This window comes from Salvelinus namaycush, chromosome 19 (assembly GCF_016432855.1).
Source record: "Salvelinus namaycush isolate Seneca chromosome 19, SaNama_1.0, whole genome shotgun sequence".
NCBI classification, from domain to species: domain Eukaryota; kingdom Metazoa; phylum Chordata; class Actinopteri; order Salmoniformes; family Salmonidae; genus Salvelinus; species Salvelinus namaycush.
In genome coordinates this window covers 6,033,987-6,094,934 of record NC_052325.1, presented here as the reverse complement: position 1 = coordinate 6,094,934, position 60,948 = coordinate 6,033,987, and the positions used below count along the sequence as shown (strand labels likewise).

Here is a 60,948-nt window from a genome sequence, read left to right as displayed (position 1 = left end):
CTCCAGTTTGTTGAAAGAGCGTCCTCCCACTTTGGTTTATCTGAGGCTGAATTCTTGGTCAACATTTCTTTCCATCTCGTTGCGGCTCTCCAAACCCAGGCAATGACTCGGCTCAACCTGGTCAGACTGCTGAATTTCCTGATGTCAATATGTTTGGTTACCGCAGAGCCGGCTGGTGATCTTCGGATCCGAGTCTTGGGTTCATCTGGGTTATTTTGCTGTGCATCACTCTGGTTTCTCTTGACCTGCGCTCTGGTCAGTGCTGCCGAGAAAGCTTTCCTTCAAAGTTTGTTTATGCCTTCCTTGGCATACGCGGCGATTTCTTTGGCTGACTTATGTGGCCACTCTTTCACAGGTTGCCTCAGGAATGCTGGTCCATCCTGCCACATGGAATCTTCCTGGAGGTCTTCTGGGGCTGCCCCTCTTGTTATGATGTCAGCACTGTTCAGGCCTCCTGGGATCCACCACCAGTCTTCTACGGAGTTCTTTAAAGGAAGAGCTGCCATTGTGCTCATGTTTTGAGTGTTCTGTTTTTTGACGCAACAATTGGCTAGCTTGCTAGCTACTTCCAGACACAAATGAGAACACTCTGACCATTTTACTCACCCTAGCAGAGCTGGTTAGGCAGTTTTCATGTTAACCAGAGCATTGGTGATTGTTACTGTGCTGCTGGAAACAATTTATTACGCTTAAAAAAAAAATATGAATATTTACTAAAGACCCTCCACATACACATCTCTCTCTCTCTCTCTGTCTCTGTCTCTGTCTCTCTCTCTCTCTCTCTCTCTCTCTCTCTCTCTCTCTCTCTCTCTCTCTCTCTCTCTCTCTCTCTCTCTCTCTCTCTCTCTACTCTCTCTACTCTCTCTCTCTCTCTCTACTCTCTCTACTCTCTCTACTCTCTCTCTCTCTCTCTCTCTCTCTACTCTCTCTACTCTCACAGAGAAGCTGGCAGGTGATATGGGCTTGTCCTATGGATATTACTTTCTTTCTGCCGTCTCTGGGCTGTACGCCCTCTACTGGGAGCCCAGTGCACGAGGTTGAGTGACGTCAACCTTTAAAACTACCTCAAGCTGCGGAAAAACTTGCAACACCAAAATGTAATGTTTGTATGTAGGAGGAATGTATTTTATGGGGTCAATGGAGGGTGGAAAAGAAGTATGGGCCTGGAAAATGACTAAGTAAGGGAAAAGGCAATCACGTGGTTGATACGGGTGGAAAGCTGTGGATTAGTGAGGAACGTGGGCCGAGGTCAGGTCACATGAAGGCAGAAGGAACAGTTTTATTTCACATGTCACTTAACTTCCTGCCTACAGTAGCAACAAAACATTGAATGTTTAGACAAACGGAGGAAACTCCACCTAAAGGGGGTATAAATACTGGTGCTGGTGGGAACATGTTTTTGTCTATGCAGTTGTTGGACCCATTGAGTGAATAAACTTGGTTTGAGCTAGTTGTCCGTTTAGTTTTTCAAACAGTTTTTCAGAGCCCAACAAGGTTTCATATGACGTCACTGTATTTGAGGTGTGTTTAATTTAACATGCATGTATTCTGACCTCTAGTTCAACAGAGATGCCTGTATATATGTTTACAGCTTGATTTCATCCCTTTCTCCTTCTCTCCTTCCCTCTCTCATTCTGACGGTATCATCTGTGGACTGACTCAGTCCACTAACACATCTCACCTGGTTCCTGCTGAGCTGGAAGCTGTCTGTTATCAGACTAGAGGTAAAGGCTTTTCATTCCATTCAGACACCATCACACACATCAGATAGCACTCTGATATTAACTAATGGATGGATAATTGTCCAGATCCTGGATGCCATGAACCAGGACTATGGGGTTCCTCTGAGCCAGCTCCAGGTGGAGAGAGGCACGGGTAGGTACACACACACACACACACACACGCGCACACGCACACGCACACGCACACACACACAGTAAACTCTAACATGAACTTTGACTCAAATACACACATTTGTAAGTCCACTCCCAAGGACACACAGGCACATTGACGTCACTCTACACAGGAAAACATGAGTCTAAAAGCAGACACACTCAGAGTACATTCTAAAAGCAGACGCACTCAGAGTACATTCTGAAAGCACACAGACACAGAATACATTCTGAAAGCAGACACACACAGAGTTCATTCTGAAAGCACACAGACACAGAGTACATTCTGAAAGCAGACAGACACAGAGTACATTCTTAAAGCAGATGCACTCAGAGTACATTCTGAAAGCACACAGACACTGAGTACATTCTGAAAGCAGACACACACAGAGTTCATTCTGAAAGTAGACACACACAGAGTACATTCTTAAAGCACACAAATACACAGAGTACATTCTTAAAGCACACAAATACACAGAGTACATTCTGAAAGCACAATAACACAGAGTACATTCTAACATGAACCTCTACCTACTCCTGAGGGAGTGCAGTATTGGATTTTCAAGTCATATGTGTTCCTGCACTGGGTTCAGCCATGGTAGCTGGAGCAGCAGAGGGGGCCAGTGTCTGGAGCCTGGCCCCTGGTGACCTCACAACCATCTGTACTGAGAAATATCAAACCCAGATCAACCCTGAGGGTGAGAGAGCAGCATCAGACCATGAATTTAAAACCTTGTTGTTTTTCCATGAGAAAATTCATTAATTCATTTCATTTCAATCCACGTCCTCAATTGACTGATTTGACCCCAACCCTGTCATTAGTCCTGACCATGAGATGCCTTGTCAATATTTACCTCAGACTGCCATCTGGTGGTTAAATGTATACATTACAAAACAATACAGGTGCCACTAATTGCATAGTATTCATGAGGACAGGATGATCCAATGATCAGTCAGGATGAAACTGTCTCTTTTTCTCCTGTAGAGAGAGAGTTCCGGAACACACGCTGATAGAAGGCCGTCCAGAGGGCCTTGTACTGGGACACCACGGAGCCTATCAGCAATGGGAACGGTGAGTTCTGACCAATAAGATCACAGCCTGTTTGTAACTGCGTTACCCATCTCCTTTGTTGTGGTCTATGCTGCACCATTATGTATAGTATACATGGTATAGTCTGACCATGATACCCGGGTCTCTTTCTATGTCCTCTATAACTGCAGTGTTGGGACCGAGGGGGATTGGAGGATCCTGGGGTATCCCTCCCACCCCTCTCTCCATGTCAACTGACCTCTAGGGTCTGGATGCCATGTGGTTTATGTTTGTGTGTCTTGAGTGAGATGCTTCTCCACTGTAAAACTACTATAGCCAAACCATCAACAGAGACCTTAACTGCCTATGTTGATCATTTCCATGACTTAAAGATTATGATTTAAATAAACCAATGTTATTACCATCTCTATGCTGTCATCTAAACCTGTCACCCTCGTCTCCCTCTAATCACACAGGCCACCGCTAGTCACTAGGAACTAAGGTAGCATTGTAATGAATATTGAATTGAAGGGGGAACATACATAATGTAACACCCACCCCTCCACAGGTCCACATAGCACCTACATGTGATGGTTGTTTGGGCATGCTGTATTTTGCCTTCTCCCTGAGACTATTCCTATTCTCCAGGCTGATGCCAAGTATTGACATATCCTCCTCTCTGGATGCAGCATTTCTGTACACATCCCCTTCCTCTTAGTCACATGGACAAAATCCCTACTGTGAACTAATCATTGAAGAAATGCTATGTAGTGTGATTGGTGGAACTAGATAAAGTAATCCTTCTCACCCCCCCCCCCCCTTAAAAGATTTAGATGCACTATTGTAAAGTGGCTGTTCCACTGGATGTCATAAGGTGAATGCACCAATTTGTAAGTCGCTCTGGATAAGAGCGTCTGCTAAATGACTTAAATGTAAATGTAAATGTAGATAGACTGTGTGACTGAACTGTGATGGAGGACAAGAGAATCATTCTTCATGCCTGGTTTTACTTTGAATGTTTTGAAGGGACAGTTCAGCATTTTGGCAACTAAGCCCTGGAAGCAATGACTGGAAGTCTATAGGTGCAGCTAGCATGCTAGCTGCCATTTAGTATGCTAGCTGCCATTTAGCATGCTAGCTGCCATTTAGCATGCTAGCTGCCATTTAGTATGCTAGCTGCCATTTAGCATGCTAGCTGCCATTTAGCATGCTAGCTGCCATTTAGTATGCTAGCTGCCATTTAGCATGCTAGCTGCCATTTAGCATGCTAGCTGCCATTTAGCATGCTAGCTGCCATTTAGTATGCTAGCTGCCATTTAGCATGCTAGCTGCCATTTATCATGCTAGCTGCCATTTATCAAATCCAACTTTATTTGTCACATGCGCCGAATACAACACGTGTAGACCTTACAGTGAAATACATACTTACAAGCCCTTAACCAACAGTGCAGTCCAAGAAGAGTTAAGAAAATATTTACCAAATAAACCAAAGTAAAAAATAAATAAAAAATTAACACATTACAATAACGAGGCTATATACAGGGGGTACCGGTACCGAGTCAATGTGCGGGGATACAAGATAGAGGTAATTTGTACATGTAGGTAGGGGTGAAGTGACTGTGCATAGGTAATAAAAAGCGAGTAGCAGCAGTGTAGCAGCAGTGTACAAAACAAAGGGAGGTCAATGTAAATAGTCCAGTGGCCATTTCATTAATTGTTCAGCAGTCTTATGGCTTAGGTGTAGACACTTCTTAGGGATAGCCCCCTTTTTTTCAATGTTCTCCCAAATGACAAACCCAAATCTAACTGTCTGTAGCTCAGGCCCTGAAGCAAGATTATGCATATTCTTGGTATCATTTCAAAGAAACACTTTGAAGTTTGTGGAAATGTGACTTGAATTTAGGAGAATATAACACAATAGCTCTGGAAAAAGAAAATACATAGACAAAACCAACCAATGTTTTTTTAATCACAATCTTTGAAATGCAAGAGAAAGGTCACTGTTAACGCCATCACTCTGGCTGTAATTCCGATATTGTCCACACGATGGAAGCAGTGTATGAGCAACGTTTCAGATTAATAACTTGGAGAGTGACTGATCCTCAACACTTTTAGTGTGAAGTCCCCAGGTACATTTGGGCAAATCGTGAAGGAGACATTCGCATTCATATTCCATTTTTTCTGAAAGAATATTGTCAAATCTGTATACTTGGACTTTGATTTAGCTTTCCAAGTATTAGTAGCCATGTAATAAGTTAAACACTTGCATAACAACCAGTTTTCATAACTTCATAACTCTGAATATCCTTATACTTTATGTACAAAATGAAAAGGCATGCTGTCGCACAAAGTTAGAAGCTACATTTTATGACATATATATGGTTTCCAGATACTCCCTTAAAGCCCAGCTCATTGGCTATCTAGCTAGCTTTGTTTGACCCTGATTGGTGCTTATTTGACAAAGATACAGTTGTTCATGTGATGGCCACCCGCATCATCGGCGCACTATGAAGGTGTAGCTCTCTGACCAAATATGGTGTCCTATAGGGTATACTACACCCCTAATGAAATTGTGAAGTCTTGTTACCTTCTAGGATCTCTGAGGAATAGGTATAAATGTGATTTGACTCGTTCACACAATGTTTAGGGTGAGATTTTCACAGATTCCTTTCTTTGCAAATTGAACGAGTGGAAATACAAAATCGATCGTGCGTGCTATATGGACCTTTTTAGGATATGAAAAATGATTTTATCTAACAAAACGACACTTCATGTGGTCTCTGGTACCCTTTGGATGATAAATCAGAGCATGATTTCAGAATGTAAGTACACATTTCACCTTCAGAGGTGAATTTATCAAACCTATCGCATTGAAAAACGTTTTGTAGTTAGGAGCTCTCCTCAAACAATAGTATGGCATTTTTTCACAGTATTAACTACGATAAATTGGACAGTGTAGTTATATTAACCAGAATTTACGCTTTCAGCTGATATAAGACACTTCTATGTACCGACATTTGTTGTTACTCTAAAATCTGCCATCTTGATATTTACAACTGTAAATGATTTACAACTGTCCCGTTGACGGAACGCGATCCTTAAGTTAAGGAGCCTTTTGGTCCTCGACTTTGCGCTCCGGTACCGCTCGCAGTGCAGTATGAGAGAAAACAGTCTATGACTTGGGTGACGGAGTCCCTGACAATTTTTTGTGCTTTCCTCTGACACTGCCTATTATATAGGTCCTGGATGGCAGGAAGCTTGGCCCCAATGATGTCCCAGTGATGTACGCACTACCCTCTATAGCGCCTTACGTTCAGATGCCGAGCAGTTGCCATTCCAGGCGGTGATACAACCGGTCAGAATGTCCTTGATGGTGCAGCTGTAGAACTTTTGAAGGATCTGGGGACCCATGCCAAATCTTTTCAGTCTCCTGAGGGGGAAAAGGTGTTGTCGTGCCCTCTTCACGACTGTCTTGGTGTGTTTGGACCATGATAGTTCGTTGGTGATAAGGACACCAAGGATCTTGAAACTCTCAACCCGCTCCATTACAGCCCTGTCGATTTTAATGGGGGCCTGTTCGGCCTGCCTTTTCCTGTAGTCCACGATCAGCTCCTTTGTCTTGCTCATGTTGAGGGCGAGGTTCTTGTCCTGGAACCACACTGCCAGGTCTCTGACTTCCTCCCTATAGGCTGCTCATCGTTGCCAGTGATCAAGCCTACCACTGATGTGTTGTCAGCAAACTTAATGATGGTGTTAGAGTCGTGTTTACATACAGTATATTGTTTGGTCATTGTGCTGCCACAGAATGAATTGTGAGCAAAGCCTCAAAGCTTTATATACCAGAGCTGCTAGAAAAGTTCTATATATTTTTGAAACAATGTTGCCATTGGTGTGGTTCCTGTGGGGGAAAGATTCTATTGGGGAAAGGTTCCTGTGGGGGCTGCCATGGAAGCCATGAAGGGGAGTGAGGTGTGTGTGTGTGTGTGTGTGTGTGTGTGTGTGTGTGTGTGTGTGTGTGCTCAAACACACATGCATGTGGGGGTCTGGGAGAGAACGTGTGTCCATCTGATGAATGGACATGTGCCTGAACTCAATTTTATACACTAATTGTAGTCTCACCCATTCATTTCTAATGACCGGTCATTTTTGACCGGGAACACCACAAGTGTACAAAAGTTAAATAAAACACCCAAAATGTAATGAAAATCATCAAAATGTATTTTGTGTCTTCAGATGCCCTGTGTGGACAAAGTCATGGAACCTCTTGACAATCAGATTAAATGAACTACATTTTTCAGAGAGAAAACTTGTAAATCAGTCCAATTCGACCGGAACACAGCAGGATGGGTAACAGCTATTTGCCCTGTAGGGGTGTGGTTTACATTTTAGTATGGTCTGGGTGGCCATCACTTCCTGTCCCAGGGAGAGACAGTGTGCTAGGGCACATGCCCAACCACTGCTATTAGTTCTCAATGACAAGGATATCTGATTTGATTGAGGACTTTTAAAGGGAAAATATTTAAATGGGATTGAAGTAGGAGATGGAATTTGTTGAGATTTGACACGGGTCTGGATCAGTAACGTTTTGTCTTACTCTCATCATGCCTCTCTCTTTATGTCCATTCTGTAGAATTATGACTCACTGGCAGGGGCTCCCATCTCAGGGGCTCCCATCTCAGGGGCTCCCATCTCAGGGGCTCCTATCTCAGGGGCTCCCATCTCAGGGGCTCCCATCTCAGGGGCTCCTATCTTCAGGGGCTCCCATCTCAGGGGCTCCCATCTTCAGGGGCTCCCATCTCAGGGGCTCCCATCTCAGGGGCTCCCATCTCAGGGTCTCCCATCTCAGGGTCTCCCATCTCAGGGTCTCCCATCTCAGGGGCTCCCATCTCAGGGGCTCCCATCTCAGGGGCTCCCATCTTCAGGGGCTCCCATCTCAGGGGCTCCTATCTTCAGGGGCTCCCATCTCAGGGGCTCCCATCTCAGGGGCTCCCATCTCAGGGGCTCCCATCTTCAGGGGCTCCCATCTTCAGGGGCTCCCATCTTCAGGGGCTCCCATCTCAGGGGCTCCTATCTTCAGGGGCTCCCAATTCAGGGGCTCCCATCTCAGGGGCTCCCATCGCAGGGGCTCCCATTTCAGGGGCTCCCATTTCAGGGGCTCCCATCTCAGGGGCTCCCATCTCAGGGGCTCCCATCTCAGGGGCTCCCATCTCAGGGGCTCCCATCTCCAGGGGCTCCCATCTCCAGGGGCTCCCATCTCAGGGGCTCCCATCTTCAGGGGCTCCCATCTTCAGGGGCTCCCATCTTCAGGGGCTCCCATCTTCAGGGGCTCCCATCTTCAGGGGCTCCCATCTCAGGGGCTCCCATCTTCAGGGGCTCTCATCTTCAGGGGCTCCCATCTTCAGGGATTCCCATCTCGGAGGTTCCTCTGTGGCCTGTTGGGGTAACAAGGCTGTGGCCTGTTGGGGTAACATTAGTACAGCTAGTTGTGTTCATGGTTAGGTGTTGCTATGGGTTCCCGGTTAGGTGTTGCTATGGGTTTACAGTTAGGTGTGGCTGTGGTGTAGTTGGTTGGTATGGTTGGGCATGTGCCCTTGCACACTGTCTCTCTCTGGAACAGGAAGTGATGGTTTAGGTTGTCATTGTGTCACTCCTACAAACTGGGGAAGGACACACCGGCCTGCTACGCTCTCGAGGTGTACGTCTACAGTTATATTACACTAGTCATATTATGGCCCCTATCAAATGAAGCCTTGCAGTATGTGTATGTGCCATGCTCTGATTGGCTCCCCTCTCCTGGCGCTGACCTGCGATTGGTCTATTCCAGGGGTCGGTGTCCATAGCTGGGGCGGTGGTGCGCTGGCTGGAAGATAACCTGGGAATCATCCAGTCCTCCTCAGAGATCGGTGAGCTCTGCTCTGCAACACACCAGACATCTAGAAGGTGTATAGTATCATGGAAATGTAATCCATAAAATGGGCCTCCCTATTCAACTCAATGGTATAATGGGTGACTGGCAGCCATTAGCAGTGTAACATAATTCTATGATGAATATTTACTAAAGACCCTCCTCATACACATCTCTCTCTCTCTCTCTCTCTCTCTCTCTCGCTCTTTTTCTCTCCCTCTCTCTTTTTCTTTCCCTCTCCCTCTTTTTCTTTCCCTCTCCCTCTCTCTCCCTATTTTTCTTTCCCTCTCCCTTTCTCTCCCCCTCTCTCTCTCTCTTCTCCCCCCACTTCTTTCTCTCTTCTCCCCCCACTTCTCTTTCTCTCTTCTCCCCCCACTTCTCTCTCTCCCTTCTCCCCCACTTCTCTCTCTCTCTTCTCCCCCACTTCTCTCTCTCTCTCTTCTCCCCCTCTCTCTTTTCCTTTCCCTCTCCCTCTCTCTCCCTCTCTCTCTTTTTCTCTCCCTCTCTCTTTTTCTTTCCCTCTCCCTCCCTCTCTCTTTTTCTTTCCCTCTCCCTCTCTCTTTTTCTTTCCCTCTCCCTCTCTCTCCCTATTTTTATTTCCCTCTCCCTCTCTCTCCCACTCTCTCTCTCTTCTCCCCCCACTTCTCTCTCTCTCTTCTCCCCCACTTCTCTCCCCACTTCTCTCTCTTCTCCCCCCACTTCTCTCTCTGTTCTCCCCTCACTTCACTCTCTGTTCTCCCCCCACTTCTCTCTCTCTTCTCCCCTCACTTCACTCTCTGTTCTCCCCCCACCTCGCTCTCTCTTCTCTCACCCCCACTTCGCTCTCTCTCGTCTCCCCCCGTTTCCCTCTCTCCCTGCCCCCTTCAGTTGATGTGGGCTCGTTCTATGGATGTTACTCGGCCTCCCGAGTGGCTCAGCGGTCCAAGGCACTGCATCTCAGTTCGTTTCCAAGCTATATCACAACCGCCGCACAATTGGCCCAGTGTCGTCCGGGTTAGGGTTTGGCCGGAGTAGGCCGTCATTGTAAAAAATAATTACTTCTTAACTGACTTGCCTAGTTTAATAATGGTTAAATATAAATTGTTGTTCCTGCCTTCTCTGGGCCGTACGTCCCCTACTGGGAGCCCCGTGTACGAGGGTGAGGGACTTAAACCTATTCACATTACCCCCTCCCCTCTCCACACCACTGCCACTCTCTGTTGTCATCTATGCATAGTCACTTCAATTAACTCTACCTACATTTACAGTTGAAGTCGGAAGTTTACATACACCTAGGCCAAAAACATTTAAACTCAGTTTTTCACAATTCCTGACATTTACTCCTAGTAAAAATTCCCCGTTTTAGGTCAGTTTGTAACGACTCTCCTCCTCCTCTTCATCCGAAGAGGAGGAGCAGGGATTAAACCAAGGTGCAGCGGGTTGTGAATACATATAGATTTATTTGCTGATGAAGACGAACACAAAAACTTATACTTGCATAAACTACAAAACAACAAACGACGTTAAACAGACCTGAACTGGTGAACATAAAAAACAATGCACTCATGAACAGGAAAGAACGAACGAGAGACGAGACAGTACCGTGTGGTGCAATAAACACAGACACAGCGACAACCACCCACGACAAACAAGGTGAAACAACCTCCCTATGTATGTCTCTCAATCAGAGGAAAACGAAAACACCTGCCTCTGATTGAGAGCCATACAAGGTCAATTAAACCTGACACTTAACATAGAACAAACACAGACTGCCCACCCATCTCACGTCCTGACCCACTAAACACAACAATACAAAAGGAAAACAAGGTCAGGAACGTGACACAGTTAGGATCACTACTTTATTTTAAGAATGTGAAATGTCAGAATAATAGTAGAGAGAATGATTTATTTCAGCTTTTATTTCTTTCATCACATTCCCAGTGGGTCAGAAGTTTACATACACTCAATTAGTATTTGGTAGCATTGCCTTTAAATTGTTTCATTTGGGTCAAACGTTTCGGGTAGCCTTCCACAAGCTTCCCACAATAAGTTGGGTGAATTTTGGCCCATTCCTCCTGACAGAGCTGGTGTAACTGAGTCAGGTTTGTAGGCCTCCTTGCGCGCACACGCTTTTTCAGTTCTGCCCACACATTTTCTATGGGATTAAGGTCAGGGCTTTGTGATGGCCACTCCAATACCTTGACTTTTTTGTCCTTAAGCCATTTTGCCACAACTTTGGAAGTATGCTTTGGGTCGTTGTACATTTGGAAGACCAATTTGCGACCAAGCTTTAACTTCCTGACTGATGTCTTGAGATGTTGCTTCAATATACCAAATCATTTTCCTTTCCTCATGATGCCATCTATTTTGTGAAGTGCACCAGTCCCTCCTGCAGCAAAGCACCCCCACAACATGATGCTGCCACACCCGTGCTTAACGGGTGGGATGGTGTTCTTCGGCTTGCAAGCCTCCCCCCTTTTTCCTCGAAACATAACGATGGTTATTATGGCCAAACAGTTAGATTTTTGTTTCATCAGACCAAAGGAAATTTCTCCAATAAGTACGATCTTTGTCCCCATGTGCAGTTGCAAACCGTAGACTGGCTATTTTATGGCGATTTTGGAGCAGTGGCTTCTTCCTTGCTGAGCGGCCTTTCGGGTTATGTCGATATAGGACTCGTTTTACTGTGGATATAGATACTTTTGTACCTATTTCCTCCAGCTTCTTCACAAGGTCCTTTGCTGTTGTTCTGGGATTGATTTGCACTTTTCGCAAAACAAAGTACGTTCATCTCTAGGAGACAGGATGCTTCTCCTTCCTAAGCGGTATGGCGGCTGCGTGGTCCCATGGTGTTTATACTTGCGTATTATTGTTTGTACAGATGAACGTGGTACCTTCAGGCGTTTGGAAATTGCTCCCAAGGATTAACCAGACTTGTGGAGGTCTACAATTTCTTATTCCTAGGTCTTGGCTGATTTCCTTTGATTTTCCTTCAAGGTAGGCCTCGAAACACATCCACAGGTACACCTCCAATTGACTCAAATGATGTCAATTAGCCTATCAGAAGCTACTAAAGCCATGACAACATTTTCGGGAATTTTCAGAGCTGTTTAAAGGCACAGTCAACTTTATTTATTTCATAAAGCCCTTTTACATCAGCAGCTGTCACAAAGTGATTTACAGATACCCAGCCTAAAACCATAAAGAGCAAGCAATGCAGAGGCAGAAGCATAGTGGCTAGCAAAAACTCCCTACAAGGCAGGAACCTAGGAAGAAACCTAGAGAGGAACCAGGCTCATGTGGCCATTAACGCCAGATCGTTTTTCAAGACGTTAACATTTTCATAGATAACCAGATAAAAACTACGATGGCAATAGAGGACAAACGCTTCAAGATTCAATATCAGTTGGCTTTTCATAGTCAGGCATTCAAAGTGGAGTGGATCACAAGTGTTTAGGAGCTTTTGAGCTTTTCACCTTTTTACATTCAACCAGCAGAGCCTTCTGATTCTGGGTATTGGCATCCCTTTCCAATTGATTATTCTTCTTAATCTCCTCGATCTGTTGTCTCAATAGGTCAGCCTTCTCCTCATGGCCCTTCTCCATGAGATCTTTCTGCTCCTGCATCATGCGGTCCAGGGTCCTGTTGAACTCCTGCTGCTGTTGCTTCCTCTTCTTCTCCATCCTCTCTTTCATCGATATCATAACCGCCATCGATAAAAGACATTACTGTGCAGCCGTCTTCATCGACCTGGCCAAGGCTTTCGACTCTGTCAATCACCATATTCTTATCGGCAGACTCAGTAGCCTCGGTTTTTCTAATGACTGCCTTGCCTGGTTCACCAACTACTTTGCAGACAGAGTTCAGTGTGTCAAATCGGAGGGCATGTTGTCCGGTCCTCTGGCAGTCTCTATGGGGGTACCACAGGGTTCAATTCTCGGGCCGACTCTTTTCTCTGTATACATCAATGATGTTGCTCTTGCTGCGGGCGATTCCCTGATCCACCTCTACGCAGACGACACCATTCTATATACTTCCGGCCCTTCCTTGGACACTGTGCTATCTAACCTCCAAACGAGCTTCAATGCCATACAACACTCCTTCCGTGGCCTCCAACTGCTCTTAAACGCTAGTAAAACCAAATGCATGCTTTTCAACCGTTCGCTGCCTGCACCCGCACGCCCGACTAGCATCACCACCCTGGACGGTTCCGACCTAGAATATGTGGACATCTATAAGTACCTAGGTGTCTGGCTAGACTGCAAACTCTCCTTCCAGACTCATATCAAACATCTCCAATCCAAAATCAAATCAAGAATCGGCTTTCTATTCCGCAACAAAGCCTCCTTCACTCACGTCGCCAAACTTACCCTAGTAAAACTGACTATCCTACCGATCCTCGACTTCGGCGATGTCATCTACAAAATAGCTTCCAACACTCTACTCAGCAAACTGGATGCAGTTTATCACAGTGCCATTCGTTTTGTTACTAAAGCACCTTATACGACCCACCACTGCGACCTGTATGCCCTAGTCGGCTGGCCCTCGCTACATGTTCGTCGTCAGACCCACTGGCTCCAGGTCATCTACAAGGCTATGCTAGGTAAAGTGCCGCCTTATCTCAGTTCACTGGTCACGATGGCTACACCCACCCGCAGCACGCGCTCCAGCAGGTGTATCTCACTGATCATCCCTAAAGCTAAAACCTCATTTGGACGCCTTTCCTTCCAGTTCTCTGCTGCCTGCGACTGGAACGAATTGCAAAAATCTCTGAAGTTGGAGACTTTTATCTCCCTCAACAACTTTAAAAATCTGCTATCCGAGCAGCTAACCGATCGCTGCAGCTGTACATAGTCCATCTGTAAACTACCCACCCAATTTACCTACCTCACCCCCCATACTGCTTTTATTTATTTACTTTTCTGCTCTTTTGCACACCAGTATCTCTTCTTGCACATGATCATCTGATGATTTATCACTCCAGTGTTAATCTGCTAAATTGTAATTATTCGATTTATTGCCTACCTCATGCCTTTTGCACACATTGTATATAGATTCTCTTTTTTTCTACCATGTTATTGACTTGTTTATTGTTTACTCCATGTGTAACTCTGTGTTGTCTGTTCACACTGCTATGCTTTATCTTGGCCAGGTCGCAGTTGCAAATGAGAACTTGTTCTCAACTAGCCTACCTGGTTAAATAAAGGTGAAATAAAAAAAAAATTAAAAAAAAATCACCTTCAAGTACTTCTCCTGGCTAATGCGATTGTTCTCAATTTTGGGTACGTCCCAATAATATCTCCTTTCTCCTCCAACCTATCAGAGCTCTTGCACCATGAACTGACATTTTGTCCACCCAATCAAAGGATCAGAGAATGAATCTGGTACTAAAAGCATAAGCTACAACTAGCTAGCACTACAGTGTATAAAATGTGGTGAGTAATGAACACAAAGAGAGAGAAAGACAATAGATTAACAGTTTTTAACAAATTCAAAATGAAGGAGATACGAAAGAGAGAGAGAGAGAGAGCAATATTTAGTTGCATTTTTTAAAACTTTCGAATGCAACTAGCTAGATTAACCTACTCAAACCTCCGGCTAAAACAGTGAGGAATGTTATATTAGCTAGCTGGCCATGGCTATCCAACACTGGAACTCGTCCAAGGTAAACTTTTAACTGCTTAACTGCTTGCTGACTGTACACTGTACTGGATGATTGTAGCTGGTTTACTAATGCATCATTTCTAGTAGCTATGTTGTCTAGCTATGACGTTAGCTAATATGGTGACAATGATGCAGGCTGTGTGTAGCGGTTAGTGGTTATGAAATGAAGGTTTGGTTTGGAAAGGTATTTTTCTTCTGGTCACACACAGCTGATGTGTTGTGCACTGAAGTCCACAAGCGAAGGGAAAACGTGAGAGGATTAGAGCGCATAGATGTGAGAAGGAATTCTACAGGAAACAAAATGATCATGCTGTTTGTTATGTGTTTGCATGTGATCAGAGGTGTATTCATTCCCCCGATTCTGTTGAAAAACATTTCTTAAACGGAAGAAAACGGGGATTAACATACTTGAATTTGTCCAATAGAAAATCTCGTTTGAAACTGTTGGACTAATGATTACAGCCTAGATCAGCTAGATGCAGGCCAGAGTGTGCAAGATGGTATTGAACGTGTCACTGTCTGTCACCTTGATTACTCAAATTTGTCTCTTGACCTGTGCACCTACGTTGTAAACTTTAATTCATAGAATAGGTTTTAGCAACCTCATGATGGGTATAGGGAACATTAAAGTATCATATAGTAGCCTAAACCTATCACTGTTACATTGAACTGGGTGAATGGAATATGAATGACAGTCATCCAATATGCTGTAATAGAAATAAGGCCATGTTCATAAATATCACTGACCGCCGCTGTTTCATTCATCTGCTTGATCTTATATTTAGCCTCACTATGAAGTTTTTACCATTTTCCTTTTAAAACAACCAGGACCACAAGTTCAACATAAAAATTGCAATTGCAGTTGCATTCGTGAGTTGTATTGCGAATGTCAATAAAAAAGAAGGTCCACCTTAACAGAAAAAAATGAATTTAAAAGAATTCTGTAAGTCCAGAAATCGTTTGCTCATTGGGAAATGAATATCCAACTCGTCAGTGACAACTGTGTGGAGTTTGGAGATTGTGACAGCAACTATGTGATCTTATTACAGTATTATAGACACTATGACCTGGGATTTCCTATGATCTTCTATGTAGAAGAACCCCTTACAGTATTATAGACACTATGTCCTGGGATTTCCTATGATCTTCTATGCAGAAGAACCCCTTACAGTATTATAGACACTATGACCTGGGATTTCCCATGATCTTCTATGCAGAAGAACCCCTTACAGTGTTATAGACACTATGTCCTGGGATTTTCTATGATTTTCTATGTAGAAGAAACCCTCTCCTTCTAAGGACTCTTGTGTAGCTTACATGTGTGTGTTTGTGAGTGTCTCAGCTTTTCATATTAGGATCATAATGGTCTGTAGCTCAAACTGTTCGGACATTACAGACATTTTGTTGTGAGGAAAACCGTTTTCGGGATCCACCCTTGTCACACAAACTCCACTCTATCTCAGCCCCCATTAATCACACACTTCTGCAGATGAAGAGGGAATAGACACATCTGATTTAAAAGGATGTAGCTCAAAAATAAAGTGGTGGGAAGTATTAAATCACGCTGGTGTGATTGTGGGACTCAAAGCGAGATGGATAAAAATAATAGGCCTATTGCTGATTTATCATGATTATACTGTAATTTGTAAATAGTAGAGGCCTGAGAGAGTGAAGTATATTTAAGCAATACAGCCTGAGAGAGTGAGGTATATTTAAGCAATAAGGCCTGAGAGAGTGAGGTATATTTAAGCAATACAGCCTGAGAGAGTGAGGTATATTTAAGCAATACAGCCTGAGAGAGTGAGGTATATTTAAGCAATAAGGCCTGAGAGAGTGAGGTATATTTAAGCAATAAGGCCTGAGAGAGTGAGGTATATTTAAGCAATAATGCCTGAGAGAGTGAGGTATATGGACAATATACCATGGCTAAGGGCTGTTTTAAGGGCTGGATACAACCCTTAGCCGTGGTATATTGGCCATATATCACAAACCCCTGAGGTGCCTTATTGCTGTTATAAACTCTGAATCATTCCTTCAATTATTCCCTCTTCTCTTTGGTGTGAACAGGAATGATTCACTCTACTAAATCAAACAATTGGAAAGCGAGACGGTCTTATGTTGCGCTAACTAACCTTTCCCTTATTGGCAGAGTGCTTACTCCCTGGATGTTGTGTGCTGAAGTTTGTACTTGTTCTTATACATTTTCTAATCACAATCAATTAGTTATTCTTCAATATGCTGGTGCAAGAAAACGACAAAGACGACGATGACTAAGCCGGATTCGGGGTCGAGATCAGGATCCCAGTCATGTGCTTATAGCATTTATCTGAAAGATACTCACGATCTGTGTGTGGAGTGTTTAGGGCTTGGAGGGTTCACAAGAGGTCAATCAATCAAATGTATTTTATAAAGCCCTTTTTACATCAACTTTCATAGATAACCAGCAGGATCAGATAAAAACAATGATGGTTATAGAAGACAAACACTTCAACGCTTCAAGACTCAATATCAGTTTACTTTTCATAGTCAGGAATTCAAAGTGGTGTGGATCACAATAGGATACAGTAACGCTGAAAAACACTTCGTTCAACAACTTGTGATCTATTGTTGAGCTCCCCCATTAACATTTCCATCTGTTTATTCTGTTCCTCAGCCTGCTGCTTGAATAATTCCAGCAGAGCCTTCTGACTCTGGGTTTTGGTGTTCCTTTCCAATTCATCCCTCTTCTTAATCTCCGAGATCTGTTGTCTCATTAGGTCAGCCTTCACCTTATGGCTCTTCTCCAGGAGATCTTTCTGCTCCTGCATCCTGCGGTCCAGGGTCCTGTTGAACTCCTGCTGCTGTTGCTTCCTCTCCTCCTCCATCTTCTCTTCCATCTCCTTCAAGTACTTCTCCTGGCTAATGTGATTGTTCTCAATGGTCCGCTCCATCTCTGCCTGTTTCTCCTTGAATGTTGCTTTCTCCTGCTCCAGCTCAGCTGTTTTCATCTTCTCAGCTGGAAGAGCCAAGGAGAGAGAGAAATAAGAAGGAAAACTGGACAACTCATTTTCTCATACAGATTCATACACATTAGAACCCTCTAGAGTCTATTGGCACAACGGTCCGTCAATCTAAGTAACATAATAAAATATACCCATTAAAATCTGACAGTTTTAAGCTAGAGATGTATTTATTTATTTTGCATTGGGCTGCGCCTCAATCCACCACATCCATTTATGTCTCCCTTCCGCATCTGCGGTGTAAAGGGGCAGATCTACTGCGCTGTTTGTCAGACCAGGAGACATCCTGGAAATCAGTCTTCTCATGAAAACATCAGTAGTATCCGAACGGTTTAGTCTACAAACGAATATGACCATAGAAAGGGGAGACTCTCACCAACACGATGGTGTTCCCCATTTTTCTCTACGACCACAAGTGTCACGAAACTCATCTGAAGGTATCCCGGTACCAGTTTAAAAAAGGAGGTAGCTTTTTGCCATTTTTTTTATTTTTATTTGTCCCAAAAAACATATATTTTTTTCCCCCTGAGCTTTGTTGAATCTCCTAGATTTAGGACAGATATTTCAAAACCTTATTCCTTATGATTTCATTTTTGACTATGTTTTTTTTGCTATTTAAGAGTGTGTTATTTAATGTGTTTCTAGGGGCTATAGTAGTAAAGGACAAATTCAATATTTTATCAAAAAATTGTTTTATATAGACTTTTTTATACTTTTAAGAATTAATCAAAGAACAAATGGGCGAGATGATCGTTGCTGGACCAGTCAAACACATTTTGAGTGTTATTTTGTAATTCAACTTTATCACCACTCTAAATTACCCTCAACAGTACATCTTATTTGTAATTCAACTTTATCACCACTCTAAATTACCCTCAACAGCACATCTTGCATGTATGAAGTTTGAAGAGGGGCGATTATTCAGTGCTTTGCAGTGGTGGGCTGGTTCATAGCTAGGGCCTGGTCTATTCCCCTTGATTTTAAAGAGCAACTGCCTGTAAAAAACAGACTTATCATTTAGTTAACAGCCTATGTGGCATCAATATGAGTCCAACATTTATTCTACTAGTAAGGACTGGGTGTCGGAGTGCGAAGTCAGGCAGAGGAAGACAGAGGATTCAATGATAACGTTCATTTAATGAACCACGGAGAAACAACGGCCACCCCACTTGACACTGGGTGCTCATAATAAACTGCCCCAGACACGATAACAGTTCAGAAATGTAATCCAACATACACAAACACGTAACGTCAGACTAACAAACACCGAGCTTACAACAAACAATCCAGCACAAAGAAACGTGCGGGCCGGCTGACTAAATAAGCCCAACTAATTACACCCTCATACAAAACAGGTGAACCCAATAAACACATAGGGAGGGGGAGAAAAGGATCAGTGGCACCTAATAGGCCGGTGACGACGACCGCCGAACGCCACCCGAACGGGAAGGAGAGCCTGCCTCAGTCGAAGTCGTGACACTACTATTAAAATGTACTAAAAAGTGTAAAAAGGATAATTATGGTCATGAAGTCAGTCTCGCCCAAAACAGATTTTTGTGATCGTGACTGCATCACAACGTAAATGAAGGTTAGGTTTGTTTCAATCCTGCCTACATGCCCACTGCTGGCAGCACTTCAGTAATCATCAATTCAGAATGCAGCTGCACCCAACCCGATCGTAATGCCTGTGGTAAATTTGGGTTCAATTTGGATATCCCTACGGCGCTAGTTAGTCGGGCACCAGACTGTTATACAGTGCATTCAGAAAGGATTCATAACCCTCGACTTGTTCCACATTTTGTTGTGGATTAAATACATTTTTTCTCTCACCCATCTACACACAATACCCTACAAAGACAACTTGTTTTAAATTTGAAAAAAAAAATGAAATACAAAAATGTCTAATTTACATAAGTATTCACACCCCTGAGTCAAAACAGAATCACTTTTGGCAGCGATTACAGCTGTGAGTCTTACTGGTTAAGTCTCTAAGAGCTTTCCACACCTGGATTGTACAATATTTGCCCATTATTATTTAAAAAAAAATTCAAAGTGGTTGTGTTGTTGAACATTGCTAGACAACCATTTCCAATCTTGCCATAGATTTTCAAGCAGATTTAAGTCCAAACTCCAACTCGGCCAAAACTGTAACTCTATCTTCTTTGTAAGAAATTCCAGCGTAGATTTGGCCTTGCGTTTTAGGTTATTGTCCTGCTGAAAGGTGTAAAGCCGAACAAGGTTTTCCCCTGAGATTGTACCTGTGCTTAGCTCCATTCCATTTATTGTTTATTCTGAAAAACTCCAAAGTTCTTAACGATTACAAGCATACCCATAACATGATGCAGTTACCACTATGCTTGAAAATGTGGAGAGTGGTACTCAGCAATGTGTTGTATTAGATTTGCCCCAAACATAACACTTTGTTTTAGGCCGGTGGCGACGATCGCCGAGCGCCATCCGAACGGGATTTCTTTGCCACAATATTTGCAGTATTACTTGAGTGCCTTGTTGCAAACAGGATGGATATTTACGAATATTTTTGTTCTGTACAGGCTTCCATCTTTTCACTCTGTCAATTAGGTTAGTATTGTGAAGTAACTACAATGTTTTTGATCCATCCTTTGTTTTCTTCTATCACAGCCATTAAACTCTAACTATTTTAATGTCACCATTGACCTAATAGTGAAATCCCTGAGCGGTTTCCTTCCTCTACGGCAACTGAGTTAAGAAGGATGCCTGTATCTCTGTAAAGACTGGGTGAATTCCATCCAAAGTATAATCAAGAACTTTACCATGGCAAAAGGGATATTCAGCATCTGCTTTTATTTTTTTACCAATCTACGAATAGGTGACCTTCTTTGCGAGGCATTTGAAAACCTCCCTGGTCTTTGTGGTTGAATCTGTGTTTGAAAAAGTCAAGGGGTGGGAATACTTTCTGAAGGCACTGGAAATAAAATCAGATCATTCAAAAAATAGCAGATAGTAGCAAAATGCTTATTTGTAAAATCTGTCATAATTTATATGTTCTAGCCAGCCACTAATAATACTTTAACTCCATAATACTTTGTTGTCTTTTTAGGCGGGGCATTAGGGCGGGGCCACTGGTCTTGTTTACATCTTCCGAACGTTAGCCTAACACAGTAGATTTATTATTTCATAATTGGAAATAAAAAAGATTGAGGTGTGGCTTACCTTTGATTTCTTTCTCATTTTCAGTCAGTTTTTTGTCAGCTTGCAGGATGGAGTTGGACTCTGCACTCTTTCCCTTCAGGAACTGCTCCAGAACCTCCTCAGCCTGCAGAAAACAGGTCTTATAGGTTGTTGCATTGATTTTGATTCAAACCGTAACCAGGTGACTGAAATTAGTTGAAATGTTTAATTGGTCATTAATGACTAATGATGGATGTTTTTGATTCTCTAATACACTATGATGTTGCTGTTTGGTTTCTAGCTCTTACCCTGACTCCTTTGTTGGGCTCGGCCCGGTACTGTGCCACTATGTTGTCATGGTGATTGCAGTAAAGCCCATAGCCTCCTGGTGTGGTGTACGTCCCCTCCTTCATCCCCTGATCCATCTGAGCAGACAGATTCTCCAGAAGGGCCTTGCACTTCTTCTCGGAGGCATCCTTGTTCTGTTTGAAAAGGTTGACGTTGTGGTTGCCAATGGCCTCCTGAAAGATTTATTGGGAATTTTCAGATTCAGGCATGTGAGTCCCGGTATGCCATGTTCCTATAGTGATAAAGGGTTACATATTGGCTCCATATATATATTAGGCTTTTATTCAATATTGTGTAATTTTTAATCCAAGATTAAACATCTAATCTGAGCATTGGTTTTCACAGTAGTGTTCTTTTGTCTCTAGAAGTTAATTGATTGAGGAATTGCACTGATTGGCCATATTCCACCTGGTGTCACTGGTGTTACTGTTGATGATTATCATTGTGTTGCATAAGATAATCAATCATGTACCAGAAACAGACCTAGAATGATGATCAATACCGCAAGAGCTTTCAAGAATTCCTCATTTTCGTCTTTGAAGGATCGCTTCATGAACGCCTCTGTGGCCTGGGACTCTGAGCGAAGCTGGTTCTCTGACAGCTGATTGATGTCAACCGGGAATAAGGCCTTCACATCCTCCATTCCCTTCTGGTACAACGCCAGGCCCTCATCCACAGCAGACTGGTTCTCAGTTTTAGCCATGGACAACACTGCATTCTCCAGACAAGGCACATTGCCTTTGGCTATGGTCTCCACATAGGTGGTGACCAAGTGCCCCAGCACTGCAATCAGATAGAGGTGGGAGGAAAAATATGTGCCACCAACTATTTAGTGGTACAATAAAATTCAATATATCAATATATTTATCCATTTTCACATACTGTCCTGTAGGTAGATATCTGACTCACTCTCTCCAGTCAATGTGTGTCCCCCTATAACAGTCTTCATACCGCTCTCCTGGAAAATGAAGCGACAGAAAGTATCTGCGACCTCTCTGAAGCTTTCAGAAAGCTCAGCCTCGTCCATGGAGTCCAGTCGGTGCATGTTGTCAGGAGTTGTAGGGGAGGGGAACACAAAACACTTGCGTGAGGGGAAGAAGTTCCAGATGCACTCTCGCGGGAGGTTGTAGTCATTGATCTTTTTACTAGTACCTGAAAGATAACATGGGCATTACTAGATTGTATAGTACAAGTAGATCTTGGTTACGTCCCAATAATATCTCCTTTTTCCTCCAACCTATTAGAGCTCTTGCACCATGAACTGACATGTTGTCCACCCAATCAAAGGATCAGATAATGAATCTGGTACTGAAAGCATAAACTACAGCTAGCTAGCACTACAGTGTATAAAATGTGGTGAGTAATGGAAAAAAAGAAAAAGACAATAGATTAACAGTTTTTAAATAATTCATTTCTGTAAGGCCTGGGTGTCGGAGTGCGAAGTCAAACGCAGGAAACAGCAGGTGCAATAACGAATGTTCTTTAATGAACACGGAGAAACTAGGCCACCCTACTAACACACTGGGTGTACTCCTCAAACAACCCCAGACACGGGGGAAACGAACACAGTCCAGTAAACACGTTGAACGAAACAAACACCACTCTTACTAACAAACAATCCCGCACAAAGAAACGTGCGGGCCGGCTGACTAAATAAGCCCAACTAATTACACCCTCATACAAAACAGGTGCACCCAATAAACACATAGGGAGGGGGAGAAAAGGATCAGTGGCAGCTAATAGGCCGGTGACGACGACCGCCGAACGCCACCCGAAGAGCCTGCCTCAGTCGAAGTCGTGACAATTTCTTTAAAAATGAAGGAGACTCGAAAGAGAGAGAGAGCAATATTTAGTTGCGTTTTTTAAACTTTCGAATGCAACTAGCTAGATTATCCTACTCAAACATCAGGCTAAAACAGTGAGGGATGGTATGTTATCTAGCTGGCCATCGCTATCCAACACTGGAACTCATCCAAGGTAAACTTTGGTTTTGAGAATTAATTGCCAAAGGGGCCTGCAGGTGTAACTGCTAAACTGCTTGCTGACTGTACACTGTACTGGGTGATTGTAGCTGGTTTACTAATGCATTAGTTCTAGTAGGTATGTTGTCTAGCTATGACGTTACCTAATATGGGGACAATGATGCAGGCTGTGTGTAGCGGTTAGTGGTTATGATATGAAGGTTTGGTTTGGAAAGGTATTTTTCTTCTGGTCACAGACAGCTGATGTGTTGTGCACTGAAGTCCACAAGTGAAGGGAAAAGGTGAGAGGAGGAGAGCGCATGGATGTGAGAAGGAATCTACAATGAACAAAATGATCATGCTGTTTGAACTTGTTTGCGTGTGATCAGAGGAGTATTCATTCACCCGATTCTGTTGAAAAACATTTCTTAAACGGAAGCAAATGGTTCAAAATGGGAATAAACATACTTTAATTTGTCCAATTGAAATTCTCGTTGTATGTAGCTCAAACACACAATTAAGCTATACGGCCTGAGAGAGTGAGGTATATTTAAGCAATACAGCCTGAGAGAGTGAGGTATATTTAAGCAATACAGCCTGAGAGAGTGAGGTATATTTAAGCAATACAGCCTGAGAGAGTGAGGTATATTTAAGCAATACAGTCTGAGTGTGAGGTATATTTAAGTAATACAGTTTAAGATAATGAGGTATATTTAAGCAGTAAGGCCTGAGAGAGTGAGGTATATTTAAGCAATACAGTTTGAGAGAGTGAGGTATATTTAAGCAATACAGTTTGAGATAATGAGGTATATTTAAGCAGTAAGGCCTGAGAGAGTGAGGTATATTTAAGCAATACAGTCTGAGTGTGAGGTATATTTAAGTAATACAGTTTAAGATAATGAGGTATATTTAAGCAGTAAGGCCTGAGAGAGTGAGGTATATTTAAGCAATACAGCCTCAGAGAGTGAGGTATATTTAAGCAATACAGTTTGAGAGAGTGAGGTATATTTAAGCAGTAAGGAATAAGGCCTGAGAGAGTGAGGTATATGTGTAGTGTCTCGGGCTTGGAGCATGCTCAGGCATCTCTCGCCGAAACCAGACTGTGTGCACATTGCAACATACTGCGTACAAACTCCCTTAAAGACATGTAGTGTTCTTGAGGATGATTGGAATTGCCAATGGCGACCGAGTTGCGATAAGCATATTGTTTTTTTATAAATGGACTGTGTTGCAGTTAAAGATGCTCGCTATCCTAGCTTGCCAGAGCCCTTTTTGCCCATAAAGGGGCTTCACACTGGCTTTACAGTTACATAGAAGCACTACATATGTTGGAAGCTTGTCCATGTTTAATGTCCCCCACTTTGTTACCCCACATTCCAAGGTGTCCACGGGGTTCAGAGGCTATATCAATCTATCCAGGGTGAGAGTGAGAAGTTGGGTCTGTATCCACAAGAGGGCGCCACTCCCCCATAGACATTCGCCCCAAAAGTCATGGCTCTGTTCTACAGGTCCTTAACTTTTGAGCTATTTCCCTTTTCACTTCCTGCCTTTGCTTCTGAAGAGCAACATAGGTTAACATTCCCCGTGTCCAGTGTGAGCTTTACGCACATATATTGAATGGACCTGGGAAATCCGGTGATGAGACCAACTTTTTGTCTGTTTTGATAATCCATGTTGTGACAGGATGCTCTCCAAACAGCGCCTGTCCCACTGGATTGTGTTGGCTATCTCCTTGGCACGTAGCAGCAAGGAGATAGGGCACACTCACCTCCAGTTTGGATATCTCAAATGGATTCCTCAAGATTGGTAAACAGATTATATTTCCTTTATTTAACTAGGCAAGTCAGTTAAGAGCAATTTCTTATTTACAATGAGAGCCTAGTGGGGAACAGTGGGTTAACTGCCTTGTTCAAGGGGGAAACGACAGTTTTTTAACTTGTCAGCGCGAGGATTCGATCCAGCAACCTTTCAGTTACTGGCCCAACGCTCTCACCACTAGACTACCTACCGCCCCTGTAACGTTATGTAAAATGTATGTATATGTAGCAGAAAAGCTGTAAAAAAGCAAAGATATTTTTCCTCTGAAGAGGTGGATTGGTTCAACTAAAATAAAAATAATAATAATTGCAGGAATTAATCAGAGCCTCACGCTTATCACCTGTGGGAGGTGGGGCTTACAGCAAGGAACTGATTTCATTGGCCTTGTCAGGCGTGATTGTAGATCCTTCAACTGAATTCGCGAGAATGTGACTCCCCATAGTATGTTGTACTCCTTCAGGGAACAGTAGTTATAGTCATAACATTACACTTTGCATCATACCGTGGTATATTGTCTGATATACACACAGCTGGAATGCTGTTTAAGCCAATCAGCATATAGGTCTCAAACTACCTGGTTTATAATAATCAATATCACCTGTCTTGAGTTGCAGGGAATTCTCCAGATACCGGTCTGGAGTGATTTCTCTGCCGTCGATCTCGAGCTGTAGAGTGAAATCTCTGACGGTCCACACAAAATTAGGGAAGAACTGCTTAAACTGGGTGCCCTCTCCTTCCTCCTCATCGTCAGTGGAAGACTTCACCTTGATCATCTCTGTCAGCTCGTTCACATATCTATAGGACCGGTTGAGGATTCATAGAGGAGTACCCAAAGCTCATGTCAATGTCATGCACAGTTTGTGTACAGGGGCTTGCATTTCAGGGAAGTTACAAACAAACAAAATAATGAATTTTCAGTTTAGATTTCAACTGACACAGCAACGTCATTTGTTTGAAAGTCACAGACATTGCTTTAAGTCAACATCAGCTCTTAAAGTTCACAAAAGCTAAGAGTCAATCCCGGGAATCGGCATTCTGTGATTTCTCAAGCCCTTCACAATTTCCAGAGAAACAAAATTACTACGTATTACTGATGCAACATGCATATAGTATATTTAAATAATTGGAACATATTTAGGTGGAGCATTATTACATTTAAATTCTCTACCATATCAATGATTAGGTCCAGCTTACAGTTTAATAATGTTAAAAAAATACGTAAAAAGGTATGAAAATGTCCATCACAATTAGCTAGGCTTTCACTAATATGTCTGAAATGACTGTAAAAAGTCTTACAAACAAACTATCATATCAAATACCACAACAGATTATGTCCACAAGATGCCACAGAATGGAGAAACATTTTGACCCAAAAGGATACTGAAGCTTCTCCACAGCATCATTGTTGATGGTCCCTTGACTGTTGTAGACCAGAGTACTGCTTAACAGAATGGCCAGGGAGAAGATCCAGGCATCATTCTTAGAATCCCCCTGAAACAAGTATCACAACATGTATTGGATCTCTGACTAAGTAATCATCTCATTTAAATGATGAGTGTGCAGATATGTGTTCACTGTGCTTGGTTAGTAATCTAAGAGGAATATGAATCTTTAATGTGGATTGTAAAGAGATTGAACTTTGACCTCCCACCTTCTCCACATCCCCCAGCCCCTCTGTAACCAGCAGCACCAGGGTGTGGTCTGTTTTTTCAGGATGAGGGACACACCACATCCAGATGCCCTTAGTCTTAGATTGGATGGTGGCTCCAAGGGCAAAACCTAAATGAACAGAGATTATTGAGGACATTTACAGCATAAATATAAACCAGATTGGTAACACTGTTACACTTTAACAGAGCTGGACCAGAGCTAGTGCAGACCAGAACTAGCTAGCTACTAGCTACGCCTTAGACCATAGTTAGTTAGTACGGATGAGAACTAGTGCATGCCAGAACTAGCTAACTACTAGCTACGCCGTGGACCAGAGTTAGTTAGAGCGGACCAGAGTTAGAGCGGACCAGAACTAGCTAGCTACTAGTTACGCCCTGGACCAGAGTTAGTTAGTGCCCTCCAGAGCTAGTGCAGACCAGCGCTAGCTAGCTACTAGCTACGCCCTAGACCAGAGTTAGTTAGTGCGGACCAGAGTTAGTGCGGACCAGAATTAGCTAGCTACTAGCTATGCCCTGGACCAGAGTTAATTAGTGTGGACCAGAACTAGCTAGCTACTAGCTACGCCCAAGATCAGAGTTAGTCAGTGCGGACCAGAACTAGTGCGGACGAGCGCTAGCTAGCGACTAGCTACGCCCTGGACCAGAGTTATTTAGTGCAGATCAGAACTAGTGTTGACCAGAACTAGCTAGCTACGCCCTAGACCAGAGTTAGTGCGGACCAGCGCTAGCTAGCTACGAGCTCTTACTAATACTGGTCCACAGTATAGCGTGGGGAGGGTGGCGGGTGACTCTCAGGTTTAATTTAAGCGTATTTTCCTCCATATTAGGTGAACCGTTTAGAAATTACAGCACCTTTTGTACATTTTCTCCACAATTTTAGGGAACCAAAAATACTGGGACAAATTCACTTAGAAATTAATGGTAAATAATGTATTGTGTCATTTTTGAGTTACTTTTGTTGTAAATAAGAATAGAATGTGTTTCTAATCCATTCTATATTAATGTGGATGCTACCATGATTATGCATAGTCCTGAATGAATCGTGAAAAATGATGAGTGAGGAAGTTCATACCTCCAAGACATGCTAACCTCTCACCATTACAATAACAGGGGAGGTTATCATTTTATATCATACCTCCAAGACATGCTAACCTCTCACCATTACAATAACAGGTGAGGTTAGCATTTTATATCATACCTCCAAGACATGCTAGCCTCTCACCATTACAATAACAGGGGAGGTTAGCATCTTCAGGGGGTTAGGATTTGTGTGCGTCTGTAACTTTCTCATTCATCATTATTCACGATTCATTCAGGACTATCTGTAATCATGGTAGCATCCACATTAATGTAGACATGTTTAGAAACATATTATTTTCTTATTTTCAATAAAAGTGAGTCCAAAATGACAAAATGCATTATTGACCATTCATTTCCGTTGGGGACAAAATAATCTGAAACACAACCAAAACAAACAGCAAATGGATCCAACAAGTTTGTAGTCACAAGCTTGATGTAATCACTGTGTGCTAGGAATATGGGACCAAATACTAAACCTTTGACTACAAAAATGTTGGTCACTTAAAATGGGGGGACTTTGTCCAAAATGTGCTGTAATTTCTAAACGGTTCCCCCGGTATGGATGAAAATACCCTCAAATTAAAGTTGACAGTCTGCAGTGTAACCTCATATTCATTGTATAATTTAAAATCCAAAGTGCTGGAGTTCTGAGCCAAAACAACAAAACATGTGTACCAATACGTTGTTTGCTCACTGTATATATACTGTATATATATCTACTGTATATATATTTTTGTAGCTCAGTCGGGGTCTCAACTTACATTTGAGAGTCAGAAAAGTAGAATACAAAAAGTGAAACTTCTAAATGTGTCAGTGCATCATCAGTTTCCCTCTTGTTACTGCACGTCATTTACTCAATTAGCCCACGGCAGCTTTTACTGTAGATTGCTAGGTAAGGTAGTCCAGACAATTATCTAACCCTAGGCTTAATCACCAAATTTCTGACCGGACAAGCAGGGCTTGTGCTCAGGGGCCCTGACCTCCAGGGGGCCCCAATTGATTTTGTTAGTCACTCTCAAACAGATATCATGAACATGGCATGAGTAATGGGATAATGTGTAGAATTAGAGGAAACTTGCTTTAAAACGGCAAACCTTTCTCACCACCCCATGGGAAAATGTGCTTTAGAACTGCAAGACTTTCTACACCCCATGGAAAAATGTGTGGAATTGCAGGAAATATATTTTACCACCAAAAACATGTATCCACTGCCAAGAGGGGGCACTAAACCATTTTGCCCATTTGCCCATTTGCCCATTTTGCCCGGTAGGTGGGGGGGGGCTCACTTTTGCCGGTCCTAGGCTCGGACCTGGTAGCAACAATTGTAACAAGGCATACTCTGTCATTAACTACTGGTTATTTTCAATAGGTTTATTAATATGGTATGACCTGGCTCAAAGGAAAGGGAAAGGGGGATACCTAGTCAGTTGTACAACTGAATGCATTCAACAGAACTGTGTCTTCCTTATTTAACCCAACCCCTCTGAATCAGAGAGGTGCAATCGACACCAAATGGACCCCAATTTAAGTTTATTTTAAGAACAGTGTAGTTACACAGGATATACTTGTAATTATCATGCAGCAACTTATTGTAAAGTGAAACCCAGTAGTAGGGTATTTTAACTCCTATACTAGTAACAATGTAACATTAGCAGATAATAGGCTAATGAGGTGAAATTAGGAGACAATAGAACATTAAGTATAACAGTACCATATATTATATATATATTATTACTAGTATGACTATATAACAATCTATAACAACCAACTCTGTAATTACAATGTTGTTACATGGGACACACATGTATTTTAAATGTACTTACCCAGCAGCAAGCAATTTAATGTAAAGTGAGGTGACATTTTTAATTACTATATAGTTACAATGTAACAACCTTTGCAGACAACAGACTAACCAGGAGAAATTAGAGACAGGAGAACATTTTAGTTTGACTTCTCTTTAAAAAGGTTTTCAAAGTTGAGAAAGTAACTTCAGAAGCTCGCATATGTCGTAACTTACCAACAGCTGCATATTCCAATAAAACCACATCATGTTTTTAAGTTCTCGTTCCTTGTCCTGTCTAACAACACTATCATGAATCTAATACGTTTTGTGGTTCAGAGTGCAGTATTTATTTAGTCTCATAAGGGAGATGGAGATGACAGGTTATGGTTGTGACCATGGTGATTTCAATACTTTTGTTGAAATCTATCAAAAGAAGAGAACTTTCCAGACAGTGAGCGGTCTTGTTTCACAACATGTAATGAGGTCATGAAGGGGTCTTAATGGTAAAGCTGACCCTGCTCATTCCTGATTCATTTAGGATTTTAGAAAAATCTGAGTTGACCAAAATTCTGCACACATTTTTAAGGAATCGCATTTTTGCGAGAAATATTCCTTGACGTCACAGAGGGATATTGTAAGGAACTACATAAGATACTTTTTTCAGGTAATATTCATTTTTTACATTTTTGCAACAACTTTTTGGGAGAGTTTGAAATTGTGATCCTTTCCCCATGACATTGGCATTTTTGTGCATGGAAATAAAATACAGTTAAAAAAAATAATATATATATATATCAAGATCCATTTTTTAAGAACAAATATTGCAACAAAATCCTTTCTTTTTTTTGTTTAGTATATATTTTGTTCTTCTGCCATTCGAAGATTGTACGAGTTTCAGGAATCCCTGTCCTACTATGTTTCTACAGTTATTACTGTGTAGCTACAGAGTAGTAGGAGAAACTTAATGTACAGTGTTACCAAAAAAGACTGAGGCACAGATGATGTCCAAACCTGTTTGTTATGTAAGATATAATTGTCTCTCACCACTTCTCTTCTGAGCCAGCTTGTTCATGAGGTAGGACTTGCCGGTGCGATACAGCCCGACCACCGCCACAACTACGACTTTCTGTTTCAGTCCCATCAGGTAGTCGATGGCCTCTGGTTCTACGCAAAGCTCTCCGTCGGTGTTGTTAATGAGGCACATTGGGGAGTCCATGGTCAAGTGGTTTCACAAGATCGCTTCAATGTAAATGGTTGATACAAGTTCATCATCATTAATACTTATTTAACCTCTATGATGCTATTCCTTGTCATGTCAAAAGCAAAATACAACACATTTTGTCATCATACACCATTTTACTTCCAATAATGATCGTTAACAATAATAAATAGTAAATAATTAGACAGCATCTTAAGACAAAATTCTAATGCAGGGATCTCCTGCTCCAGTCCAGTAGTGACTGGTTCTACAGGCTTGTATTGTAATCCAGCACTATCATGCCTGGTCCAAACTATCAAGGTCCAGACTGAAGATCATAGTTAGTAGATAATTTGACACAGGTTTGTTATTGCTATTGGTGTTTGTCTGCCAGAGTGATAATAAGACATGAAAACAATTATCCAGCTAACTCAGGGTGGGGCATGCAGCTGATATAGAACAACTCGGAAAGATATTGATCATGAAGGAACGTCTGTGGAGTTTGAAGAGTTTGAATAAAAAACATTTTCCCATGAATACCTATGGTTTTGGAAATCAGAAGTCAGGTTAAAGTCAGGCTTGTTACTCACCTATACTCGTAGTTTCGCTGAGAGTCAAGGATCCTCTGCAATGATGGCAAAAGCAGTAAGCAGCAGGCTATTTAAAGGCTGCAGACACTGAAAGTGAAAGTAGCCTCCTTTCTGATGAATTCTTTCATTACCTAAGTACTACAAGAACCTATCAATACAGGAACTGCTGTGGGAAACTAATCCAGATTCTAAGTGCTTTATGTTCATGGGGGGGAATTTTGTGGTGATAGTGTTTCGTGGAAGGGGGATGTAGACAATTTTTTTTGCCCGTGCTACAGACTGCTATATCAGTCCACTAATACAGAGCCAGCAAAGGCACAGTGCACTATTTTTCAGAGGAAAAAATAGTTTTTTTCCACAAATATACGACTTATTTATTAATACATTTTTTGAATTCTGATTTTTCAGGGGGTACTGCAACACCCTCAGCAACCTTACTTCCTTGTTGTAATGGTCCTAAGGTACTAAAGTATAGATCGACAGTATGGGAAATGGACCATCTGCGGTTATATCCACGGGGTGCAAAAGTTCATTAAATATTGTCCGGCTGTAGGACGGATGGTTGGCGGTCTGATGAAAAGAAGAGAAAATAATCCATAAAAAAATCATATTTCTTGTGTAATTTATATCGTTTTTCTCTTTCATTATTTTTATCTATCTGGCATTAGTGTTTAAGCCTACATTTTAGGGCCTAATTTTACTCACACCAAATAGCCTACAAATCAATCCCCAAATGCTTTTGTGAATGGTTGATACGAGTTAATCCTCATTAATTAATTAAATAATATTACATATTTGAGTATTACTTATTAAATGCCACAAATAAACCATAACACTCTCTTTCTTGTGCCAAGAGACTATATTAATGTATATTTTATTCCAACCCAGCATTACCACGATATTCAAATATTTAAAGAACGACTGTTTTGGCCACGCGCTCAGGACTGCTTTATGAGAAAAATAACAAGTCTCCGTCGTTGTTTTTAAAGAGGTACAATGGGGAATCCATCCATTGTACCAGCTGTATCACCGCCTGGTACTGCAACTGCACCGCTCGCAAATGCAGGGCTCTCCAGAGGGTGGTGCAGTCAGCCCAATGTATCACCGACTGGGAGCACACTGCCTGCCCTCCAGGACACCTACAGCACCCAATGTCATAGAAAGGTCAAAAAGATCATCAAGGTCATCATCACAAGAGCCACTGCCTGTTCACCCCACTATCATCCAGAAGGCAAGGTCAGTACAGGTGCATCAAAGCTGTGACCGAGACACTGAAAAACAGCTTCTATCTCAAGGCCATAAGACTGTTAAATAGCCATCACTATCCGGCTACCACCCGGTTCCTCAACCCTACACCTCAGAGGCTGTTGCCCTATATAGATACAGTGGTTGCTCCTTTAAAAGTTGCATCATACTGCAGCACACCTTGCGGGCTGCTGCAGCATTCTGTGACATGTTACTTAATTGTCAGGATTTTTTCTGTTAATGCAAGTTAGTGTTAGTTTGTCTACCAGAGGAAATCTTTGAGAAGCATTTGATCGTCTTCCATATTGGCATTAACAGAGAATTTAAAACCTTTTTTGTAATAACTAGTATATGGGATTGATTTTAAGAAAATGGTATTAATTAATTTGATTAATATTATGGTGTTTCTATTCCGAGAAAAACGAAAAACGAAACCCTCAGGATTTCTGTTAGGATGGAAAGGAAAATATGGCGCTGTACAACGTGACGGTCGGGAGTAGGCTACAGCATAAGAGGATTGGAGGATTCTAAATTGTTTCCCTTCATTAGACAACTTTGTTACAATATTTCTGTAAATCAGGGATATTTATTCCCATAGTAATTCATTATGGATCCAAAACTGAATCAACATCTGCATTTTGAAAGAGTAGGGTTTCCCTTTGTAGTCCGTAATAGTTTTCAAGCCCTGCCACATCCGACGAGCATCAGAGTAGGATTTGTAGGATTCAATCTTAATCCTGTATTGACGCTTTCCTTGTTTGATGGTTCGTCTGAGGGTATAGCGGGATTTCTTATAAGCGTCTGGATCAGTGTCCCTCTCCTTGAAAGCGGCAGCTCTAGCCTTTAGTGCGATGCGGATGTTGTCTTTAATCCATGGCTTCTGGTTGGGATATGTACATATGGTCACTGTGGGGACATCGTCGATGCACTTATTGATGAAGCCGATGACTGAGGTGGTGTACTCCTCAATGCCATTGGATGAATCCTGGAACATATTCCAGTCAGTGCTGGCAAAACAGTCCTGAAGCGTAGCATCCGCTTAATCTGAAAACGTACGTATTGAGCGAGTCACTGGTGCTTCCTGCTTTAGTTTTTGCTGTAAGCAGGAATCGGGACGATAGAATTATGGTCAGATTTGCCAAATGGAGGGTGAGGGAGGACTTTGTATGCCTTTCTGTGTGTGGAGTAAAGGTGGTCTAGAGTTTTTTCCCCTCTGATTGCACATGTGACATGCTGATAGAAATGAGGTAAAACGTATTTAAGGTTACCTGCATTAAAGTCCCCAGCCACTAGAAGCACCGCTTCTGGATGACCATTTTATTGTTTGCTTATGGCCTTATAGAGTTGGTTGAGTGCGGTCTTAGTGCCAGCATCGGTATGTGGTTGTAAATAGATGGCTTCGAATAATATAGATGAGAACTCAATTAGTAGATAGTGTGGTCTACAGCTTATCATAAGGTACTCTACCTCAGGTGAGCAATACCTTGAGATTTCTTTAATATTAGAAATTGCGCACCAGCTGTTATTGACAAATAGACGCACACCCCCACCCCTCGTCTTACCAGACGTAGCTTCTCTGTTCTGCCGGTTCATGGAATAAGGGATCATTACCCTGAGTTCACCCGCCGATTCCGAGCTGTTTTTGACCACCCACCAGAGGGTCGTGCGGCGGGTGAACGGCTGTTCCACCTGCGTCAGGAGACGAGGAGCGTACAGGACTTCGCCCTGGAGTTCAGGACCTTGGCCGCAGGAGCAGGGTGGAACGACAGGGCCTTAATAGACCATTTCCGATGTAGCCTTAGGGAGGACGTCCGCAGGGAGCTAGCGTGTCGGGACACCACACTCACGCTGGATGAACTCATCGACATGGCCATCCGTCTCGACAACCTGCTGGCTGCCAGCGGACGTTCGGAACAGGTCCTGTCGTTTCCACCTCCCAGCCCTCCTGCTCCTATCCCTATGGAGTTAGGGGGGGCAGCGTCAAGGGGGGCCGGAGGAGGAGGTTTCTCCTGCACCAGTTGTGGTCGGCGAGGGCACACGGCCGACCGGTGCTGGAGGAACTCTTCTGGGAGTCGGGAGGGCAGGCGGAACACTACTCGATCACCCCAGGTGAGTCAGCACCAGACTTACCCAGAGCTTCCTGTCAGTCATATGTATGTGTTAACCTCTTTCCCCGGGTTTTCTCCCTCTCGACAGCATAAGGCGCTAGTCGATTCAGGCGCAGCTGGGAATTTTATAGATCGGGGGCTCGCATTAAGGCTAGGGATTCCTCTTGTGTCGTTCGACCTACCTTTCCCCGTGCACTCCTTAGATAGCCGACCATTAGGGTCAGGAATGGTCAGGGAGGCCACGGTACCACTGGACATGGTAACGCAGGGTAGTCATAAGGAGCAGATTAGTCTGTTCCTTATCGACTCACCTGCGTTTCCAGTGGTGTTGGGAATTCCCTGGTTAGCCCAGCACAACCCGGTGATTTCTTGGCAACAGGGGGCTCTTAAGGGGTGGTCCGAGGAGTGTTCAGGCAGGTGTATAGGAGTTGCCGTCGGTGCGACTACGGTGGAGAGTCCAGACCAGGTTTCCACCGTGCGCATTCCCTCTGAATATGCCGATTTGGCTATCGCCTTCAGTAAAAAGAAGGCGACCCAATTACCACCCCATCGTAGAGGGGACTGCGCGATAAACCTCCTGGAGAACGCTGCACTTCCTAGGAGTCACGTGTATCCTTTATCTCAGGAGGAGACAGCGGCTATGGAGACATATGTTACTGAATCACTGGGACAGGGATACATTCGGCCCTCCGCATCACCTGTCTCCTCGAGCTTCTTTTTTGTGAAGAAGAAAGATGGCGGTTTACGCCCGTGCATTGATTATGGAGGTCTAAATTCCATCACAGTGGGGTTTAGTTACCCACTACCTCACATCGCTACGGCGGTGGAATCATTTCACGGGGCACGCTTCTTCACAAAATTGGACCTGAGGAGTGCGTATAATCTGGTGCGTATCCGGGGAGGAGATGAGTGGAAAACCGCATTTAGTACTACATCTGGCCATTATGAGTACCGCGTCATGCCATATGGGTTGAAAAATGCTCCAGCTGTCTTTCAATCCTTCGTAGATGAGATTCTCCGAGACCTGCTCGGGCAGGGAGTGGTAGTGTACATTGATGACATCTTGATCTACTCTGCCACACGCGCGGCGCATGTGTCTCTGGTGCGTAAGGTACTTGGGCGACTGCTGGAGCATGACCTGTATTGCAAGGCGGAGAAATGTGAGTTCTTCAAACAGGCCGTTTCCTTCCTGGGTTATCGTATTTCCACCTACGGGGTGGTGATGGAGGATGACCGCGTTACAGCCGTGCGTAATTGGCCGACTCCGACCACGGTGAAAGAGGTGCAGCGGTTTTTAGGGTTTGCCAATTACTACCGGAGGTTTATCCGGGGTTTTGGTCAGGTGGCTGCTCCCATTACCTCACTGCTGAAGGGAGGACCGGTGCGCTTGCGTTGGTCAGCAGAGGCGGACAGAGCTTTCAGTCGCCTGAAGGAGCTGTTCACCAATGCGCCCGTGTTGGCGCATCCGGACCCCTCTTTAGCGTTCATAGTGGAGGTGGACGCGTCCGAGGCGGGGGTCGGGGCCATGCTGTCCCAGCGCTCGGGCGTACCACCCAAGCTCCGCCCTTGTGCTTTCTTTTCGAGGAAGCTCGGTCCGGCGGAGCGAAACTATGACGTGGGGGACCGGGAGTTGTTAGCTATAGTCAAGGCTCTGAAGGTGTGGAGACATTGGCTTGAGGGGGCGAAACACCCTTTTCTCATCTGGACTGACCATCGTAATCTCGAGTACATCCGGGAAGCGAGGAGACTAAATCCGCATCAGGCTAGATGGGCCATGTTTTTCACTCGGTTTCAGTTCACCATCTCGTACCGACCAGGCTCCCAAAACACCAAAGCCGACGCGCTGTCCCGTCTCTATGATACCGAGGAGCGGTCCGTTGAGCCAACTCTCATCATTCCACCTTCATGTCTCGTGGCACCGGTGGTATGGGAGGTGGACGCGGAGATAGAGAGAGCCTCACGGTTAGAGCAGACCCCCCCTAATTGTCCAGCGGGGGTTCAGTACGTGCCGGGGGGGGTCCGGGATAAGCTAATCCGTTGGGCTCATACTCTCCCCTCCTCGGGTCATCCTGGCATCGAGAGGACAGTGCGGAGTCTTAGAGGGAGATACTGGTGGCCCACGTTGGCCTCGGGTTGACCTCGGGTTTTCACCCCGAGAGTAATGGGCAGGTGGAGCGCGTAAACCAGGATGTGGGCAGGTTTCTGCGGTCATATTGCCGGGACCGGCCTGGTGAGTGGGCGAGGTATGTTCCTTGGGCTGAGCTTGCTCAGAACTCCCTCCGCCACTCCTCAACGAACATGTCCCCGTTTGAGTGTGTGTTAGGTTACCAGCCGGTCCTGGCCCCATGGCATCAGAGCCAGACCGAGGCTCCTGCGGTAGAGGAATGGGTACAGCGCTCCAAGGACACCTGGAAAGCCGTCCAGGAATCGCTAAAGTTAGCAGGACAACGGCAGAAGAGGAGCGCTGACCAGCACCGCAGTGAGGCCCCCGTGTTCACACCGGGGGACAGGGTCTGGCTCTCGACCCGAAACCTGCCTCTCCGCCTGCCCTGTCGGAAGCTGGGGCCGCAGTGTGTGGGGCCGTTTAAAGTCCTGAGGAGAATAAACGAGGTGTGTTATAGGTTACAACTTCCTAGGTATTACCGAATTAACCCCTCGTTTCATGTGTCTCTCCTCAGGCCGGTGGTGGCTGGTCCCCTGCAAGAAGGTGAGGTGCCTGAGGTCCCTCCACCCCCTCTGGAGATCGAGGGGTCCCCGGCGTACACAGTACGTGCCATTCTGGACTCGAGACGCCGGGTGAGGGGCCTACAGTACCTCGTGGACTGGGAGGGGTACGGTCCGGAGGAGAGATGCTGGGTTCCGGTGGGGGACATTTTAGATCCTTCTCTTCTGAGAGACTTCCACCGCCTCCACCCGGATTGCCCGGCACCTCGCCCTCCGGGTCGTCCTCGAGGCCGGTGGCGGCGCGCTGCGGGAGCCGCGCGTCAGGAGGGGGGTAATGTCACGACTTCCGCCGAAGTTGGCTCCCCTGCCTGTTCGGGCGGTGCTCGGCGGTCGTCGTCAACGTCCTACTAGCCGCCACCGATCCCTTTTCGTTTGTCTGTTTGTGTTATCTGATTAGTTGCACCTGTGTTTTTTTTTGGTTGCGTAATGAGCTTCCCTTTATTTAGGAGTTTGACCCGCCCTTGTTTTGTGCGGGATTGTCTTTTGTTACGTGCGTTGTGTTTTGGGTTTTTTGAAGTGTTTCTCTGCGCCCTGTATGTTCGGGCTTATGATTTTTTGTGAAGCAGTATAAGGAATATTTTTCCCAAGCGGCTCTCTCTCTGCGTCTGATTTCTTTCACCCAATTAGTCCCGCGTGACACTTTGGTAGGATATCTTGATTGTAGGTCATCGATTTTATTTTCCAATGATTGCACGTTTGCCAATAGAACAGATAGCAGTGGGAGTTTACTTGCTCACGTACGAATTCCCAGAAGGCAGCCCGACCTCCGACCCCTTTTTCTCTGTCTTTTTTTCAAGAAAATAACAGGGATTTTTGGCCTGTTCCCGGGAAAGCAGTATGTCCTTCCCGTCGGACTCGTTAAAGGACAATTATTCCTTCCAGTTCGAGGTAATCGCTGTTCTGATGTCCAGACGTTTTTTTTCAGTCATAAGAGACGGTAGCAGTAACATTATGTAAAAAAAAGAAGTTACAAACAACGTGAAAAAATGTCACTTGTTAAATCCACAGTGTAGATGAAGGGGAGGAGACAGGTTAAAGAAGGATTTTTAAGCCTTGAGATAATTGAGACATGGATTGTGTATGTGTGCCATGCAGAGGGTGAATGGGAAAGGCATTTGAACGGGGTATGGTAGTAGATGCCAGGCGCACCGGTTTAAGTGTTTCAAGAACTGCAACACTGCTGTGTTTTTCACACACAACAGTTTCCTGTGTGTATCAAGAATGGTCCACCACCCAAAGGACATCCAGCCATCTTGACACAGCTGTTGGAAGCATTGGACTCATCATGGGCCAGCATCCCTGTGTAACACTTTCAACACCTTGTGGAGTCCATACCCTGACGAATTGAGGTTGTTTTGAGGGCAAAAGAGGGTGCAACTCAATATAAGGAAGGTGTTCCTATTGGTTTGTACAGTCAGTAGGTCCACTTCAAGGAAAATCTATGAAAAGCATCGGAGGTCCTTACAGCACTTTAGGATTATTGATTTGTATCTGAGTGGATGATATAGGTACCATGCTCTGCTGGTTTTAAAGGGAAGTCATGTAATAATCCAATAATGGTAATTCTTTGTGAGGGATTTTGATGAAAGGGGATCAATATAAAGGAAAGACAGAATATAGAGCGATACAGGAAACTACACTGAACAAAAATAAACGCAACTGTAACGATTCTTGTTGGTGGAAGGAGAGGAGGACCAAAATGCAGCGTGGTAAGTGTTCGTCATATTTTAATTTCAAACGGAACACTACACAAAATAACAACGATAAGAAAATGAAACAGTTCGGTAAGGTGAACAGACATTAGACAGAAAATAAACACCCACAACCCATAGTGGGAAAACAGGCTACCTAAGTATGATTCTCAATCAGAGACAACTAACGACACCTGCCTCTGATTGAGAACCATACTAGGCCAAACACATAGAAATAACACAACATAGAAAAAGGAACATAGACTACCCACCCCAACTCACGCCCTGACCAAACTAACACAAAGACATAAAAAAGGAACTAAGGTCAGAACGTGACAGCAACATGTAAAGTGTTGGTCTCATGTTTCATGAGCTGAAATAAAAGATTCCAGAAATGGTTCATACCCCCAAAAAGCGTATTTCTCCCAAATTTTGAGCACTAATTAGTCTACATCCCTGTTTGTGAGCCTTTCTCCTTTGCCAAGATAATCCATCGACCTGACAGGTGTGGCATATCAAGAAGCAGATTAAACAGCATGGTCATTACACAGGTGCACCTTGTGCTGGGGACAATAAAAGGCCTCTCTAAAATGTGCAGTTTTGTCACACAACACAATGCAACAGATGTATGAAGTTTTGAGGGAGCGTGCAATTGGCATGCTGACTGCAGGAATGTCCACCAGAGCTGTTGCCAGAGAATTTAACTTTTACCGCCTCTCAACCCCGTATCCGGGATCACCCCCCACCCCCCCCACACTGATTAGCATCGCTAGCATAGCTTCACAAGTAAATAGTAGCATCTAAATATCATTAAATCACAAGTCCAAGACACCAGATGAAAGATACAGATCTTGTGAATAAACCCATCATTTCTGTTTTTTAAAATGTTTTACAGGGAAGACACTATGTAAATCTATTAGCTAACCACGTTAGCAAAATACACCATCTTTCTTTGTCCACCATTTTCTCTCTCCACCACTAGCTATCACCAATTCGGCTAAACTAAGATATTGATAGCCACAAACCAAGAAAAAAACTCATCAGATGACAGTCTGATAACATATTTATGGTATAGGATAGGTGTTGTTAGAAAAAAGTGCATATTTCAGGTAGAAATCACAGTTTACAATTGCACCGACCATCACAAATCGACTAGAATTACTAGATAGAGCAACGTGTATGACCAATTTACTCATCATAAAACATTTCATAAAAATAGACAAAGCATAGCAATGGAAAGACACAGTTCTTGTGATTTCAGACCATATTTCAGATTTTCTAAGCGTTTTTCAGCGAAAACACAATAAATCGATAAGTTAGCATACCACATGTGCAAACGTTAGTAGAGCATGAATTCAAGGCAAAGGGAGCTATAACGTTATCATCGCCAAAATATATTAATTTTTTCACTAACCTTCTCAGAATTCTTCCGATGACACTCCTGTAACATCATTTTACAACATACATATACAGTTTGTTCGAAAATGTGCATATTTAGCCATACAAAACCGTGGTTATACAATGGAAATAGTCACAACTCAAGCATCAAAATGAGGGACGTCAGCTTTCAGAGTGATCTAGTTTAATCGAAAGCTAATCATATACTTGACTAAAAAATACAGAGTTGACAGGAATCGAAAGACAAATTAGTTCTTAATGCAACCGCTGACTTACATTTTTAAAATTATCCTTACTTTTCAATACAGGGTTCGCCAAGTGAAGCTATACCAAACAAAATGGCGAAATATGCGTTTAAAATATTTCGACAGAACAACGATTTATCATATTAAATATTGCTTACTTTGAGCTGTTCTTCCATCAGATTCTTGGGCAATGTATCCTTTCTATGTTATAAATTTCTTTTGGTCGATAGATGTCCTCTGTCCTTCGAAATGTCCACTACCAACGACCGAGACCCCCGAAACGTTCCCAAAGCTAAAAAGTGCACGACAAAGAAATTCCTCAGAATCGCACTAAACGGATATAAATTGCTATAAAACGGTTCAAATTAACTACATTATGATGTTTTTAACAACTATAACGAGTAAAAACATGACCAGAGAAATATTACTGGTTAAACAACGATTTGGAATGAGGCAAGTCCGATGTCCATCCCGCTTGTGACGCGCGAACAAAAGAGAGTGTACTCCCACGTTTTGTGGTTTTATATGGGCTGGGATTGTGCAATCGATTCCATTCAAAACGTGATGACGTACAGACACCCAGAGGAAGACGTAGGCAGTGTCGGTTTCTTCATAGCATTCACTGTCGCCTTAAAAACAGACTCCAGATCAGGGGTAAACATTTCTGAAATCTGACCCCTGTCATGAAAAGTGCTGTAGATATTGTTCTGTACCACTCAGAGACAAAATTCCAACGGCTATAGAAACTATAAAGTGTTTTCTATCCAATAATAACAATAATATGCATATTGTACGATCAAGAATTTAGCACGAGGCAGTTTAATTTGGAGACCCAAATATGCTAATGCGGAACAGCACCCCCTATAGTTCCAAGAGGTTTAAGGTTATTTTCTCTCCATAAGCCGCCTCCAACATTGTTTTAGAGAATTTGGCAGTACGTCCAACCGGCCACACAGCCGCAGAGCACGTGTATGGCATTGTGTGGATGAGCAGTGTGCTGATGTCAATGTTGTGAACAGAGTGACCCATGGTGGTGGTGGGTTATGGAATTGGCAGGAATAAGCTACAGACAACTGTCATGACGTTGGCCTGGGGGTAGGTTTATGACAGTCATAAATACCTCTTTCCCCCTTTTTCCCTCTCCCTACTATACTGATGTGACATAAGAAAACCCCTTGGTTAACATAGAAATTCTGGGAACATCAGAAGTTGGGGGGAAATGAACTATATTCTGGTAATCCGACCAACTGAACATATGCGGTGGTATAGTGGTATATATTCTGGTAAAAAAAAAATCTTCATTTATTATTTTTATTATCTACTTCGTTCTTTGCGAAGCATTGGAAAACCTCAATGGTCTTTGTGGTTGAATCTGTGTTTGAAATGCACTGCTCGACTGAGGTATTCATTAAAAAATCAAGTTAATTCTTGACACTACAGGGGGTGCTGTTTCAACTTGGACATTTATCGTTCCCAAATTAAACTGCCTCATACTCAATTCTTGCTCGTACAATATGCATATTATTATTACTATTGGATAGAAAACAATCTCTAGTTTCTAAAACCGTTTGAATTATGTCTGTGGGTGAACCAGAACTCTTTCTGCAGCGAAATCCATGACAGGAACTGCGAAGGTCTGAAAACGAGGCTCTGTTCTCAGATCAGTTTAAAGCTCTGTATGTATCCTATGGGTCGACATAAACTGCACCCGCCTTCCCCTGGATGTCAGTAACCAATGAGAAGTGGAATGGAGTGTCTACGTAGTTCTCAGAGCTTATAAAAGGCCAAGGAATGAAGTGAGCTCTCTTTTCGTCGTTCGTCATTGCGCAAAGCAAGACCTCAAGATGGCATTTTGAAACGCTCAGTTATCGGCCTTAGCTATATCCGTCTGTAATTTAATTCGATATAGGTGTTAGAAACATCATAACGAAGTTATTTTAAACCGAGTTATATCAGTTTATGCGAGTATATTGCTATTTTCGGAATTTCCTTAGTATTGCGTTTTGGGGATTTGGGCATGTTGTGGCCACATAGCTATTGTTAGCTGCTAATTCAGAAGTTGAAGACGACGTTTTACAACCAAGCAACGATTCTTTTGGACAAAGGACACCTTGCCCAAGATTCTGATGGAAGCTCGTCCAAAAGTAAGAGCTATTTATGATGTTATTCCGTATTTATGTGGAAAAATGTAAACGCATTTGTCCGCCATTATTGCGGCACTAGTCTGGCTGTAACGCACACTGTATGTCTAGTAACGTTAATTTTAAAAATCTAACTCAGCGGTTGCATTAATAACTAATGCATCTTTCATTTGCTGTCCAACCTGTATTTTTTTGTCAATCTAATCGATAAATAATCGTAAACTTAGGTGCCTTTCCAAGATGGCGCCGGCCAGAATGCATGACCTGTTGCCACTGATCACATTGTATAGCCACGATTTGTGCTGCTAAATATGCACATTTTCGAACAAAACCTATATGCATTGTGTAATATGATGTTACAGGACTGTCATCTGACGAAGTATATCAAGGTTAGTCAAAAATTATATATCTTTTGCTGTATTGTTACGATCGCTAACCTGTGCTGCTGGTAAATTGCTTGTGTTTCTGGCTATTGTGCTAAGCTAATATAATGCTATATTGTGTTTTCGCTGTAAAACACTTAAAAAATCTGACATATTGGCTGGATTCACAATATGTTGGGCTTTCATTTGCTGTACGCTGTGTATTTTTCAGAAATGTTTTAAGATGAGTAATTAGGTATTTGACGTTGGTCTCTGTAATTATTCTGGCAGCTTCGGCACTATTTCAGATTGCAGCTGCAATGTGGAACTGTGATTTATACCTGAAATATGCACATTTTTCTAAAAAAACATATGCTATACAATAAATATGTTATCAGACTGTCATCTTATGAAGTTGTTTCTTGGTTAGTGGCTATTTATATCTTTATTTGGTCGAATTAGTGATGGCTACTGATGGAGTAAAAAACTGGTGGAGTAAAAAAAGTGGTGTCTTTTGCTAACGTGGTTAGCTAATAGATTTACATATTGTGTCTTCCCTGTAAAACATTTTAAAAATCAGAAATGATGGCTGGATTCACAAGATGTGTATCTTTCATCTGGTGTCTTGGACTTGTGATTTAATGATATTTAGATGCTAGTATTTACTTGTGACGCTATGCTAGGCTATGCTAGTCAGCTTTTTTACTGTGGGGGGTGCTCCCGGATCCGGGTTTGGGAGGAATTAGAGGTTAAACACTATTATTTAGGCTTGCCATAACAACAGGGTTGAATACTTACTGACTCAAGACATTTCAGCTGGTAATGTTAAATTCATTCGTAACTCATGTTAAAACCATAATTCAACTTTGACATTGTGGGGTATTGTGTGTAGCCAGTGACAAAACATCTGAATTTAATCCATTTTAAATTCAGGCTGTGTCACGTTCTGACCATAGTTCTTGTGTGTTTTGCTTGTTTTAGTGTTGGTCAGGACGTGAGCTGGGTGGGCATTCTATGTTGTGTGTCTAGTTTGTCTGTTTCTATGTTTGGCCTAATATGGTTCTCAATCAGAGGCAGGTGTTTTGTGTTGTCTCTGATTGGGAATCATATTTAGGTGGCTTGTTTTGTGTTGGGGTTTGTGGCTGGTTGTTTCCTGTCTTTGTGTTTTCTCTGCACCAGCTAGGACTGTATCGGTTTGCCACATTTTGTAATTGTTAAGTGTTCATGTTTATCGTCATTATTAAATATGTTGAGCACAAACTACGCTGCATCTTGGTCCGATCCCTGCTATACCTCCTCTTCAGACGAAGAGGAGGAAGGCTGCCGTTACAGGCTGTAAGAAATCAAAATGTGGAAAAAGTCGGGCCTCCCGGGTGGCGCAGTGGTCTAGGGCACTGCATCGCAGTGCTAGCTGCGCCACCAGAGTCTCTGGGTTCGCGCCCAGGCTCTGTCGCAGCCGGCCACGACCGGGAGGTCCGTGGGGCGACGCACAATTGGCATAGCGTCGTCCGGGTTAGGGAGGGTTTGGCCAGTAGGGATATCCTTGTCTCATCGCGCTCCAGCGACTCCTGTGGCGGGCCGGGCGCAGTGCGCGCTAACCGAGGGTGTCAGGTGCACGGTGTTTCCTCCGACACATTGGTGCGGCTGGCTTCCGGGTTGGAGGCACGCTGTGTTAAGAAGCAGTGCGGCTTGGTTGGGTGGTGCTTCGGAGGACGCATGGCTTTCGACCTTCGTCTCTCTCGAGCCCGTACGGGAGTTGTAGCGATGAGACAAGATAGTAATTACTAGCGATTGGATACCACGAAAATTGGGGAGAAAAGGGGATAAAAAAATAAAAAAAGGTGGAAAAGTCAAGGAGTGTTATTACTTTCTGAAGGCTCTGTAAATAAAATCTGATTTGCTTTGATTTTAATTATTCTTTCATAATAGTAGATACTAACTAAATGCTTATTTCCAAAATCGGCCATTTATATATTCTAGTCGGCCACCAATAATACAACCCAATTTGGATATATTTGGTTATTTTTACTCCATAATACTTAGAAGTTGTCTTTTTGGGCGGGGCCTGGCATTAGGACGGGGCCACTGGTCTTGTTTGCATCTTCTGTATTAGCCTACCACAGTAGAATATTATTTTATAATTGGAAATAAAAAAGATTGATGTGTGGCTTACCTTGGATTTTTTTCAAATTTTCCGTCAGTTGTTTGTCAGCTTGCAGGATGGAGTTGGACTCTGCACTCTTTCCCTTCAGGAACTGCTCCAGAACCTCCTCAGCCTGCAGAAAACAGGCCTTATAGGTTGTGGCACTGATTTTGATTCAAACCGTATCCAGGTGACTGAAATTAGTTGAATCCGGCACAGGTTGCACCGGACTGGTGATACTCTCTTCAGGGTGAGTGCGGGGAGCAGGCACAGGACGTACCAGACTGGGGAGGCGCACTGGCGGCCTGATGCGTGGTGCTGGCACAGGTTCCACCGGACTGGTGACACGCTCTTCAGGGCAAGTGCGGGGAGCAGGCACAGGACGTACCGGACTGGGGAGGCGCACTGGAGGCCTGATGCGTGGAGCCGGCACAGGTTGCACCGGACTGGTGGCACGCTCCTCAGGGCCAATGCGGTGCCGAACACACCAAACCAACATCTCTCTCCTCTCTCTCTCTCCCAACTTCTCCATCGCCTCCCTTATGGTCTCTGGCTCTTCAGGGCGAGTGCGGGGAACCGACACAGGACGTACCGGGCTGGAGAGGCGCACTGGTGGCCTGGTGCGTGGAGCCGGCACAGATGGTAACGGGCTGAGAAGGCACTCTTCAGTGCGCCCTCGCTGCAGCATACTCCTCGCCAAAACCTCTCTCCGGTATCCCTCGTTGAACTCCTCCATAGTTTGCCATTCGGGCTCTGGCACTCCCCGCTGCTCCGCCGACCACTCCATTTTCCCCCCCCCAAAAAAATCTTTGGGTTTCTGTGGTCGCGGTCCCCGGCGTCATCGCTGTCCCCCTATGCTCCTTGGCGACTCCCGCCAAGGAAGGGTCTCGTGTCCTCCCATGATTTCCTCCCAAGTCCATCTCACTTCATCCTCCACCACACGCTGCTTGGTCCTTTCTTGGTGGGATATTCTGTCACCACCGTGTGGAGAGACGGACCAAGGCGCAGCGTGATTGGAGTTCCACATCCGTATTTTTGTGTAACTTAAACAAACCAAGAAACAAACAACGACCGTGAAGTACCGTAGTGCTACATGCACTCACTCAAAACAAACAGTATCCCAGAAACACAGGTGGGAAAAATGTCTACCTAAATATGATCCCCAATTAGAGGCAACGATTACCAGCTGCCTCAAATTGGGAACCATACAAAACACCAACATAGAAATATAAACTAGAACACCCCCTAGTCACGCCCTGACCTACTACACCATAGAGAATCAAGGGCTCTCTATGGTCAGGGCGTGACAAGTGGCTAGGGAAAACTCCCTAGAAGGCAGGAACCTAGGATGAAACCTAGAGAAGAACCAGGCTCATGTGGCCATTAACATCAGATGGTTTTTCAAGACGTTCAAACTTTCATAGATAACCATCAGGAAGAGATTAAACAGTGATGGCTATAGACGACAAACACTTCAACGCTTCAAGATTCAAAATCAGTTGGCTTTTCATAGTCAGGCATTCAAAGTGGAGTGGATCACATTACCATACAGAGTCATTTAACAACTTGTACGGGGGCCTGTGATTTATTGTTGAGCGCTGACATTAATACACAAACACATTTCACTTATATTATACAACAGTTCCCCCGGGTGGACACTAGTGGGAGGTCCTGCCTCAAAACTCACATCCTGGACATTTCACAGACAGGCCACTGTGTGATTTCCAGCAGTCTGCCACTTTACACCAAACTCTTTCTAAAACTTTTCTAAAACTATATCAATAACATATCTCTTGGTTAGGAACACTGTGGCGTGTGAGCATAATAGTAATCGTGAGCAGCCGCAAAGCACTTGTACTTGGTCATTTCCCATTATCTCCCCCTACTGCTGGTCTCACGTCCTGCTCTATCCGATCTAGGTAATAGTCCCTGCACTTGGCTGCCAACAGTGGTGCTGTTGAATTGAGGGCAGGGTTTCGCTCTTCTCTTTTCAGTGCGATGCAGCACATGAAATAGGTGTCACGTATACCAGGACCGTTGCTAGGTTGTGTTTACAGCACAGGCACCGGGTGATGTGTGAACTTAGGATAGGAGTGGCATTGGGCCACATAACACAAGGCCTGTGATATGAAACATGTCCGGGGGTTCTCACCGGTGGCTATTGTGGCGTCTCTATGAAACACTGTCCTGTTCTCTGTCTAAATGTCTCTGTGGCTAAAATGTATGCAACTGACTTAGGCAACAATATGCTACTCTACCCCAGTCACCACATGTCACAGTCTCACAGAGTGCGTTCGGAGGGGAGTTGCTTGGCAGGACTGACTAATCAACCGTATTTCTGTCAGGGGTGGTTTATGCTACTTTTCCCTCCCAATGTAAACACTAACCTGGAGCTGAAAATATATTTGGGAAATTGATGCATAGTGCTACCACTTGTCTCTGTAAGTGATGGGAGTGCAAAGCCTATCCTATGTGGGATATGAAACACTGCGAGCTATGCCTTGCATAGTACTGAGGGAGAGACAGGTGTAGGGGTAGCGATACATAGTCAATGTAATAACAGACACGGCACTGTGAGATGGACTGTAGAACAATTTATTACAATTATTTTTCTTGGCCATAGTACATACATACATACATGCATGCATCCAAATGAGACACAGTTTTCGGTAGCTGGCGGCCGAAAACTGGTTTGACTCTTCCAGGTTTGACTCTTCCAGCAATGGCTGTGCTCCCTGACAGCATAAGGATACGGGGCACAGGTCCAGGGTGGAATATGGACTTTCCGCTGGTGGGTGTAGTGTGAATAGGATGGTAATATTCACTTTAGCATTATCGTAACTATACGTTCCTTACTCTTTTCTTCTCCTCTCCCCTCTGACTTGACGGGGGGTTGTGATGCGTGGTCGGGCGGCTGTACCTCTACACGGTGAACTTGTCTCACGGGATAGTCGTACAGACTTTCCACTCCAGGGTAGAAGTAGCACGCCATGATGGCTAGTAGGGCGTCGAGATCGTGGTAGTGTGTCAACTGCACGTACATGGGTCTGGCGAAGAGACTCTCATTTGGGCCTATCATCACATCGACACCGTTGGAGCTGACGGATCTCAAGTTGACACGGTCCAGCTTTTCCTTCTCGTGATCTGTCAGGGTCCTGTTCTTCAAGAGGAGGCAGTCGTACCAGGCTGCCATAGCCTTAGTAGAAAGCGAAGGGAGTTGCTGTCAGAGACACTGACCGGTCAGTGTTTGCTGTTGCCTGGGATAATAGCTTACACAGGTTAACGTTCTTCACTCCTTGTTGCCTTGACTATGACTTGAATTAGTAACCTATGAAACGGTTTGTTGAGCATGCTGCCAGTAAATAGCCCTGTGCTAAAGGAGATGAGCGCTCGGTTACAGGCCACTGTAGCGCTTAACCTTTATACGCTTCATCATACCGCTCCCCGTGACACTCCTGTACACTTGGAGCTAATCAGAGTTTTGCAATGTCTCTGTTGAATAATTGTCAAAAATATGACACGCCTGTAATTTGCTATAAGTTTGGCTCCCTGGCAATGGCAATGACTGCCTTGTTCTTACTTATGGGGTGAGGTGGGTTCTTAGACCCTTCTTCTCGACATAATTGTTGTAACGTCTGTGGCAGCCTGTTGTAATGACGAAACTACTAACTCACATCTCTGTCATTCCCTAGGTGTGTGGGGGGCTGCTGCATGTACCCGTTCTTCAAGAATGACTTTATAGACACCGTCTACCACTGTCCTACCCACAACGATGTTCTGGTTATAATAAAGAAGTGAAGTGTGGCACCGATATGGACCGGACCAATGTAGCGGTTCCTATCACCCTACAAACCTAAGGTTTGACATGTGCCTATTCAAAATGTATTCCTTTGAGCATGTGTAAATAAAAGACTGAACAGAAGCTCACACATTGGTTCCTTGTCATTTATTCAAATAGATAGCACATCTTTGCCCACTACTACACACACTATATACCTGTGACATGTGAGAAAGCCAGAGGGCTATGGTAACATCACACAGGTTAATATACTGCTGTTTGGACAATGGTTTTACTTGTTGCCTCCAGTCTATTATTCGGTTCCATGAACTAATAAAGAAATAGATATACAATACACAACATGTTACTAAACAAGTCATTAGAAGAAGATATAGGGTCCATTCTTGGCAGACTGCTTTCAAGGTTGGTTTAATGTCTTCTGACGCCGCGGGTACAGAGCGTTGAGATATGGACTGTAACCACAATGCAGGACACACTTAGGGGCCCTTGTACAAATATAATGATAGCCAGACCTATTAGGCAAAGGTCTCACAATGCCCTCGGGATCACCCTGAGCGGTTGGGGCCTGGGTGTTTGGCCTGGGATCCAGCTCCACGTTCCCCTTTGCCACTCAGCCCAAGCGGCGGAGACTCTGGGAGAGGTTCGAGGTCCTTAAATGAAGCTCGATTGTGAATTGTACGAGTTGATGCTTCTGCTGATGTAGTCACGAGCGGTGGAGGGTATCGCCACAGCCTCAGGGATGTCTCGCAGACCATCAACTGTGATCACCTCGTGCTTCCCCTTTAAAACGGTCGAAGTCAGCACCATGGTCACCATGTACATGATGTAGATTATGATGTTGAACACTGCGATAGCGCACTCCATGTTATGCAACCTTTCGGCGTCGCTGATCATAGGTTGGTAAAGCATCTCCATGCAGCCCGAGATCACAGCCATGAACAGCTCGATGTTCATCATGATGAGGCACGCCATCACGGTCCTGGTGCTCTTGACGGACTCCGGACGCTTGTAGAAGCCATCAGAGTCGTCCATTTTTAGTTTGCTCTTGGCAACGACGGCTGCGAGTCTGAGGTCAGCCTGCCTGTGGTCCTTGTACCGTGCTTGTTGTTGATGAAGTACAGAATGTTGTTGGGGATGGTAAGAAACCCCACGGTGAGAGATGTGATGACGGCGATGGAGGCTCCCAGCTTGCCCCTCTCAGTATGGGGCCGTTCGGGACCCCTAACCTTCTGTTGTTAAACAGGTCCTTGCTCGCTGAGATCAGAGACTCGACGCCTCCCATTATTGGTTTCTTGCGATTCATATCTCTCAGAGGGGATCCCTGGGGCCTTGTTTCCCCTTCTACTTTGAACTTCTTTACTTACTGACGTTGCAATAGTACGGGGTACCTTAGCTGTGCCACTTCTGTTTCTCACAAAGGGACAGGGTTATCACAGCAACCTAACAATCCTATAACATTTAATACAATGAAGCTCCAGGACCCTGTGATCGAGTTCCGGGGCTACGGTGGTGCGCTGTGTGCCAAGTCTACAGCAGACCACCGTTGGTTCAAGGTTAAGGGTATCACCAGAACCTTGGCGTCGACTATGTGCTGCAGAATGCGCTCAACGGGCCACAACATGATAAGCATGGATCTGTTCACCAGGGTTGTGCAGCACCTGAACGCCAACCCCGAGAGCTCGCTGGAGTGGCTGCCTGAGTACCTACGAAACCTTAACGCGCACGAGTCCAAGGGATCGGCGTTCAAGGAAGCCATGCTGCAACTGTTCAGGTGTAGAGCCCTGACTCCAGCCGCTTGCAGACGCCTCTGGGATAGGAGCCGTATGTCCACAGTCATAGGCATTGCGGTAGACGCGCAGTGCAAGGACGTGTTCAACGGAAAGAAGAGACTGTGAGACGTCGGCCCCGTGTCGCACCTCATTCTCACGCATCTCGAGGCTCTGCGTCTTGCTCCCATTTGCGCAGGCCTCAAGTTTGCCAGTGTGCCAACGCCCGATAGGTAATGTAAACCCGGATCCTACACGTACCACAACGGCTGTAGGCGAGGCTGCAAGTCCATCCACTGCACATGGGGCTTCTACACCGAGGTGGACCTAGTGGCCCACGACACCGTGAAGGGAGACGTAGCGCTGCTGGAGCTCAAGACCAGGAACAAAGACATTCTAGACCAGGACATCTTGTGGCGATACAACACGCAACTGTGGCTTACGTGGCTGATGTTCTCGCTCCCGGCATGGCAGAGCGGTCTGCTGCGTATCTGGTGATAGTCAGGCCAGGCACCAACCAGGTTACCATACGGAGTTGTTTAACTTCTTATGGCTGCAGTCCCGATATCGGGACCAACATCCGGGGAAATTTCATAATGACTAACTAAAAATACAATGTCGTAACATTAAACATTCTTGAAAATGCAAGTGTCTTACATGCTTCAAAAGATTAGAATCTTGGTAATCAAACTACGTTTTCCGATTTAAAATAGCTATTATAGAGAACAAATGCCATGCTTTTGTTTGAGAAGAGCTACCAACAACAACAAACATTTTCCGGCATGACAGTTTTGACAAATTCACATCTGAAGGTAAAACAACTCCGTATGAGATCATCAATGATGCTCGCAGGGCCGGAGAGCTGATGAGGGAAGGGCTCGAGGAGCTAGCTCTATAGGAGAAGAAGGCTAGGATGTTCGAGCTGCCTGACAACGCGCCCTTCCCCTGGCTTGACAAACCGCAGGGAGGCCGCGCTAGGCGCAAGAGGTTTCTTGGGATCGTGACAGGAGCCACAGCCTTGGGGATCACGTGGCACGTTTCCAATGGGGTGAACGTCTTGGAGGAGCAAATGGACACACTTAAGAACTCATACGTCTCCGTGTCATAGCGCACTCTATCCCAGGGACCGTTGAGAAGACCGTAGTAAGAGGGATCATACCCATGCCCAAGATGAGCACGGACGGAGTCCTTTGCTGGCCCGACTACAAAGTGTGGTTGATAGATGGCAAGTATTACGAACCGTCCGAATGTCACGGCAAGTACTGTCACAAACCCAAGCTTCACGAGAGGTACAGCAGATGCATGAAGGAATCCAGCGAGTGCAAAACAGTATGCTCCCCTTGTCACCGAGGTATTTGCTACCAGGATAAGAAGGTGAGTTGGATGGAGGGGTCGGCCTCGGTAGAGATCGAGTCTCCTCCGCTAAAACCCTTCTCCAGGCCGCACATATCGGACAGACCCGTTTCTTTCTCAGATCTAGTGAAAGTCAGCATCCCGGACATGTCCGAACTTGAGTTGCTGTGTGCCATAAACACCAGCGTAAAGCTCATGGACGTGAGAGAAGACCTGGAGAATATCACAAGAAACCTAGAAGAGTTTGACAAGCGGTACGATGAGATTACGGCTAGCAGGGTAACGTTCGGAGGGTGGATTTCAGGATTCGCCAGTGATGCGGCCCTATGGACCTCTATAGCTATTCTCATGGCTTGGTCCACAGCGCTATCATTCGGGATCGGGTACATGTTTCTATTTGGAGGTGGTGGTGGTGGTGGCGGCGGCGGCGGCGGCGGCGGCGGCGGCGGCGGCGGCGGCGGCGGCGGCGGCGGTGGTGGTGGTGGCGGCGGCGGCGGCGGCGGCGGCGGCGGCGGCGGCGGTGGTGGTGGTGGTGGTGGGGCAGGTGCGTTCACGAACCTTACAAAGAGGCGGTATAAAATGTTATAGACACCAACATCCTTGTAAATGTGTGTATAAACTTTATATCCCTTTGTCCCTTTGCCTATCGATGCTTGAATAAATATCCTATATGTCAAAGACTCTGTGTCCTTGTGATTGTCTCTTTTATGATATGAAAGAAGGATGGTGGGAGATGAACACGGATAGTGTCACGTTCCTGACCTGTTTTCTGTTAGTTTTTGTATGTGTTAGTTGGTCAGGACGTGAGTTTGGGTGGGCAGTCTATGTTTTCTGTTTCTATGTTGGTTAATGGGTACCTAATATGGTTCTCAATTAGAGGCAGGTGGTTTTCATCTCCTCTGATTGAGAATCATATTAAGGTAGGTGTTGTCACATTGTTTGTCGTGGGTGGTTGTCTCCTGTGTCTGTGTTTGTTTGCACCATACGGGACTGTTTCGTTCGTTCGTCGTTTTGTGTAGTCATTTTCCTGTTCGTGAGTTCTTCGTTGTATGTAAGTTCGCATGTCCAGGTCTGTCTACTCCGTTTTGTTATTTTGTTAGTTATCAAGTGTTCTTCGTGTTTTCGTTACTTGTTTAAATAAATCATGTATTATCACAACGCTGCGCCTTGGTTCAATCCCTGCTCCTCCTCTTCGGATGAAGAGGATGATGTTTCAGTCATTACACAACTTTATATATTTCACTTTACACAATGGACAGACATGAACTGAAAAATGTATTCAGGAGTCTTCGTGATGTCTCAAGGTCACACATTAGGTTATACAATCAGACCAATATATTTTTATTATACACTTTCTTTATGTAAAGCTCACATGTGGTCACAGGTGATCTCTATTCAGAGTCATTGAAACACCACAACAATCTTGGTGTCGATATCATGCCTATCTCCTGCTCGTCCTTAACCTGTTTGGGCTGCAGGGGCAGTATTGAGTAGATGGATAAAATTTGCCCATTTCAAACGGCCTCGTACTCAATTCTTGCTCGTACAATATGCATATTATTATTACTATTGGATAGAAAACACTCTCTAGTTTCTAAAACCGTTTGAATTATTTCTCTGAGTGAAACAGAACTCATTCTGCAGCCCACTTCCTATCAGGAAGTGAAATTTCTGAAATTAGGTCTCTGTTCGAGGGCTTGCCTATAAATGGGCATGATACTTATGACTATACGTGCACGTCATACACCTTCCCCTAGATGTCAAGAGGAAGTGAGAGGAGAAATGAGTTGATTATCTTGGTCTGAGGTGGAATAAATCGTCTTGGAATGACGTGTGCGCCGTTTCCTGTTTTTTGGAAAGAGGAACCTGGAATTGCCTTCTAGAAAGCTGTCGTTATAGGCGAATACTATCTCCGGCTTTGATTTTATTTGATACATGTTACAATATCATCGTAAAGTATGTTTTTTCAATATAGTTTTATTAGATTATTGAAATTTATTCGGGACGTTAGGCGTGTTGCGTTGTCTGACTTTGTTCACGAAGGACAGCTTCGCGCCACTTGGCCAGTGTGCTTGCTAATTCAAGAGGGAAAAAGAACGTTCTAATACCAAACAAAGACGGTTCTGGACAAAGGACCCCTTGTACAACATTCTGATGGAAGATCAACAAAAGTAGGACCCAATTTGGGATGCTATTTCATATATCTGTCGAACTGTGCTATCGCTTACGTTTACCTTGAATCGATGCTGTTGTGATGTTAGCTATTATAGTAAGCTAATATAACGCTATATTGTGTTTTCGCTGTAAAACACTTAAAAAATCGGAAATATTGGCTGTATTCACAAGATCTTTGTCTTTCATTTGCTATACACCATATATTTTTCAGAAATGTTTTATGATGAGTATTTAGGTATTTGACGTTGGTGTCTGTAATTACTCTGGCTGCTTCGGTGCATTTTGTGACGGTAGCTGTGATGGTAGCAGCAATGTAAAACTGATTTATACCTCAAATATGCAAATTTTTCGAACAAAACATAGATTTATTATGTAACATGTTATAGGACTGTCATCTGATGAAGTTGTTTCTTGGTTAGTTTGGTTGGATCTATGTTAGTTAGGTTGGCTTTGTGCATGCTACCTGTGCTGTGAAAAATGTCTGTCCTTTTTTGTATTTGGTGGTGAGCTAACATAAATATACGTGGTGTTTTCGCTGTAAAACATTTAAAAAATCGGACATGTTGGCTGGATTCACAAGATGTTTGTCTTTCAAATGCTGTGTTGGACTTGTTAATGTGTGAAAGTTAAATATTTCTAAAAAATATATTTTGAATTTCGCACCCTGCACTTGAGCTGGATGTTGTCATAAGTGTACCGACACCGCCCTGCAGCCTGAAGAAGTTATTAAGTAACTGGCATCACTAACACTGCCACAGTCCCGGACGAGACAACTCCTCCGCCTGAGCGCAACAGGACCGATGCGTCTCCTCTCGAGATAAACTTGTCGGCAGGTTCAGCGATCGCCAGTTCTGGCTGCTTCTCAGGGATCACCATCTCCTTGTTTGGCTGGAACCACTCACCCGAGTGTTGCCCAAAGAACCATCCCGCTGGGGAGACTGCCGTGCATTTCTTCAAGCGAATGTAGCGGTCAATGATCATGGAACCCTTGACATATATGTTGCGTATACCCCCGTCGACATCAGGTTCGATCTTGGTATAACCGATTCTGTTCATAGTCAGCTCTTCCGTGTCTTCTTTCTCTTGGTCCAGCATAAAATTAGGAGACAGTACCAGTACACCGTGTGAGCCGACGCCGGGGTCATCCTTCTCGGTATAAACAACCAGGCCTCTGTGTCAAAGTGGAAACCCAGGCCCTCTCCGATGGCTTTGTCAAATTTAGCCAAGTCTCCCCTGGAAATGAGCACTCTGCCCTTTGATGTTACATGTTCATACTCCCCGAAGTGAACACTGGTGTCATCTCTGGATATGACCAGATCTGTGCTGGCTGATTCCATCTGGCCATCTTCGGTAGACTGGTAGGGTTGCGTTTTATGCAGGTTTGCATGGATTACATTGGTGAAATCACCTTCAATTTTGATATTCTCATACAACTCTGACACCACCGAACCCTTCTCGTTGTCAGTGTTGCCAAGCCGCACGGCCATGAACACTGAGCCATCATAGACAGTACGCTTGGATGGATCACATTCATGACTTGTGGTTGTGTGAGTCGTGGCTCTAGTCCACTATGTGTTGACAATCTGTACTGCTATGGGATCCTAAGGGTCTAACACAGTTTTAGGTTTCTAGTGAGCTCTCTTGGTCACATTTATTCAAATGTATTATCCAGCGTCTCTAACCTAGGCTACAATATCCAGCCTTGGCTTGTCTATCACACAGAGACAACAGCCCTGAATGTCTAACCCAGGCCTGATTATCCAACCGAGCGTCTTTAACCTAGGCTACAATATCCAGCCTTGGCCTGTCTATCATACAGAGACAACAGCCCTGAATGTCTAACCCAGGCCTGATTATCCAACCGAGTGTCTTTAACCAAGCCTACAATATCCAGCCTTGGCCTGTCTATCACACAGAGACAACAGCCCTGAATGTCTAACCCAGGCCTGATTATCCAACCGAGCAACTTTAACCTAGGCTACAATATCCAGCCTTGGCCTGTCTATCACACAGAGACAACAGCCCTGAATGTCTAACCCAGGCCTGATTATCCAACCGAGTGTCTTTAACCTAGGCTACAATATCCAGCCTTGGCCTGTCTATCACACAGAGACAACAGCCCTGAATGTCTAACCCAGGCCTGATTATCCAACCGAGCGTCTTTAACCTAGGCTACAATATCCAGCCTTGGCCTGTCTATCACACAGAGACAACAGCCCTGAATGTCTGACCCAGGCCTGATTATCCAACCGAGCGTCTTTAACCTAGGCTACAATATCCAGCCTTGGCCTGTCTATCACACAGAGACAACAGCCCTGAATGTCTAACCCAGGCCTGATTATCCAACCGAGCGTCTTTAACCTAGGCTACAATATCCAGCCTTGGCCTGTCTATCACACAGAGACAACAGCCCTGAATGTCTAACCCAGGCATGATTATCCAACCGAGCGTCTTTAACCAAGCCTACAATATCCAGCCTTGGCCTGTCTATCACACAGAGACAACAGCCCTGAATGTCTAACCCAGGCCTGATTATCCAACCGAGCGTCTTTAACCTAGGCTACAATATCCAGCCTTGGCCTGTCTATCACACAGAGACAACAGCCCTGAATGTCTAACCCAGGCCTGATTATCCAACCGAGCGTCTTTAACCTAGGCTACAATATCCAGCCTTGGCCTGTCTATCACACAGAGACAACAGCCCTGAATGTCTAACCCAGGCCTGATTATCCAACCGAGCGTCTTTAACCTAGGCTACAATATCCAGCCTTGGCCTGTCTATCACACAGAGACAACAGCCCTGAATGTCTAACCCAGGCCTGATTATCCAACCGAGCGTCTTTAACCTAGGCTACAATATCCAGCCTTGGCCTGTCTATCACACAGAGAAAACAGCCCTGAATGTCTGACCCAGGCCTGATTATCCAACCGAGCGTCTTTAACCTAGGCTACAATATCCAGCCTTGGCCTGTCTATCACACAGAGACAACAGCCCTGAATGTCTAACCCAGGCCTGATTATCCAACCGAGCGTCTTTAACCTAGGCTACAATATCCAGCCTTGGCCTGTCTATCACACAGAGACAACAGCCCTGAATGTCTAACCCAGGCCTGATTATCCAACCGAGTGTCTTTAACCAAGCCTACAATATCCAGCCTTGGCCTGTCTATCACACAGAGACAACAGCCCTGAATGTCTAACCCAGGCCTGATTATCCAACCGAGCAACTTTAACCTAGGCTACAATATCCAGCCTTGGCCTGTCTATCACACAGAGACAACAGCCCTGAATGTCTAACCCAGGCCTGATTATCCAACCGAGTGTCTTTAACCTAGGCTACAATATCCAGCCTTGGCCTGTCTATCACACAGAGACAACAGCCCTGAATGTCTAACCCAGGCCTGATTATCCAACCGAGCGTCTTTAACCTAGGCTACAATATCCAGCCTTGGCCTGTCTATCACACAGAGACAACAGCCCTGAATGTCTAACCCAGGCCTGATTATCCAACCAAGCGTCTTTAACCTAGGCTACAATATCCAGCCTTGGCCTGTCTATCACACAGAGACAACAGCCCTGAATGTCTAACCCAGGCCTGATTTTAACTTCTTCAGGCTGCAGGGTGGTGCCGGTACACTTATGACAACAGCCAGCTCACGTGCAGGGCGCGAAATTCAAAATATATTTTTTAGAAATATTTAACTTTCACACATTAACAAGTCCAATACAGCATTTGAAAGATAAACATCTTGTGAATCCAGCCAACATGTCCGATTTTTTAAAATGTTTTACAGCGAAAACACCACGTATATTTATGTTAGCTCACCAACAAATAGAAAAAAGCACAGACATTTTTTCACAGCACAGGTAGCATGCACTAAACCAACCAAACTAACCTAGAACCAACCAAACTAAACAAGAAACAACTTCATCAGATGACAGTCTTATAACATGTTATACAATAAATCTGTTTTGTTCGAAAAATGTGCATATTTGAGGTATAAATCAGTTTTACATTGCTGCAACCATCACAGCTACCGTCACAAAATGCACCGAAGCAGCCAGAGTAATTATAGACACCAACGTCAAATACCTAATACTCATCATAAAACATTTCTGAAAAATATATGGTGTATAGCAAATGAAAGACAAAGATCTTGTGAATACAGCCAATATTTCCGATTTTTTAAGTGTTTTACAGCGAAAACACAATATAGCGTTATATTAGCTTACTACAATAGCCTAACACACAACAACATTGATTCAGGTAAACGTAAGCGATAGCACAGTTCGACAGATATATGAAATAGCATCCCAAATTGGGTCCTACTTTTGTTGATCTTCCATCAGAATGTTGTACAAGGGGTCCTTTGTCCAGAACCGTCTTTGTTTGGATTCAGAACGTTCTTTTTCCCTCTTGAATTAGCAAGCACACTGGCCAAGTGGCGCGAAGCTGTCCATCGTGAACAAAGTCAGACAACGCAACACGCCTAACGTCCCGAATACATTTCAATAATCTAATAAAACTATATTGAAAAAACATACTTTACGATGATATTGTAACATGTATCAAATAAAATCAAAGCCGGAGATAGTATTCGCCTATAACGACAGCATTCTAGAAGGCAATTCCAGGTTCCTCTTCGCGCTTTCCAAAAAACAGGAAATGACGGACACGTCATTCCAAGAGCTTTTATTCCACCTCAGACCAAGATAATCAACTCATTTCTCCTCTCACTTCCTCTTGACATCTAGGGGAAGGTGTATGACGTGCACGTATAGTCATAAGTATCATGCCCATTTATAGGCAAGCCCTCGAACAGAGACCTCATTTCAGAAATCTCACTTCCTGATAGGAATTGGGCTGCAGAATGAGTTCTGTTTCACTCAGAGAAATAATTCAAACGGTTTTAGAAACTAGAGAGTGTTTTCTATCCAATAGTAATAATAATATGCATATTGTACGAGCAAGAATTGAGCACGAGGCCGTTTGAAATGGGCACATTTAATCTATCTACTCAATACTGCCCCTGCAGCCCAAACAGGTTAAAATAGAAACATACCAAGTTGAATATAGTCAAATATTTATTTTAACATTTCACTATTATATCAACTCGGTCATAGACAGAATATACAGTTAGGAAGGCAGAGTATAAAAACATAAAACGGAACAGTAACCGTTATCATCAGCTCTTGTGTGTAGTCAAGTTCTAGTCAAGTACCAGCGAAGCACGGCCGTTCTGAGCCTCCCCTACACAAACTCAGTGCCAGAGTGAAAATGGTTACCCTGGTTACTTTTAAAACTTGTCAAAACCTGAAGTCGTTTCACTCAGTTGTATCCCATCCCAAAACCGAGAAGTGCCAGGTGCTGCCCCCACACCAACTCGGGCCTCTCTTGGTCTTGAGTTTCATTGTGCCCCTGGAAGTATGTCATTCCCTTTTTATTAAATAATTTATTGACAATGTACAGGTGTCTCATGTTTATAGCAGGTACATATTTTGTGACAGTACAATTATAGCTATCAATCATGAATGTATAAGGATCTTTTGGTGTTATTGTCTTCACCTCAACCAATCTGAAATTTATTTAGCTGTATCTGGTCTTTGATGATAACTTGGTCTTCCTTGGTCATAGCAGCCTGCATCCATTCTGTGTCCTGAAGCAGCTCATGAGCCAAGAGTCTCTCTGTGTCATAGAAATTCAGCAATCTGAAGACTATCCTTCTCACTAGGTCACTCTGCATCACTTTGGGCATTATGATGTCAGGGTCACACGGTGTGCTTGATGCACTGGGGTGGTCTTGGGGACATAGAGTCTTTGTGATGATCTTGAACGTGGACATATTCACACGTTGGATGTTACGGCCACAGAACATAACCCTCCCTTCCATTGTGTCCACTATCATCACCCCCAGGCTCCACATGTCTATAGCACATGTGTACTCTGCCGATTTACGTTTTGGGCAAAACAATTCCGGGGCCCTGTACGCCTCCGTGACCACAGTTGGGCTCATCCATTTGGAGGAATGTCTAGAGTGGCCCATGTCAGCCACCTTCACTGTGAGATCTTCTGTCAGCAGCACGTTGTAAGGCGTCAGGTCCCTGTGCACTATATTCCGTCTGTGCATGTCAGACAGGGCATTAGCCACCTGTGCACTAAAGTGAGCAACGAAACTCAAAGGGAGATACTGTAGCGGCTGGTCTTGTTCGTAGTATGGCTTCACACCGTATCCATTGTGGAGCGCATCACTCAGAGTGTAGGGTACGTAGGACATGAGCATGGCTATCTTGTCATCGTCTACGAAGCAATCGTGCATGTCGATCACATACCCCTTAGTGCAGCGAGACATGATATCTCTCTCACAGTTGCATCCTCTACGCCTAGGGTGTGATATTTCAAGGCATACTCATTCCCAGTTGTCCTACACGTCACTTTGTACACGATTCCATAGGCGCCTTTGCCTATAACAGTGTCTTTCCTGTATTTCTCAATTCTGATTGGTATAGTGGTTACGTTGTAGTTGCTTAAATATAACCTCACTATCTTGACTGTTGAAGGGCTTGGTTAATGATCTAAGGGTTCTGTCCAAAGAAAGCTATTTATTCCAGCTCTGTCTGAACACTCCAACCACGGCTTTGCAATGTAACCCAGATGCTGACTCTACCTTGGTAATCGGACAATGGTTCCTTTGAGGAACTGACTATACCTTAAAGCACGGTTCTATCTTCCC

At 44.1% G+C, this 60,948-nt stretch overlaps 2 protein-coding genes and 2 long non-coding RNA genes across 4 annotated transcripts; 2 read left to right on the top strand and 2 right to left on the bottom strand.

Annotated features, from left to right (window-relative positions):
• Positions 1-1,410: 1,410 nt before the first annotated feature.
• On the top strand, positions 1,411-1,875 carry LOC120064104. The gene is made up of 3 exons (XR_005478566.1): positions 1,411-1,521; positions 1,664-1,724; positions 1,809-1,875. It is a non-coding gene; the product is annotated as an uncharacterized LOC120064104 (long non-coding RNA).
• A 610-nt stretch (positions 1,876-2,485) lies between these two features.
• Positions 2,486-21,272, top strand: LOC120064105. Its single transcript, XR_005478567.1, has 4 exons — positions 2,486-2,590; positions 2,878-2,964; positions 8,747-8,825; positions 20,686-21,272. It is a non-coding gene; the product is annotated as an uncharacterized LOC120064105 (long non-coding RNA).
• Positions 17,020-30,495, bottom strand: LOC120064099 (guanylate-binding protein 1-like). Its single transcript, XM_039014453.1, has 9 exons — positions 30,324-30,495; positions 26,398-26,525; positions 26,128-26,237; positions 25,345-25,541; positions 21,877-22,119; positions 21,470-21,750; positions 20,928-21,140; positions 20,662-20,764; positions 17,020-17,465 (listed from the first exon to the last, which is right to left on the bottom strand). Exons 1-9 carry the CDS (start codon positions 30,493-30,495, stop codon positions 17,020-17,022), a joined length of 1,893 nt encoding a protein of 630 aa, XP_038870381.1.
• Positions 30,496-59,784: 29,289 nt separating this feature from the next.
• On the bottom strand, positions 59,785-60,534 carry LOC120063647 (mitogen-activated protein kinase 6-like). Its single transcript, XM_039013942.1, has one exon. The coding sequence runs from the start codon at positions 60,532-60,534 to the stop codon at positions 59,785-59,787; it is 750 nt and encodes a 249-aa protein (XP_038869870.1).
• Positions 60,535-60,948: the final 414 nt, after the last annotated feature.

What these genes read in the sequence shown, in the direction of transcription:
- LOC120064099 (XM_039014453.1), bottom strand. Translation starts at nt 30,495, where the DNA reads ATGGACTCCCCAATGTGCCTCATTAACAACACCGACGGAGAGCTTTGC. An exon ending in TTCCCTGCAACTCAAGACAG is followed by an intron (nt 22,120 to 25,344) that starts GTGATATTGATT and finishes GTTATCTTTCAG; the next exon opens with GTACTAGTAAAAAGATCAAT. An exon ending in AGCCCAACAAAGGAGTCAGG is followed by an intron (nt 20,765 to 20,927) that starts GTAAGAGCTAGA and finishes TGTTTTCTGCAG; the next exon opens with GCTGAGGAGGTTCTGGAGCA.
- LOC120063647 (XM_039013942.1), bottom strand. Translation starts at nt 60,534, where the DNA reads ATGCACGATTGCTTCGTAGACGATGACAAGATAGCCATGCTCATGTCC.